The following is a 72,089-nucleotide window of genomic DNA, read 5'->3' on the forward strand; positions in this document are numbered from 1 at the left end:
CCAGAAAGTTATGGCACCTTTGGCTTCTCATCCAGCAGCTAGCATTTCCTGGAAGACTGAGAAATTAGGATCTGGCTTTGAAGACAGTAGGCATGGAAGATATTTCTAAAATACTAGGATTTTTAAAAAAATCTTTCTCCTTTTGTCCATGGAGTAAAGACAAATTGCTATTTAGTTGTAAATAAGTGCAAGATTAGTGTTTTGACATTTTCATTAATAAATGAACCAGTTGATGAAGGCAGAATATGAGATGTCATGAAGCCAGTAAATGGAACTGAGGAGAAACATTTCAAGACCTTCAATGCTAGGCACCAGAAGTGCAGACTCTTCTCATGACAAGTGTATGATGTTCAGAGAGGGATGGCAGTATTTGAACAAAAGAGAGCAAGGTAAGTATTAAATGAACTAACAGAGAGTCATCCTGAGTTACTTCATTATTAAATAATGAGCTCAAACCTCCATTAAAACATAACCAAAACAGGGGTTTCTAAACAGCTCCTATCTAGTATTAGATAGGTAGTATAATAGATATCAAGTTTGTTTTTATGAAGTTCAAAATGCAGTATATTTAAAAAATCACAAAATAGTTCATGACCACCAGACATGAACTCCCTGAAAAAAGTTGAAAATTTTAAAAATCTTCCAACTCCAACTCCTCCAGGAGCCACGGCTGCCGATATCATTAACTTGTCCGCTTGACTCTCAGTGAATTACTCTGGCATGAAAGCTGATTTTGTTGCCTGAGTGGAAATGAGAAAATGCAAAATCATCAATGACAACTCTTAATAACAAAATGCTAAAATGCAATGTCTCCTAACACCCTCACTAAATTACCTCTTCAAAGTCATTACAAGTATTCTTCTCTTCCAAGTGCTGGGTTCCCTTTTGTGTCTCCAAATAGATTTTGGGGGAAAAAAATCTGCCAGCATTGCTGTCACTGTTAATTAGTGTCTCCTGAGCAGGGCTTCCTGCCTGAGGTGCTTACCAGACCTTGCCAAGCCCTACAGGGACTTCCAGAAAAACCTTGTTTATGACCCAGTCCCAGCGTGCCTCTCCTGCTTGTAATATTTTATGGCATTCTAGAGAAGGACTCATCAACAGTCTCTCTGTAGGAGTGGAAGTCAATTCTATATGCGGCGAGAACTTCACCTAAGCTAATCTTGGCATGATGAGTCCTCAGCTGAACATAAAATTTTACCAAAAAAACCCCCTGTGAGGTGAATTACCAAGCAACATGAATTAGAAGCAGTGAAAACCATTCTATTGAGTTATCTTCATAAATCTATTTTTATTCAATGTCATCTCACACATTATTTTTGTTTGTTTTCACTTTCTCAAATATCAGATTGCTGCTCATGAGAATAACGGCTGAGGGAGCTGGTAGGGCAGTCTTCTTAGGCTCCCTAGATAGTTAAATTTATGGTTATAATTATTGAAATTCTTTCCCAGGTTGCTTGTAAACTCAGACACATACTATAGTAATAAGCCACATTGATCCATGTTTTCCACCCAGGGTGTTTGAAAGTGTCTATTGTTTGTGTGTTCTCTCCATTCCATTTTTCCTTCCCTTGGTAACTGGATTCACTCCCAGACATGGGTGTGAGACCCATCAAGGCCAGGGCTTTTCCAGCTGCAGTGGGGAGGGAGGAAGCATGTTTATCCTCTGGTTTCGAACCTGAGATGCGGGGAGCTGAGGGCTGCCCAGTCATGGTCCCTCCTGAAGGAGACACGATGTTAACCAGGGAAGAGGCTCAGATGGAACCAGGGAAGAGGCTGGGCTCGGATGGTTCACCATTGTGGGTAAGGCAGAAATTCCCCTTCTAAAAGTACCATTATATCAGGTGCTGATCCCTTCTTTTTATTTAAGAATATTTGAAGTGGGTGTTCTACAAGCTGCCCTGTTCAGCCTGAAAACCCAGTGACTTTCAGGGGTTTGGAGATGAAAACTCCCTACCTAGTCTTTGTGGAGGTCCACGTTTCAGTTCCTATCCCTACCTGCTTAATAACTATTAGAAATAGATCATTGCTTATATTGATTGAATACTTGCTATACTGGCGTGAGAAAGAAAATAAAATTTTTGTTGAGGAATGCGAGCCCCTTTAAATGATCAGGCACAGTGAGGGACTGAAATGTGACAGCAGTCACGTCACTCTCCCTTGAGCTGGGGCATTACCTCTTGAAGCTACTTGCTATGTGAGGTCTAGACTCTAAGCCAATTGCCATAAATTGCTGTATGCTGGATGCCATAACTCACAGTTCGACGATGCACAGCCTATCGCAAATCAATGTTATCCTTGTAAATCAATGGGAATCCCTGTCAAACAACTCTGTATCAATCAGCCCACTCCTTGTCCCTTTTTACCTTTAAAAACTTGCATGGAACAAAGGCCACAGGGAGCGCTCCCCAAGGCAACTTGCAAGTATGTCCTGGGCAGCTGTCTTCACTTTGACTCAAGTGGACTCTTTAAAATTGTATTTTGTGCCCCAGCATCTTCCTTTAGGTCACCAGTAGTCACTGTGCTAAGTACTTTACAGGCATCATCACATTTAATTCTTACATTTAATTCATTCACTTTTCAGAGATGAAGTTACGCAAGGCACACTAACAGGAGGTGGCTAAGCCTGATTCAAACCCAGGTGACCAGGTGCCAGAGTCTGCATTTCTAATTTCCCCATTGAGTAAGCCTGGAAATCTCAACTGAAGGCTGGGATAGTGAGGAGTTCTCCAAAAAGAAGAGCAGAAGGGCGTGCGGCATTCCTTATTCATCTCATGCTCTGTGTTCTCTGATTTCATTGAGACCAAACCACTGTCAGGGTGGGTGGCCTCTGACTTATTTCCATGGCTTTCTTGTTCACAAAATGTAATTTGAAATCTTTTCTTATGTTATACCTAGAAAAAAATAAAATTCAATTTTTTGAGGACCAACTACAGATTTTTCTTAGAAAACTGAATATTTATTGCTTTGCAGAATGATAGGTTTATAGTTTCCTGTATGCTCAATATTTCTGGGAATTGACATAAAGAAGTGATTTCTCAAACACCCACGGATGCTATGTGCACAGTGATATTTACGACATTACTAACATTCACACTCTCTCCCACTTCCTGAGAAGGAGGAATGAGAAGCCTGGTGCATCAGTGTTAATAATTGAAATGACTTGAGATTTTCCTTTTGAGATCTCTGGGTGCTTTGTTTGGAGTCCGTAATTCAGAAATTTGTTTTGCCAGATTAGCAAATTTCAGTACTTTTTCTGAGCCTTTGTTTCTCTACCCATAAAATGGAGAAAATAATGAGTATTCACATTGCATGGTTGTTGTGAGGATTAAAGAGTGACATCAAACATGCAATAACAGGTGTCTGGCACATTAGTAAAATACATAAAAGCCACTGTTGCTATTGTATTATTAGCTTCCTCGGTTTAGGCTTACAGATCTTGTGCTGGAGGATCGGTGATGGCCTGTGGACACTTTGCCCCACCAGCTAAACAGTGAGAAGCTATGGCTTTCAGGGAGATAGATAGCTGGAAAAGAACACAAGAACAGAGCTTTGTGCTTACGTCCTAGGAAGAGTAACTGAGAGCTAGTTCAGAGAAGGGAGTAGGAGGAGGTCTCCGAGGTGGGACATACCTGCTCCTAGAGAGGGCTGCATGAATTGTCTATGAAGTTATCCAAGCAGTATGGACAGTTGGGACTCATCTGAGACATTGCATTGCCAACTCTTTCTACAACATCAACAAATAGTTTGGGCCAAGAGCAGTGGGTCACACCTGTAATCCAAGTATTTTGGGAGGCTGAGGTGGGAGGATCACTTGAGCCCCAGAGTTCGAGGCTGCAGTGAGCCATTATTGTGCCACTGCACTCCAGCCTGGGAGGGAGAGCAAGACCCGGTCCCTCTAAAAAAGTAAGTAAATAAATAAGTAATATAAAAAATAAGTAAATAGTTTGCAGCTCCCAGCACTAAGTACTTGGAAGTCATGCCACGTCTGGAAGACTCACGGGGCCTGGCATGGCATGGTGGCCAGAAGGGTCTCTGAGAGAACTCAGAAAAGGAATGACTTAAGGGAATGAATTCAAAGATCGAGATGGAGTCATATTTTTCAGAAAATAATGTAACCAAAATTAACTCAAGGAGTAGAGAATTTTAATAGAAATTATAAAAATAGTCCAGGAGCTCTGCAAATGCACCAGGTGCAGTTGAACAGGTGAGTGTTATGACCTTTTTAAGAAAGAGTGTCGTCCAATGCCATGAAGCTGTTCTATAGTATGGCAGAAAAAAAAATGAGTTGACTCAGCTGACTAAGTTTGCCCCAAAATGATAATAGATCTATACTATGTAAAAAAAGTGATGTATCTTTTAATGATACAAAAATACAAAGACAGAAAAATAAGGGTCTTACTTCTGAGAGGTACATTCAAAACTGGCAATTCTCAAACTGTTACATTTAATGTAATCCTAATCAAAATTCCAAGAATATTTTTGCAGAACTTGACAAGTTCATTTTAAAGTTTCATGTTAAGGAGAAAATATAGAAGATTAGCTAAATAAGTGTTGGGAAGAGAAGAATGAGGGGTACCAGCTCCAGAAAATATCACAACATATCATGAAACACATAAATAAATAGGCCTAAAAATATATGGATGATAAGAGTAAATAAATAATTTGGAGAACTGAATAGAGAATTCAGACAGACACACACATACATGGTCATATTGCAAACATGAATTTTGTGGTGTTCAGAGTGAGTGGTGATTATGGAAGTATGGTAAGGTGCACCTGTCACCTGATGTCAGCCATCCTTTGGGGGAGGGTATGAGATTGGGGGACAGTACGAAAAAGTCCCCATGCACTTCTAAGTGTTTGAATCTTTCATACCAAGAAATATTATTTAATCAATTATATAATTTTAAATATTCTTTTAAAACTTTCTGAGATTTTGTGTATTTTCTGTTTCATTCACTTGTTTTGCCATTAAGTTCATTTTGTAAAATAGAACAAAGAACTTTAAGAGCAAAGACTTTCCCTATGTTGAAACTGCCTAGGTTTAAATCCTGGCTGTAGGATTTTCTAGTTGTGAAATCCTGGGTAAGATGTTTAATCTCTTTCTGACTCAGGTCCCTCACCTGTAAAATGCGGCTATAATGGTTTATGTGGCTGTTAGAGAGGTAAAGGAGATAAGATAAGCTATGTGCTTAAAATAGCTTGTTCATGAAGCTCCTTGGGATGTTAGCATGATGCAGAAAGAAGACAGGCACAGCTGGAAAGTATGGAGTTTGTGAGGGTAGTGCCAAGAGAAATGTTTCAAATTTTAGAATTATTCTTAAAGGCAATGGGAAGCATTGAGATATTTCTATGCAATAAAACTATGCTATCAGCTTTGTTCTTTATAAAGATTTCCTTCGCAGATGAAGTTACTACATTATAACTTATTTTATATCTTAATTCTGAACTATGTAATTAAATTTACTGCATACTACACACCAAAAACCTTAGTTTATAGTCGCTAGGAGCACTGACATGTGAAATAATATATGTTTTTGAAAACTTATTAAGTATAACTGTGATCATGACCTCTCCCAGGAATACATTTTGGGGTTCACTCAGCCAGTCTGAAGGTCTTGAGGCCCACCTGATTGTTTGTGATCAGGAACAGGACATTTATGCTACTGGTGAACTGTGGGAAGATCACCTCCTCAGGCAGCTCAAGAAAAGTCTCCAGAACTCAAGTTTATGACTTTGTGATGCTTTAGTCTTGAAACAGAGTATACATTTTGTACTTTGTTATTCTAATTTTTAATTTTGTTCTTTTTATTTTTCTAATTAATTATTTCAAGCAGCATCTGTTTAAAATATATCAAATATACATACGTGAATATTTACTTAGATATGTTAGGACAGACCTAGTTCTCTGAATAGATACTATAATAAGTTGCTATGAAATAATTTTCTATTATCAGAAAGTTTATAAAGAATTTTAATGTGCATTCAAGGTTTTCATAGCATATAATTGAATACTGTAGATATTGTTGGTCTCTGAATGCAGCATAAAAGCTTTAAAAAGACAACATTACTAATATGTTTCTTTTTCACTTATCCTAAATAAACATATGTACGTCTTACATCATGGAGGGTATTGAATGAGGCTGTGTTTGTTTCCAGTGACTCTTGTTCCCTCTGCCTTTGACATTTTAATCTTTCCAAACATTTGTGCGATTGGCAGAGAAAAACAATTCCCTCTCATAGTCCTAGGAAGAGGGGAAAAAAATCTCCTGAATAAAAGTCTTGATGTAATGGGTATTTGTCTACAGAATGTAAACAGAGAAATATTAATGTAACTATTGAACTAAGGGAACAGATAGGGTGAGGTAGGCTGAGTACTTTGTTCATAGTTTTGATGTTAAGATAAAGATAGATGCATGTAACAGAGCATTCAATTAAAGGTTCAAAAATACGTTTTCCAGTTGTTTTTAAGAAGAGCAAGGGGATTATAAGGCATATCATTTCTACATTTATGTTAGATGACACAAATATTTTGTCTTACATTAGAATTAAAATGTTCATTAAGATTCAGAGCTCTGTTTTTCTGAGATAAATTATGGTCTTAAGTGTGAAGTCTCTCCAGTCAGAGTCCCGGAAGAAGAAATTGCTTCTGCCTAGGCAAAGATGCAAATGCAACCTTCGTTTAAGTTTTGTGAAATCGAATGAAATAGAATGACATGAAAAATAGTTCACTAAATTCAATCATTGAGGCTTTTCATTTCTGTGAAGTACTGGTCTTTAACTGACTGCCAACATTACTAGTCATTGGAAGATCAAGTAATTTTTTTAATTTTATTATAATTTTGAATATTTTTAGCCTTACTAATGCGCCTTAAGTACAGACATTTAAAAATTTATAAAGGGATATTTGCTAGTTTACATTTAATATATAAAATTTCAAAGGAAAATCAGAGCCTAACCAAATCCCAGTAGCACCCACGGTTCCGCTTGCCGGCCTCTATTCACTAACTCTCCAGAGAAGAGCCACTGGGAACATCATGAAGCAGTTTTACCTGTTTTCAGTCTTCATATCTGCTTTAGCCAATGAGAGGTACATAGGATAAGACAGAAGAAGAGGACCGTGGCTATTGATTTGGACCTCAGGTCCAGTGTCAGACAAGAATGATATCATCTGTGTCTGTCATCTTCTCCTCACATGCGTGGAGGATCCTCATGACGGCTGAGTGTCCAGGCATTTGGTGAGAAGGTGTCCAGTAGACCTTTCCTGTCAGTGGTTACGTTAGCCAAGGACGTTCATGTGCTCCCTGCTTGGTCCTGACAGTATCTGAGAGTGGAGGCGCAGGAGGAGGAGCTGGACCTTTGTCCAGTTGCCCCTCAGTCCACTCTCCACCACACTTCTCCATCCCGCTCCCTGTCACAGGAGCTGATTTTACGAGTGGACCTCATCAGCAGGCTGCCACTCTGGCTCCCATGTATGTTTGCCTAGTGGGAAGGGCTGATGGGAGACTAGGAGGCAGAAGGACAGAGAAGTCAGTTATTGATTCCCTGAGAACTTTCTCTGCAGAGGTGCTGTTAAAGAAAAAATTCTTCAAGCACTTGTTAAGATGGTAAAGAAGATTTTATTCAGTACTATATCAATAGGTATCCAGGCTATGCCAGTAGCAGAGAGAAATTGGGCTCAATGCCAAAGGCAGCAAAGACTGCTAGATATTTATAGCTAAGGAACAGAATAAAGTTTGCAGATTCTGGTGAAACTCGTCTATCAGGATTTTCAAAGCAGGCCAGAGTGATCAGATATCACCTGCAGGATGGTGGAGGATGAGGAATTCCATGGATTTGGGCTGGAAGGAGGTGATCAGATATCAAGGGTGGTGGGAGGATTCTCTAAATTGACTTAGCAGGATTCTTGTTAACACTGGACTCTGCAAGGACAGGCATGCAAGACCAAGGTCAAGGCCTAGTTGGGAAGAGGCCCTGGGGAGCCCGTCCAAACCTTGGTTAAGGAGGGTCTCTGTTCATGACACCAAGGGCCTTATCTTCAAGCTACTGCCTAACCCCCCAGGCCTGGGATTCAAGGTGGCTTCCTGCTATTGCACAGTTCCGCTGTGTGGCTTTTCTTGTTTGTCCACAACTTTGTAAATAGTGTCTAAAAAGTCACCAGTTACTCCACTGAGTGTGCTGTTGGTTTCCTGTTGAGATAATAATGTGGTTGTTTGATACCATTGCTCCTCCATCTCTCTTTCTCCCTCTGTTTTTTTCTCTCTTTCTTTACCCCTCCCAGACTCCCTCCTCTCATCTCCCCTTCTCTTTCTCTTTCTCTACCCCACTTTACCCCCAGGATCTCTTTTTCCTCTCCCTACTTATCTCCCTTCCCCAAGCTCCAACCAGCAACCTTTCTGTGCTAGAACATACACCCCATTCATGGCTTGCATTTCCTCTGACCTGAAGCTATATCCCCTTCTTCCCCTCACTGATTTCTTCTTTTCACTCAGGTCTTAACTCTAGTATCACCTTCTTCTACTTGATATTATCACCTAATATCAAAATATTGAGGATTTTGCCCCCAAATATTTTCTTCAACCACACTTTGTCCCAATATCATACTTTATTTTCTTTTTTGCACTGATAACAATCTGAAATTTTATTCTTTAGAGATTTATTTACTGCATTGGTTAGGGTTAAATTGTAGACAACACAGTGCACTTTACCATTTTCAAGCAGCAAAAGAGTTTTTTTTTTTAACATTGTGTGATTTTGCTTATATAATATCAGAGTTCTAAGAAACAAAGTTTGGTTATTACACATAGAAGAAATCTATGTAGAAGCCTGCTTTAATGTGGACCGGTCAGAGTGAAAATCCTCCTGCTGCTGCCAGACAGGAAAGCCAGAGCCCAGATTCACGGTTTTCCACTAGAGTCACAGCAATGAAAAACGAAAACCTCCAGGCTTGTTTTTCCTGAAAAAGCACAAGGCCCTGGCTTCCAACATTCATTGCACATCTCACGTCTTGCACAGTGAAGAGCCTAGCTGCAAGGGAATCTGGGGAGTGAGCTATGTAAGAGACTGCCTTAGCAAAAATTACAAAAGTGAGAGAAACCTCACATAGCTGACTCCATCTAGTTTCTAACCTCATAAGCTGTCTTTGCTTTTTCCTGGGCGTAGGCCAAGCTAACTATGGGAGGAATTCAGTTACTACTTTTACCTTAAAGCAAGGATGGTAATCGCCCCTTCTCCAAACTGCCCCCCTCCAGCCCGTGTAAAACTTTTGAAAGGCCACAAGGTGAACATTACGGGAGGGGCTTGAGTTCTGCTAACACCTATGCATAAATGAGAATTAGTCATTGTTTACTGCTCAGGATTCATGTAGGGGAGGTCACAAGATTTGTAATTTCCCTAATTGCCCCTATAGGAAACATTGGTGTTGTAAAACCTAACACTGCTGTTTGAGGTGTCTTTCAGGCCTTGCATTCTAATGAAACAACTGACACCAGCTGGACTGGTGACCCTCACCCAGGAACTGACTCAGTGCAAGACGGAAGCTTTAACACCCTGTGATTTCATCCACAACCCAACCAATCAGCACTCCTCATTCCCTAGCCCCCTGTCCACCAAACTATACTTGAAAAATCCTAGCCTCTGAATACCTGGAGAGGTGGATTTGAGCAATAACTCCTGTCTAGTCATTTGGCTGACCCTGTGATTATTAAACTCTTTCTTTCATGCAATACCTGCTGTCCCCAGTGCATTAGTTTTTCTGGGCAGTGGGCAAGAAGAACCCATTGGGTAATTACATCTGGATCCCTAGCCCCTGGCCCTAGGGAGGCCCATGCAGGGGGTCCGGATGGCATTGAGAACTGGCTGTAAGTTTCTGCCCCACTCCTGCCTGTAAAATCTAAGCTCCCCAGAAAAGCAGCCATGTAGGTGGTTTATACCACTGAGTGTGCAGAGCCTAGAATGATACTTGCTATACTGCGAGTGTGCAGTGACTTTTGTGTAATAAATAAATTTTTAAAATATATTTAATTTTTTATTTACACAAATGACTCTACCATACATTCTGTGCTTTTCTTTTTCTTTAATATTATATCTTAAAAGTTTTCTTATATCAGCATAGATAGATTTATCATATTATTTTTAATGTGGCACAAAGTAATCATTATACAATTGTACCCTATTTTTTCAAACCAGTTTCATTTTGTTAATTTGTCTCCAATTTCTTTTTAATGCTGAAGTAATAATTTTTTTGTGTGTGTGACAGGGTCTTGTTCTGTCACTTAGGCTGGAGTGCAGTGGCATGATTACAGTTCACTGCAGCCTTGACCTCCTAGGCTCCAGTGATCCTCCCATGACAACCTCCAGTGTAGCTGGGATCACAGGCGTGTACCATTATGCTAGGCTAAGTTTTTGTTGTTGTTATTGTTGGGGGTTTTTTTGCTGTTATTGTGGTTGTTTTTTATTTTTTTTGAGATGCGGTTTCACTATTGTCACCCAGGCTGGAGTGCAGTGGCACCACCTTGGCTCACTGCAAGCTCTGCCTCCCGGATTCAAGCAATTCTCCTGCCTCAGCCTCCTGAGTAGCTGGGGTTACAGGCATGCGCCACCATGCCCAGCTAATTATGCTAGGCTAAGCTTTTAATTTTTTTTGTAGATACAAGGTCTCCCTTTATTACCCAGGTTGGTCTTGAACTCCTGAGCTCAAGTGGTCTTCCTACTTCAGCTTCCCAAAGTGCTGGGATTACAGGAATGAGCCAAAATGTTCAGCCTGAATTAAACATTTATTTAAAAAAACACGAATATATACTTTTGAAATATATCCTTAAAGTTCTACTAAGTTTATGTCTGTGAAATTGATGTCTGAAAGTATGTGTATAAATAAAAATATAATAGTATCATCTACTCTCTTTTAAAGAAACTGAGCTCTCACCGAAAGTAACTGAGAGGGCCTAGTTCCCCCACATTCTTTTTTCTTATTATTGGAAGATGCACAAAGTATAAAGTTTACCATTGTAAACATTTTATGCGTGAACAGTCTGTGGCATTAAGTATATTAATAATGTTGTGCAACCAACCATCACCTAGTTGTAGAATATTTTCATCACCCACAGTGGAAACCTGACACCCATTAAGCAGTCACCCCTCATTCCTTCCTCCCTCCAGCCTTTGGCAACCACAAATCAGCTCAACAAATTATCATGAAAAGAATACACCTATGCAAACAGCTCCAGATAGATTCTAATTTTCTCACATCAGGCATCCTCTTCCCTTCTCTCACAGTCATTTGTCAGATATATGCATTGTAAATATCTTCTACTCCATGGCCTTACTTTTCACTGTTGTTGTAGCATTTTTTTTTTTTTTTGGCATGATCTTTGAGCTTACTATAGTCCAATTTACCAACTCTTGCCTTTATGGTTAATATTTTTTGTATCCTTATTAAGAAAAAAGTGATTTTTTTTTTGCCTGTCGTATGGATTATCATATGAATTGAGATCAGCAATCCATTTGGAATTGGTTTTTCTTTATGGTGTGAGGATGGGGTCAAGGTGTAATGTTTTCATATGGCTATCTAAATGGCCCAGCACCATTTATTAAAAAGGCCATTCTTCTCCACACCATTATGTGCCATAAATGCGAGTCTGCTCCTGGATTCCATTCTGTCCTTTTCATCAGCTTGTGAATCCTTGCACTAATACCACACTCATATTACTTACTTCAACCTTATAATATTTAATTTGCTTTATAAAGGATCTTGAGTAATTATAGCACAACAATAGCATGCATTGTTTTTCTTTAAGTAGAAATGCACCAGAATCTCTAAGCAAACATAATTAATCAGTGACTTTAGCAATGTTAAATATAAGATTGTTTTGTTTTATATCAGCAACCAACAAATGAAAAACAAAATTAAAAAATATTTCAGTATGCCAGTTTCAGTACGGTGATTTCAAAATTCATCAAATACATAGGAGTAAATCTAATAAAGGGCATGTAATTTCAATATGATGAAAATTTTAAAATATTGAGAGAAATTAAAGAAAACATACATATGGAAGAAAGTACCATGTTGATGGATATAAAGGCTCAAACTGTAAACATGTCTATTCTCCCAAATTAATAAATTAAGTTCAATTCTAATAAAATTCCAAAATGAGTGGGTGTATGTGAGTGTACAGCCTGCATACATGGAAATTTACTAGCTAATTCTAAAATTTATATGAAAATGCAAAGGACCAAGAATAATTAAAACAACTTAATCATTATACTTTTAAAATTATTGCTTTTTAAAGTTTATACTTATTTTATATTTTATTTCCTATTTTCTTTGTTTTTGTGCATTTTCTTGTTTTAGTATTGTAAAAATATTTTACACAATGACATTAGTACAAGTGTCTATATCTTGAAAAGTTGAAAGACTTCAGTAAAATTATCTGGGTCTGGTACCTCCTTTTAGTATCTCTTTGATGATTATCTCCAAGTCTCAAATTATTGTTTTGTCTTTTGAGATTTTATAACTCTTCTGGGGATGATTGTGTTAACATTTTTTTTCCTAGAAAATTATCGATTTATCCAGATTTTTAAAAAGTGTTTACATCAAGATTTATTAATTAAATTATTCTGATTCTTTAATTTTACCTGTCCCTAAGGTTGTTCTTTAATTTTATAAATTCCAATTTGGGGGATTTTCATTTCTTCTTTAATTAGGTAAACTGTAATTATTTTTAAAAAACGATTACTCTCAAGACGTAAGTTCTGGTGTAAGTGACCAATTTTACCATGAGGGGAAATTCTCCATGCATTTCTCTGATTCACAGGCCACATTGGCAAGGCTTGGACTGCGACTGTTTTAAGTCTGGTTGGAACATTTTGTGATCCTAGGAGAACATAAGAGCATGAGAGTCTTGTAAGTTGCCCCTACAAGACGATTTCTCACTTGTTTTCCTACCTGACAAGGAGACTGGCATAAAACAGTTTCTTATTGTCACTTAATATGGTTCTGATGACATATCAGGCTTTCTGCCTTGCCCACCTTAGGGTACAGACACAGGCAATCAAACTGCATAGCAAAGCACGGGGCTGGTAGTGCCATGTAACAAGGTGTGACAGAGTAACCGGTAACTGGTAAACTGTCCTATCATTCATGTAGCCTTGTCTGTGTTTCCACGTTGTCCCGTGTAAGGGCCAGGGAGCTGGCACTCTGGCTTTTACTGTCTCATAAGTAATAAACTACCCGCATTTGAAAAGGGCTCGCATTTCCTTATCGGGAGAATCTATTGAGCTTGGCCTTGCCTTGTGCTTGACATATTTTGCTCTTTTAAAATATATTTTTGCTTTGTTCTTATTACTTACTTTTAAAGTTTTGAATTCTACTGAAGGTTTAATTTTATTCATCTGTCTCATTTCATGAGGAAGCAGTTAGTCATGGAAGTGGTTTTAAAAATTTTCTTCTGGTCACAGTTTTAGCATGTCTTATACAACAATTTAACATATCCTTTTCATCAGTGTTTTCTAGATTTTGATTTCTTCCTTGACCTGTTATTTACACATTTTTAAAAATTCTAAATATTTTTTGTTCATTCTTTTGTGATTACTTTTTTTCTTTTTTTGAGACAGAGTTTTGCTGTTGTTGCCCAGGCTGGAGTGCAATGGCACGATCTCGGCTCACCACAACCTCCACCTCCCAGGTTCAAACCATTCTCCTGCCTCAGTCTCCTAAGTAGCTGGGATTACACGCACCTGGCACCACGCCTGGCTAATTTTTGTATTTTTAGTAGAGACAGGGTTTCATCATGTTGGCCAGGCTGGTCTCAAACTCCTTACCTCAAGTGATCTGCCGGCCTCGGCCTCCCAAAGTACTGGGATTACAGGCATGAGCCACCCAGCCCCTTGTGATTACTGTTTAATTGTCTCATACTATGATTAGAGAATTTTTTTTGTTGTTATATTTTATTGAGAGTTTTTTTGACTATTTTGTGGATGATTGAAACACACACAGTATTGTGTTCCAATCTCTGGCTTCTTGTCTGCGTCTATCTGACATAGGCTGACAAAGGTGACTTCCACTCTCTCTACTGTTGTGTTTCTATCCATTACCCCATGAATCTCTTGTGTCTGATTTTTATTTTCAAGTGCAACTTTTATCACGATCCTTTCCTCCTCTTTGTCTTGTTTAACAACCTTTGACCTCAGTTCAAGCTTATCTGGTATTACTGTGAGCCCTATTTCTTTTTAGTTGGAATTTATCCTGTATTTCTTTGTAGATCCATTTAGTTATAAATATTGTTAAAACTGTCTGTTAGAAAGAACTCACTGTTGAGTATTGATTTTTTTCATCTGCAGTTTTAACTGGGCTCACTTTGACTTACATAGACACACACATATATGATTTTACATGCAGGAATACATTTTATAAACCACTGTTGTTTATTAGTCTCTCCCCAAATTCTTATTTTTAGTATGCCTCTCTCTCTTTTCCCTACTCTTTTTCTTCTGTCCAAATCAGGTCCCTTTTCTTCTTCTTTTTTTTTTTTTTCTTTGAGACAGAGTCTCACTCTGTTGCCCAGGCTGGAGTGCAGTGATGCGATCTCAGCTCAGCTCACTGCAACCTCCACCTCTCCGGTTCAAGCAATTCTCCTGCCTCAGCCTCCAGAGTAGTTGGGATTACAGGTGCGTGCCACCACTCCCTGCTAATTTTTGTAGTTTTAGTAGAGATGGGTTTCACCATGTTGGCCAGGATGGTCTCAATTTCCTGACCTCGTGATCTGCCTGCCTCGGCCTTCCAAAATGCTGGAATTACAGGCGTGAGCCACTGCGTCCGACCTTAATTTTTTTCTTTTTTTTTAAATGGATGAGAGGTTTTTATGTTGCCCAGGTTTGCCTCAAACATGTAGCCTCGCCTTCTTATGCACCAGGACAACCGACCTGAGCCACCGCAGCTCCCCAAATTAGGTCCCTTTTCTTATGCAGAGAACCCATGATGCAACCCAATATTTATTTATGTTCCAGACTTTTCCCGTGCCATACACTCACAAATATCACACGTGCATTTATCTGTATCCATGTCTGTGTGTATATCTATGTCCACGACTCTCCCCATAACCATCTCAACGTGTGTATCTGCCTTAGAACCCATACAACTTGTGCAGACCAGTACCTCAGGTATCTGCGTTGACACCTCTGAACTCCATGTCCCTTCAGCTGTTCCTCTTCAATTTCTTAAGTTTAGGGAATGTCAATGCTTTTAAGACAATTTAAAAAAAAAAATCATATCCACTTTTGCCGGGCGTGGTGGCTCACGCTTGTAATCCCAGCATTTTGGGAGGCCGAGGCGGGCGGATCATGAGGTCAGGAGATCGACATCACGGTGAAACCCCGTCTCTACTAAAAATACAAAAAAATTGGCCGGGCGTGGTGGCGGGCTCCTGTAGTCCCAGCTACTCGGAGAGGCTGAGGCAGGAGAATGGCATGAACCCGGGAGGCGGAGCTTGCAGTGAGCCGAGATTGCGCCACTGCACTCCAGCCTGGGTGACAGAGCGAGACTCCGTCTCAAAAAAAAAAAAAAAAATCTACTTTTAAAAATTGGCTTTAATTGAAGGGTTGTTCTAAATAATTTAGTCTACCATTACTGGAAACCAGGCGCTCCAGTTTGGAATTTAATTCATTTTATATTAATTTTGTAAAATCAACATGTTTATGAAAACAAGCCTTTTTGTCTTCCACTTGCTCATTTCTTATTCTATGCCCTTCCATAATATTGTATAGTTTCAAAAAGATACATAGGCCTTGTAGCATCCTTCTTAAATGTATTCTTACACATTTTAAAAAGATTTTCTTGTTCTTGAGAATGTACTGTATATTCACATCTTCTTTTCTAGTTGCTTGTTAGAAAAAAGCACTGTGATCTTGTGCTTTTTATAATAAGAAATATGTATTTGGTCTTTGCTCTGGTTTCCTGACACAGAGCTCCTAAAAGCCTCGGAATTTCCTGAGTGATGGGGTAAGAGCAGTGTCTTTTGTTTTTCATAAGCCCCTTTCAACCATGCTTGGGTTTATGCTAATGAGGTGGTTCTTGGTGGGCCCCAGGATAGCTTTAGAATGGGGCTGGTTCCCAGAAGAACTAGCCAGGGATTAGAGGGTTGGAACTTTCAGCCCCAACACGGACCTCTGGGAATGGGAGAGGGGCTGGAGACAATCACCAATGACCATTTATCAATCATGCCTAAGTAACGGAGCCTCCATAAAATCCTTAAACAATGGGGTTCAGGGAGCTTCTAGGCTGGTGCACACATCCACATGCTGGCAGGGTGGCACACGCCATCTCCATAGGGACAGAAGCTCCTGTGCTTGGGATCCCTCTGGACCTCACCCTATGTTCCTCCTTATCTGGCTTCATCTATATGCTTCATAATATCCTTTATAATAAACCAGTAAATGTAACTATAGTGTTTCCCTGAGTTCTGTGAGCTAATTTACATGTTCATGTTATAGAACATGACGAGTGGGTCCTGAGAACCCCCAATGTGTAGCCAAGTTGGACAGAAGCTGTGGGTTACCTGAGGACCTACTAATTTTGACTGGTGTCTGAAATGGGGGCAGTGTAAGACTCAGCCCTTAACCCATGGGGTCTGCTGACTCTGGGTAGTGTCAGAATGGAATTGACAGGCCTGGGATTACAGGTGCGAATAACAGTTGGTATCGGCAGAGGACGAGAGAATTGCGCAGCAAGTGGAAAAGCCACACATTTGATGTCAGAAGTGTTCTGTGGATAGAAACGGATGACAGTAGTAGAGTAGTAAGCAAGTAAGCACTTACTAATTTTCATTTATGTCCAGCTAATTCACCGAATTCTTACCTGGAGTGTCTTGGCTTATCTAGGATACTCTCATATCATCAGCAAAGAGGAATAGTTTTACCTCCTGTATTCCAACAGGTATATAATTTTTGTCAGATTCATTAAAACTGACCAGATAATGTTGCAAACTAATGGATAGAGTGACCTTATATGTCAGTTACTTTCCATTATTTAGGTGTACTATTTACTTTTGATTTTTAATATTTATCATTGTCATATTTAAGAAGTTTTTTTCTATTCTCAGTGCTAACATATTCTTCAGAATTTTTACATCTATGCTCTTTTTTTCTCCTGTACTACCTTTATATTTTGGGCTTAGAATTATACTAACCTTGTCAAATAAATCTGAGGCCTTCTTTCCTTTCTCTTGTCTTGTCTGTGGAAATATACACAAAGATGAGAGGAGATCTATGGGCCTTATTTGTTTGTAAAGAGTTGTCCTCATTTTTTTTTCCTTCCATGAAAATTGGTCTTCCTCTTGGGTCAATTTGAGTATTTTACATTTTGCTAGAAAATCACCTATTTCTTTCAAGTTTTTAGATTGATTGCAGAAAGTTGCCTGCAGAATAATTCATTTATAACTCTACTGACCACCTTGCCCGTCTCCCCCTTATTTAAGGTAAAGGCTCTTATATCATTCCTAATTTTGCACAGTTTTTGCTAATGTTCTTTTTTTCTTAGTTGGGCTCATGTAGGGTTAGTCTCTCCTATTTGACTTTATAATTTTTTTCATTTTATAGATGAGATTATCCTATTTTACAACATCGATGTAACATATGTTTGGTCTTAATTTATCACCTGATTCTAAGCTTCCTTTTATTTCTGTCTCTTGCTGTTGACCTATCTTTACTATCTCAGGGTTGTTTTGTGTATGAATATGTGTACATGTATGTCTGCCTCTTGGTAATTTGGAAGTCATATATTTTGTTTTTTGGTTTTTGTAGTCATTCTTTTTATAATCCTTAATATTATACTTAACCCTCTGTTTCTGAATTTAGCACTCTTACAGAGCATCTGTTGACTCTGTTATGACTAAGAGAAAATTACTGCTCTTGCACTTCCTCTCTCTTCCCCCTCCACCTCCAGACTTTTCTTGGTTTCCTTCTTATTTTAGTTCTTCTGGTGGTTCCCTTTACAGCTCCAAGTAGTCCTCACAAGGCTCGGTTCTTGACTTTCCCGCTCACCCTGTGATAGACGAGGAAATTATAGCCCTCACATGGCTTCTTCCTCCCTTAACTCTGGTTTGTTTGATAATGAGTTTTACCTTCCTGAGGTTCATAAAATGTACCTCCTGGAATCAAACTGCCTTTGGAAATTTTGTCTGGATCTTGTGTTTCAATGTTTTTCTGTTTGCTACCACTCCTTTTACTGGCACTTCTTCTGTTACTGAATATCCAGATTCAAGCTTTTCTTTTTACAAACAGCACGCAGTGGTAATTGCTATGGTCTGAATGTTTATGTGTTTTCCAAAATTCATATGTTGAAACCTCACTTCCAAGGTAATGGTACTGGGAGATGGGACCTTTGGGAGGTGATTAGGTCGTGAGGGCCAAGTCCTCATGAATGGAATTAGTGCCTTTATAAAAGAGGCCTGAGGGAGCCTGTTTAACCCTTTCACCATTTGAGGACACATACAAGCCACCCTCATGACAACAAATATGCCAGTGCCTTGACCTTGGGCTTCCCAGCCTCCAGAATTGTGAGAAATGAATTTCTGTTGTTTAAAAGCCACCCAGCCTGTAGTATTTTGTGATCACAGCCTGAACAGTCTAAGAGAGTCATAATTCTTAAGACGGGAATTACTTCCTGTGTGAGCTGACCCACATTGTGACTTATCCTTAAATGACAAATTGCCTGCAGGTGGCACCCCGGATCTCAGCTTCCCCCCTGCAGCATGCAGAAAAAGCTGCTGCATTATTTTCTGGGAGAGACTATTTTTTGGTCCCTGCTTTTACCAGTTATTTTGTTTTGTCCTACCAAGAGGACTGAATTGTTGTATTTTAAAAATTACGTTTGAAAACCTAACTAGTCCTTGTGCTTTTGTAGATAATTTTGTGCTGACTTGGGAGGGTTATGGTTTGCTGTTTAGATTTGCAGACTCTCTTCTTCCTCAGATCTAGGAGAAACTTTTTCTATCGTATCTTTGAACATAGCCATGTTCCCTACACTGGGTCCCCATGCATGGACAACAATGACCTTTGTATTAGATGTGCCAGCTCTCCATTCATGTTAGCTTCTCTCCACTTGCATTTGTCAACTGGGCTTTTTCCTTCTGTATTCATGGGGAAAGCCTCATACCTTTCCTGTTCATAAACGACTTGGCTTTGCAGCAAACCTATTATACTCCTTACTATTTCATTAATCAAGCATACTTTGGGGATGTTTTGATTCAAAATTTTTATCTCAGCTGCCTCTTTCCTTCTGGAATAGATCGTTACATATGCAATATTATATTTTCTTTGCATCATTTTTTTTTCTTTTAATCATTTATGTTGCACTATAACTGTGTAAATTCCATTATTTTTTGCATATTGCCCATGCTTAACGTGGGTAGTTCTGTCTCAGTAAATTTTTCCGTCCAGATTCAGTGTAGATGGGTTTTCCCACGTGCCTTCGCTACCCTCTCTGAGACCTAGCTGTCTTCCTCTTTGAATTTTAGGGTTTCTCTGAGATTTCCCTGGCCTTTCTGGGTTTTCTGAGGTCTCTGCATCAGAAAAGTGCCAGTGTGGATGGCCGGGCTGGGCTGGCTTTGGGTTTTCTGCATCAGGAGGGTGCAGGGGTGGATGGCTGGAGGGTGCAGGGGAGGATGGCTGGGATGTGCTACCTTTCCTGAGGCTTCCTTCACTGTCTCGCATCCAGCTTCCTGCAGCCTGCTGGGGTCAGAAATACCATCAGCACCTCTCTTCTGGTACAGGATACCTTCAGCTTCTGATGGTTCTTTCTACCCAACCCCAGTTGTCTCTAGGGAGAGCGAGGTTGCTGGGCATGTTTCCCTACCTAGCTTCTCTCACCTCTCTCCAGCATGACCTTAGATCTACTTGGAGCAGAAGACTGGAAAGCCTTATGGAAGTAGACTGGGGCCCCAGTGGTACGCCCACAGAGACTGCAGGGGTTTTACTTGCTTCTTTCCTGGTCTTATTCTCCCATTTCCTGCTGACAGAGAATTTTCCTGTACATTTTCTCTCTGACTAATTGCTATTTAATTTTAGGAGATAATTATCTCTGCTTTTGTCTCTCACCATATAGACTTCACCTTTCTGCTTGTACTCCTCTGCTCTGATGGGAAATGACAAGGGTTGGGGAAGTTTGCCCTGTGTGGACATTTTCTAGTGAGTTCTCAGTCCTGCCCGAGCCATACCTACGTGGCATTGCTCCAAGTTGGGGGTTATTTATGATTTTCCACCCCCCCACACCCAGAATTTTGCTTCTAACCTCTCCTTTGTAGTGGTCCCTTCAAATACAGAGTTGAGGCTGTGGTAAGACGTTAAACCAACCTGAGGGAATGCCTCAAAATTTCTGCCTTTCTACATGGAGGCACGGATGCCCTTTCTTTTGTTGAGTTGCTATTGTTGGGACTGGCTTTTGATTTTTTTCTTACTTGCCATTTTTTGTTTTAGGTTTTGTGAGAGGTAGATTTAGATTTCTCACTTCATTCCATCATCTTAAACTTGAAGTCCCTAAATTTGGCTTTTGGAGAGTCACAAGAGGACATTCTCCCCCATGACGTTAGGCATCTCGAGATTGCAACTCTCCCCATGTCTCCATTATGGGACTTTATACTGAGGAGATTCAGCAGAAAACGCAACCCAACAGACACCTCTCAAAGCAAGTGCAATTTTAGAGACATGGAACAGATTTATTACTCACACCTTGTTATGTTCTCTTATTACAACCCGTGCTGTTGTTAAATTGTCAAAAAATCAAAATTCTTAAATTATGTATTTTTAAAGGAATTGAATAAAGTTAAATAATTCTTTAAAAGAATAGACAAGATGGTGCAGATTCCAGAAACAATGCTGCAGAAGACCAAGGGGTCACCAACCCAAATGCCTGGAAGGGTCAGTAGACTAATTGACACTTGTAAGTGACCAGGTACAAGGCAAAAAGTAGGGGTAGGGAAGTGCAATGAATTGCAGTGCACATGCTGCCCCTAAAAGCATTCATATTAAACAAGTTCATTTCTAATCACCAGTGTGGATTAAGGTTTGATGAGCCAACTTCATGCCTTGGGTAAGGCTCCCACAATCATGTGGTTGATAGTTTTGACAATATATCTCTCAAAATGTCTTGTATAACTAGCTAGATGATAAGATCATGTATTATACATATGCATTTTAACCACAAATTTGTTGAAAAAAATCACTTTTTATCCATAAATCATTTTCTTAGGCTTTGTATTTATTAATTGATTTAATATCAACAACTAATTTTTCAGCTGCTCCTTGGAAGAGGTGTTGTTTCCCCTTTGTTTTGAAAACGCTATTGCGGATAAGTGGAGGTTTTGGAAATGACACACTGAGAAGCTTCTGACTCTAGCATCTGCTTGGTGATAAAGGCTTCACTTGTCATGTCACCAAGGAGGCTGGTAATATGGTCAAAGTAGTTCCTTGTCCACAGAGATTGCCATATAGACATTCACCAAAGGGATTGTTAACAGATGTGCAAATAAAATTTAAAATGTAAAAGGAAAAAAATGGGCCTAGAGGGAGAAGAGAAGAGAGAATTTTCTTTAGGGAAGAATTTCTTTAAAGAAATTCATTAAAGAATTTTCTTTAAACCTGGAAACCCCTTTGGTTCACCAGGTTGGTTTTGTCTTCTGCAAACAAAATACAACGAAATAGCTATTATCCTTTGTTAGGTATGAATAGTGGGCCTGTTTGTCAACATTGTGTTAGTCTGTTCTCACATTGCTATAAAGAAGTACCTCATTAGCCAAGCTGGTGGCACATACCTGTAGTCCCAGCTACTTGGGAGGCTGACGTGGGAGGATTGTTTGAGCCTGGGAGGCAGAAGTTACAGTGAGCTGAGATCATGCCACTACACTCCAGCCTAGGCGACAGAGCCAGACCCTGTCTCCAACAACAACAACAACAAAACAAACAAACAAACACTACCTGAGACTGAGTAATCTATAAAGAAAAGAAGCTTAATTGACTCACAGTTGTACAGGCTGTGCGGGAAGCATGGCTGGAGAGGCCTCAGGAAACTTACAATCATGGAGAAAGGTGAAGGGAAAGCAGGCACATCATACATGGCCAGAGAAGGAAGAATAGAATAAAGGGAGAGGTGCTACACACTTTTATAAATAACCAGATCTCATGAGAACTCACTCACTATTATGAGAACAGCAGGGGGGAAATCCACCCCCATGATCCAATCACCTGCCACAAGGCCCCTCTTCTAACACTAGGGATTACAATTTGAGATTTGTGCAGGGACACAGACCCAAACCATATCACGCATTAATCATTTTATTTAATGCTTATCTTCAACCAGAAGATGAGGAGTTGGGATCTTCATTGCACACAGGGCAACTGAAGCTGAAGCATAGTAAGTTCATTCCTTCACTCTGTGCCAGTCACCGGCCACTATGTACTGGGGTGCCTCTAATACCTAGCTGGGTCTAACACTGATTTGATCCTTTAATTAAAATTTTTGGTTGATGAAGAATATAGCTAATAAGTAGCAGAGGCACTATTCAAACATAGGACAGTCTGACTCCCAAAATAGTGATCAGTCGGATGTGGTGGTTCACGTCTGTAATCTCAGCATTTTGGAAAGCTCAAGCAGGAGGATTGCTTGAGCTCAGGAGTTCAATATCAGCCTGGGCAGCACAGTCAGACCCCCATCTCTACAAAATCTACAAAAAATTAGTCAAGCATAGTAGTACATGCCTGTAGTCCCAGCTACTTGAGAGGCTGAGTTGGGAGGATCCCTTGAGCCCAGGAGATTTTGTTACAGAAAGAAAGCAACTCATCTAAGAACATTTTCACAAAACAACCTGGTAATTTGCTGGGAAGGAGAGGTCCAGGTCTATTGGCATCTGTATGATTATGATGACCTGTCGTTATGCAACATTGGAGCCTAAAGAAAAAATTCATGGAGACAATCTGTAAAGAATTTGGGAGAAACATCCACGCCACTATACTCCAGCTTAGGGCACAGAGTGAGATCCTGTCTCAAAACAAAAAGAGAAACAAAAACAAAACTGTGATCTTAGTGATAGTGCCTGGATGTTTCTCCCAAATTCTTTACAGATTGTCTCCATGAATTTTTTCTTTAGGCTCCAATGTTGGATAATGACAGGTCATCATAATCATACAGATGCCAATAGACCTGGACCTCTCCTTCCCAGCAAATTACCAAGTTGTTTTGTGAAAATGTTCGTAGATGAGTTGCTTTCTTTCTGTAACAAAATATACTTATGTATAAGGTTTATTTATAAAGGACTTAGCCTAATGGTCAAACATGTTTGATTTTCAAACAAATCTCAGAGTGTATTTTCTGTGTTGTTTGCAAAATCCACTTCTGCAATAAAAGACAAGTGGCCAGTGAGATGGGCAACCTGTACCATAAGCAAAGCCTAGACAAATGAGTGAGTCATCTGTGATGCACATCTGACAATGCTAGCGGAAAGCATGCATGACTGTGAGCACAGAGGTGGCAGGACCCCAGGCAGTACATATTCATGGTACACTAAATATAGGCAGTGCATGCAGCACTGAATATTCATGAGATTTCAAACCAACCACTCCTTGGTGACACCTACTGTGTCCTCAGGTGTTCTTGGAAAGGAGTGCAAATAAAACCCAGAGCTGCTTGTTGGATTAAATGGAAGCTACAACTCTGGCCAGGAGTTCTTGCCCTGTCTCTTGCTGGTGGAGTGAGTGTGTGTGTTCGCTCCGGGCACCCCCCCATCTGTTTGCCCCTTGGTTCAAATCTCAACTTTGGTCCTTGTAAACACATCATATAACGAGAACGCTGATGCTTTAGAGAGAAAGGGAGAGAGGAAAAGAGGGAGAGAGAAAAAGAGAAGAGGGAGCATATGGTTATTGCGTAACCCAGGATTGAGAAAGTGTGGCTGTTCCCCACTCTTTGTATTCCATCCGTGGTGTTAAGCTCCCTGTCACTTGCCCCTGGCATCTCACTGTATGTTTTCAGTGAATTGGACAGCCGTGGGATTTGAGCACCGTAATTTTATCTCTAAGTCACTGGATCTGTGACCCTGGGGAGATCCTGCCTGGTGGTGCACTTAGAGAATTTCATGACATCCACGTAATTTCTTAGACAGCAAACCCAGCATTTGCTCCATGCCTTTCAAATATGCCAAATGAAACTCTTCTATTTCTGCTGAGCATCAGTGAATCAATGACCATTCAATATTACATCTCTCTTTCCCTGCAACCAGACATCTTTAGCTTTAAACTATTTGTTGAGCTCGTCATACGTATGAGATTGTGCTGGATTCTGGAAATGAGCAGGGCACATTTCCCAGAGCTTATGACCAAATGGTGGAGAAAAATAAGACCTTCTTATCATGCTTGAAGTAAACTCCAAACTCCTCCTATGATGATCTGGCCCTGCTCCTCTGACTCCAGCTTCTCCTGCCCTGAATCTCACTCACCTGGCCCTATCCCGAAGGCTGCTTCTCTTCCTCCTTTGTGCTGTTCCTACAAGCTGCTTTCTGCCACAGGACTTTGGGTTGAGACTTCCTCTCCCTGTGATGCTCTGACTGGGATCTTCTCATGGCCCACAAGTTTATTCTTCAGGTGTTGTCACTAAGCAATGGGCTTGCTGCCCAATATGCATAGAAGCTAGTACTATGGCACTGGCTTTTGAGAAAAGAAAGGGCTTTATTGCTAGTCACCTGGTGAAGAGATAGGAGGCAATGCTCAAATCTCTTCCTGAGCTAAGGTCTGGGGACAGGTTTTATAGGCAGAGGGTTGCTATGCAGGAGACAGGGAAATACAATGAGGCATGATCTGATTGGCTCATGCAAGGAGGTGATGCCAAGTCCGTGGCTGGGTCGTGAGTCTGTAATGCAACAAAACAGGGTACCTCTCATTTCTTGATTTTGTTCACATTTCTTGATCTGAGCAGTTTGGTTTGGCCTGCGGTTGACCTTTTCATTCCTGCTGGCTCTGAGGCCACGAATTGGGCACGCTTGGTTTATACGAGCATGCTCAGCTTATATGGCCTGCAACCTGGGGCACCATTGCACTTATTATTTTGTTGTTTTATTACTAACAAAGTAGAACCCAATAGAACTGATTCTGTGGTTGCATGTGGGATCAAATGCTTCACTCAAGAAGTCATTCCCTGACTACTGCAGCTAAGATAGCCTCTTGTTCCATCTTTTTCCTCCATTTACCTGTTTTGCTATTTTCATGGAACTTTTATGATCTGAAATGATGGTACTTCTTCATCTGTTTACCTCTTTCTTCTCACATAAGGTTACCTTCTTGGGGCAGGCACTGTCTTGCTCGCCATGTAGTTCCTATACTGGAATGACCACCATAAAAAGAGCACTTGATGTCCAATTGACCAATGGATGAATAAATAACAGTGCCACTTAGAAATGCATTTATCTGCAAGTTCCAGAAAACACTTTCACAGAGACTAAAACAAATATGGGTATATTTTTCTTCGAATAATAAAAATTTAGAGAGAGGTTTTTCTGACATGGGTCAGTTCAGTGGCTGAATAATATAATTTCTGATTTTTTGCCAGTCTTCCAGTTTTCCTCTTACAATCTCAATATGTAGAGTTGTACCTGTTATCTATTTCTGCATGACAACCACTCCAAAAGTTGGTGGCTGAATTCAGATTTCCTCTGTGCATGGAAAGATCTTCAGGGTTGTCTTATGACTCCTCATAAATTGTGCAAGATTTTAACAGCTATGGTCTAAGATTGAGCACAACAATTTATTAGTCACTGGGATAAGTGACTTCCAATGTATGCGTTATCTTGACTACAACTTTGTTAACAGTTTTCAAGGGTGTTTAAAATTCAGCCTCTAAAGTTTGAGAGCTATTCCACATTTGTCAAGTTGACTGTTGGCTTTGCCAATGGATGACCGAGGCTCAAGATTAGAGCTATAAATACCAATATTGCAAACAAACTTTTAAAAAGAAGAAAAAATGGTTTAACACAATGATTTATCTTCCTAGTTCTTTGGGTTGACTTCAGCTGGGCTGCTTTACCTTGGAATCTCTCATGCAGTTGCAGTATTTAGAAGAAATATATTTGAATATAGGAAGACAGAACTAAAGAAGTTGAAAGGGTTTGCTCTAGTTCTTTGATATGTTGAAATAGCATAACTTATGGTATGCAATTATAAAATATCTCCCCTTTTAAAATTTATTTTCTGGAACAAGTTTTTCTCCGGCCTTTGATGAAAACTTGAGCAGGCCCACAAATGTGTTCTTTCTTGGGTAACATGAAATCCTCTGATCAATAATTAACATTGTCAGTAACATGTAACTAAAGCATTGAATGCCTGCTGGTGATAGAGCAATCCAGTCTTTCTGGGAATGAGGTTGGGTTCATTCTCTCTGTGATAATTTGCAGCTTCTACTTCTCTTTGGAGGTGAGAAAGAGCAAGAGAAATTTTCACCTAATTGGTCTTGTTATTATCTGGGCTCAGGCCTTGCGTCTGGCAGATGTTTTAAATTAACTTAATCTCTAATGAGTGTTTTTAATGGTTCTTCAAAGTGACTTGTTCGATATGTAACAAAACATCTCAGAATATAACTGCTTAAAATAACCATAATTTGATTATATCTCATAGTTTGTGGGCCAGGAATTTGGGCAGTATATGCTGTGATGACTCCTCAGCTCATGTGGCATGGATTGGGGTCAATCTGTATTTGCCAGATCACAGGTACTCAATCTCAGGTCTCTGTTTGAGAGATGCACACTCCTACCACTCTTCACTTCCTCCTGCCCCATGCTCTAGACATCCTGCAGTATCTCTCTGCTGAAATCTGACTTCCTTTTCCTCTGACCCTCGTGAGGAGGACCTATGATGATCCGAGCTGGTGCTCTCTTCCATCTGGACAGTCCAGAGGAAACATTCATGCAACTTTTGCCTGGCAGTTTTCCCAATGCAACTGTTACAGGAAAGGGGTCTCGATGCAGACCCGAAGAGAGGGCTGTTAGATCTTGTGCAAGAAAGAATTCAGGGCAAGTCCATAGTAAAGTGAAAGCAAGTTTACTACGAAAGTAAAAGAATAAAAGAATGGCTACTCCATAGACAGAGCAGCACCGAGGGCTGCTGGTTGTCCATTTTAATGGTTATTTGTTGATTATATGCTAAACAAGGGATGGATTATTCATGCCTCCTTTTTTTAGACCATATAGGGTAACTTCCTGGCATTGCCATGGCATTTGTAAACTGTCATGGCACTGGTGGGAGTGTAGCAGTGAGGACGACCGAAGGTCACTCTCGTGGCCATCTTGGTTTTGGTGGGTTTTAACTGGCTTCTTTACTCCAACCTGTTTTATCAGCAAAGTCTTTATGACTGGTGTCTTGTGCTGACTTCCTATCTCATCCTGTAACTTAGAATGCCTTAACTATTTGGGAATGCAGCCCAGTAGGTCTCAGCCTAATTTTACCCAGCCCCTACTCAAGATGGAGTCGCTCTGGTTCAAATGCCTCTGACACAGCCACTTCCCCTTGGCTCATCCATTGGCTATTCTCCAGACCTTCTCTAACTCTTTAGATTTTCCAAGCTGGAGTCAGACACCAACCGCAAAACATTGTTAAGCCAGAAGGCAAAGGCAAGCCCCCACTCCATATCTGAACTGGGAGGAGGGGAATCCCCAGCCCTGCTCTAAAATTCTTCTCCTCTGAATTCTTTCTTTTTGCAGCATGCCCAGCCTTTTGCATAGGAAGAAGTGGTAAGCTAAGGAGAGAAATGCATGGTTCCTAGCACACCAATTTTGCAACTTTTTCATCTTGGCCCTGCTTTAAAATTATGCATCTACTGTCTTCATGCCTCAACACAGCAGAGGTAAGAAAATTCCCATTCGGTTTTTATTAGTGTTTTTTTTTTTTTTAAATTGTGTGCATGGTTGCTTCAATAAAATTTGAACTAATAAGAAAAAAGCATAGCTTTGTTTTATAGCCATGGCTTGGTTAACACAAGGGCATTTGGGCCACATAAATGCATAACAGTTTTTATAACCTCTTTAGTTCACACTTAACACACACGTTGGGGCTGCACTGTCCATAAATAAACAGCACATTGTAAGTTCGAGATGTAGCCTTTGGAGCAAAACATACCAGGATTGGATTATCATGTCTGACACTACTGGCTTTGTGATCCCAGATCCTACAATTCCTTTTAACTTTCTCAGCCTCACTTATCTCATATGTAAAATTGAAAAAGTAACATATGCTTAAGGATTAAATGAGACACATATGAAAAATACTCTTGTGCTTGATGCTTTCTTCTAAATGGGGCAATAATGATAATTAGTGATTAAATTTAATTAACTTTTCACACATTATCAGTTAGAAACTGCTTTTAAAATCTTTCTTTGGAAATTATCTTGTTTCAAATGCAGTGATATGTCATTTTACCATATTTCACATGAAACTTCATTGTTGGCAATTAATTAGGTGTTTTGTGTTGAGTTGCCCACTCTGTCTATCAAGTTGATTTAATTTATATTGTATCAGTATCATTTTCCTAGTAAAAGGAAGAGGAACTTGTTTTTGAGGGGAATTATGCAGTTTTTAAACATTAAAAGTTCACATTAGCAAAATTAGTTCAACCTCAACCTGTTTAATTTTTCAAACCTCACAGCCAAAAAAAATCACAATTCTGCAATATCACTGTGACTCATTATCAATTCACAAAATACAAGGAAGCAATAAAGAGTCGTGCAGTTAAAATAGTAGTGATTTTTGTATCCAGTGGCTTTAAGTCCATCCAAGAGATCATGCTGGATTTGTGAAATATGGTCACTGTAGTGTGGACAAGACTTCCCGTATTAGAAAGTGCAATAGTCTGTGTGGGCCTCAATTTCCTTCCCTTCAAGGAGCGGTTGGGATGGTAAAAGATCTTTAAGACCAAATGATGAGTCTATTTATTAATTTTTGATTCACCTATTTATTTAATCAAAATTTATTTATTTAAATAAATAAAGATCAATTTATTTAAATAAAGATCAATGTATTTAAATAAAGATCAATTTATTTATTTAAATAAATAATAAAGATCACTTTATTTAAATAAATAAAGATCACTTTATTTACGTAAAGACCACTTTATTTACGTAAAGACCACTTTATTTGCGTAAATAAAGACCACTTTATTTACGTAAATAAAGACCACTTTATTTACGTAAATAAAGACCACTTTATTTACGTAAATAAAGACCACTTTATTTACGTAAATAAAGATCACTTTATTTAAATAAAGATCAATTTATTTAAATAAATAAAGATCAATTTATTTAAATAAAGATCAATTTATATAAAGATCAATTTATTTATTTAAATAAATAAAGATCAATTTATTTATTTAAATAAATAAAGTTCAATTTATTTATTTAAATAAATAAAGTTCAATTTATTTATTTAAATAAAGTTCAATTTATTTATTTAAATAAAGTTCAATTTATTTATTTAAATAAAGTTCAATTTATTCATTTAAATAAAGTTCAATTTATTTATTTAAATAAATAAAGTTCAATTTATTTATTTAAATAAAGTTCAATTTATTTATTTAAATAAAGTTCAATTTATTTATTTAAATAAAGTTCAATTTATTTATTTAAATAAATAAAGTTCAATTTATTTATTTAAATAAATAAAGTTCAATTTATTTATTTAAATAAATAAAGTTCAATTTATTTATTTAAATAAATAAAGTTCAATTTATTTATTTAAATAAATAAAGTTCAATTTATTTATTTAAATAAATAAAGTTCAATTTATTTATTTAACCTGCACCAGCAGGTTCCAGTGGAAAAGGCTTGGCTCTGAAGTACATAGACCTGAATTTTAATTCCATCTCTGCTGTATATTAGTTGTGTAACCATAACAGGGCATTTTTTTCCCCATTCTGAATCTCAGTTTTCTTTTTGTAAACTGGAGCACTGTTACTCTGAGGTTGCAAAGATATCAGTGGTTGTGAGGTATCAGTGGTTCCCATAGGAGGTAATACCTCCTCTTCAGGGAATTTTGGAAATTTTCTGAGCATTTAGAGAATGAGGACTGGGACTTTAGTCAGTCCACATCTAGAATTCTCCAAAATCTAGATATACCTTTCGGTACCCTAGAAAACCATGCTATGTTCCAGTTTACTTTGAATGTTTCAGTGAAAATGATGAAGCTGAAAAAATGATGGAGCCCCATTTTACGTGTAAGTATGATGCTTTCACACAATTGTGATATGTGTTGAACTACACACAAATGGATCTACCATATAAATTAAGGGAAAATTACATACTGCTTTATTTAGCACTTTACCAAGAATTGCCCGTTATTTTGGAAAAGCACGCTGTCATCAAGAATTTTATTCCTGGTATTTGACTTCCTGATAAAGCATACTTTATCAATTTGCATTTGTAACTCTCCTGATTACAGTGATCTACCTATACAGGAAAATACGCAAATTTAGATTTTATTTAAAATGTTAAGTATAAGAATAAATTACCAAATAACATTGTTAGATTCTGAGTAGTGATTTTGTTTCAGAACTTGTTTTGAAAAAACAGAATAAAACCATAAATTAGGCAAACATTTTCCAAAAATACGTCGATAAAGAGAGATGTCAAATATCTATTGAACTTACAAGCTGTGAAGACATGATTTTGTCGGAGACATTTGAACCAGAGAAACTCTATTTTGAATAGGAGCTCGGTAAAATAAGGCTGAGACCTATGGGGCTGCATTCCCAGAAGGTTAAGGCATTCTAAGTCACAGGATGAGATAGGAGCACAAGATATAGGTCATAAAGACCTTGCTGATGAAGCAGGTCGCAGTAAAGAAGCCGGCTAACCCCCACCAAAATCAAGATGGTGATGAGTGTGAGCTCTTGTCCTCACTGCTACATTCCCACTAGCATCGTGACAGTTTACAAATGCCATGGCAATGCCACGAAGTTACCCTATACGGTCTAAACATGGGAGGCATGAATAATCCACCCCCTGTTTAGGATATAATAAGAAATAACCGTAAAAATGGGCAATGCAGCCCTCAGGGCTGCTCTTTCTATGGAGTAGCGATTCTTTTATTCTTTTGCTTTCCTAATAAAGTTGCTTTCACTTTACTGTATGGACTTGCCCTGAATTCTTTCTTGTGTGAGATCCAGAAACCCTCTCTTGGGGTCTGGACCAGGACCCCTTTCCTGTAACAATTTAACAAAAATAATAATGTAACTAAAATATTGAAGGCATTTTTGGATCAGAAAGAAAATATTTCATTGCTTCTTAGGTAAAACTAATGTAAAAAATTAATGTAAAATATGGCAAACTATATAATACTGGAGAAAAGTTATCATATTAGCTGTATGAATGATTATTAATACTAAATGGAAATAAATTCCAAAAAGATAATTGTTTTATTTTTCAACAAGTAACTTTCATGCTTCAAAAAAATTTTGAGGTGGGGAAAGATTTAAATACAACTTTATAATGTACTGCAGTTTAGTAAATTTGCATTGTAAGTGAAGAAAAAGAAACACTTCAGGTGTTAATGAAGGTTTACTGCTTGCATATGTCAAATTTGTAAGGGATGAAAAGCCACAGAAGAAATGTTACTTTCAAAATTACTGACAATGAATATAGACACATTTCCATTGCCTGAAACTCTTAAAATTTATTAAAAGAGTGCATTTCTCAGAGTTATTGCCTCTGCTGCAGATGGAAGAGCAGCCATGGAGAATGAGGTGAGTGGATTGCAGGAGGACTTTAAAATACTGCACCAGGTTTTTAAGCAATTGCTTATCTTATGCTCATCAACATGTAGGTGTCAAGAATCCTAGTGAAAGGTCACAGGAATCTCCAGCCTTGCTAGTGCACCCAGTAGCATGGAAAATGCACCTCCGAATGACAGATTATTTTATGAACTTGAAGTGACAATGAAGACGTATTTGGATGTCTTATTCTGTGTAGCAAAGGAAGTAGCTCTGCTAAGGAGAATGTTTAAAAAATGGATCTTGGCTGGGCGCAGTGGCTCATGCCTGTAATCCCAACACTTTGGGAGGCCGAGATGGGCGGATCACGAGGTCAAGAGATCGAAACCATCCTGGCCAATATGGTGAAACCTCGTCTCTACTAAAAATAAAGATGGCAGGCGCCTGTAGTTCCAGCTACTCAGGAGGCTGAGGCAGGAGAATCGCTTGAATTGGGAGGTGAAAGTTGCAGTGAGTCAAAAAAGCACCACTGCACTCCAGCCTGGAGACAGAGTGAGACTCCATTTCAAAAAAAAAAAAAGATCTTATTCACTTTTTGTTGCTTTTGAATAACTTTTAAATTTGTTCTAAAAATTATATGTTAAAGCTGAATTATTGAGAAAATATGGGACATGTTTCTCAGGCATATTTAAAATGTTAAATAGATCCTTCCCAAGTTCTAAGGAAATTAGATAATTCAAACAGGACTATCAATATGTGTATTGTACATAACCTTGTTCACTGAGAATTGCATGAAGATACACTTAATGGTTTTTATTTGGAAATATATTGGTTATAATATTACTTAAAATGTATAATAATTGATTTAAATATTTCTATTAGGTTAATACACTAGACCTGATTATTAATTCATTTAAAATGGCCAAAGAACGTGTTAATGATTTACAGGAAGTTAAATAAGTGACTTTGAGACCAAAATATCTTTCAACTAGTATAGTTAGAAAAGATTTTGCATTTAAGATCTTCACACCTACTCATTTGGAAAGAAGCTAAATTACTTATTTAGCCCTATTTCCAACTCTGTATTTTGCTAAAGATGGTTTCAGTGCAGTAGGGAGGCTACTAAAAAAAGTGATGGAACCAATTGCATGAGCTGAGAGAAGATTTGAGACTTCTTTTAACAAATGGAGAGTCAAGCGTTACCAAGCTACTGGGAACACATGAAACATAGGGATATTGGTGAATTCCATCAATGCAGCTTGCTTTAAAGGTTTTCACATTATTTCTGTCATGTATATGTAATAGAGATACACACAGCTGTATAGCACAACAATAACAAATACATGTTTTGAAAAGTGAGTAGTGGATTAGGTTAAAAGTTGTGCTACTTGTCAGTCCTTCTCTGACTTGTCCTCCATGTCTTTCGCACCATCTTTCCATATTCTCTTGTTTAACTATTTCTCTGTCCTGTATTCCCTGTTACTCATTGAAGGATATGGGCCCCAAAATATAAGCACCAAGCAGGATAAATAAAAATAACACATCTAGGCCTATCTTAGTCAAACTGCAGAAAATCAAAGACAAAATCTTGAAGGAAAAATGCATATTATATATAGTGAAACAAGAATAAGAATTACAGCAGAGTTCTCATCAAGGTCCATGCAAGCATGAATAGAGTAGAATGAACCACACAAAGGTTTGAAATCTTTTTTTCAGCAGCCTGAAATTCTACATCCTAGAATTCTATATTCTAGATTCTATATCCAAAAAGTAATTTTGTTTTCAAAAGTGAAAGAGAGAGTGTCATCAGCAATATGGTGGAAGAGGAAGTCCCCACTCCTAGTCCCCTCACAGAAACACCAACTTAGCAACTACCTATAGATGGGAATGCCTTTGTGAGAATCCAGGAGCCCAGTAGAAAGGCAGTAGCATGCCAGTGGAGCCCAAAAACGGCATCGAGTAGGGTAAGATAAGCAGATTTACTTTGTCTGTGTTGCCTCTCCCCCAGGATGACACAGCCACACACTAAGAAAGACTCCCTTGACCCTTGATTTATCAAGTGGGAGAAAGAGAGACTAAGGCCTATGTTCAATTCTGCTAGCATTTGGGGGCACTAACTAAGAGGCGCAACTCTGACTTGCCTCATGTGAAACACTGGGTGAATTGGCATGACTAGAGTGTGGGCTTAGCTACAAATGAGGAAAAAGGCAAGGACTCATAGGACTGCAGGTCTTAGCAGTCACCCTGCACCACCATTAGCAGCCTTACGCATACAGGACCTTCTCTAAAGGCCTTGCTAGACTGAGGAGACAACCTAACCAACCCAAACTGACCATGGAGTATGGAAAGTGGGGAAAAGTAGGTTTACAGTGGAGAAATCTGACAAACACTTTGTTGGACAGGTCAACATCAACAGTATGTCATGTTGATAGCATGTATTCTTGATATGATGTATTGAGAATAGCAATTTACCTCCGTGGTTTTCCTTTAAAAACTTCATAACCCCAGTCTAATTATTTTAAAAATGAGATAAATTACAATCGAGAGATATTTTCCAAAATATCTGACTAGTATTCCTCAAAACTGTCAAGGTTATCAAAAACAAAGAAAGTCTAAGAAATTACCATAGCCAAGCAGGGCCTAAGGAGATAGGACAACTGCATGTAACATGAAATTTATTTTATTTTATTTATCTATTTATTTTTGAGACAGAGTCTTGCATTGTCACTCTGGCTGGAGTGCAGTAGCGCGATCCTGGCTCACTGCAACCTCTGCCTCCCAGGTTCAAGCGATTCTCCTGCCTTAGCCTCTCAAGTAGCTGGGATTACAGGCACCTGCCACCATGCCTAGCTAATTTTTTGTATTTTTAGTAGAGACGGGGTTTCACCATGTTGGCCAGGCTTGTCTCGAACTCCTGACCTTCTGATTCACCCTCATCGGTCTCCCAAAGTGCTGGGATTACAGGCATGAGCCACTGCGCCTGGCCGTTAACATGCAGTTTTTGAATGGAATTCTGGAACAAAAAAGGTGAATTAGATGAAAAAGTAAAGAAAGCTGAATATAGTATAAACTTTAGTTAATAATCACAAATCAGCATTGTTTCATTAGTTGTGAGAAACCGACCTTTCTAATGGAAGATATCAACAACAGTAAACTGGGCATGGGGTATTTCCTATCAGTGATGGCCAGGTTATTCAGTTAAACACTAACCTGCTTCTTCTGTGAAGGTAGTTTGTAAATGTGGTCAATATCTACAATCTGTTGACTTTAAGCAAAGAAGATTATGGTAGGACTTATTCAATCAATTGGAAGGCCTTAAAAGCAACGCTGATATTTTCCTGAAAATATTTGCATCGAGACTGCAGCATAAATTCCTGCCTGGGAGTATCCAGCCTACTTATCTGCAGTACAGATTTTGGACTTGCCAGTCCCCACAATAAGGTGAGCCAATGACTTCAAATAAATCTCTTTATAGATAGACAGACAGATGATGACAGCTGATAGATAGAGATAGATAGGTAGATAGATAAATAATACTGATTCAGTTTTTCTGAAGAAGCCTGATTGGTACACTATCTTCATAACTTTTCTATAAATCCCAAACTATTGTAAAACAAAAAGTATATTTTAAAAATTTATCATTAAAAATAATATTTACAAAATCTTATTGATTACCATTAAGATATTAACTCTAAGCATTTAAAAATAATTAGAAAGAATTAAACATTTTATCTTTCCGAGTAGCCAACTGTAACATAACAAAAGGTTCTCTTTATTCAAAATTCCAAGTAATAAATACAGAAGAAATAATGGAATTAGAAAGCCACACTTTGCAAAGACTGGTTGATGTAAAAATTTATATTGGAAAGATCAGGCTGATACCATCTAAATGTTCTCTTTAATCTTAGCATAATTAGAAGGGATAATATAAATTTAAAATTTTCATAATGCAATAGGAAATCTATAACATCACCTGTGAAGTGTTGTTGAAAAATACTGACTTAAATGAACTTTAACTCTGAGTTTCACCACCAGTTTATAGGACACACATCAAGAAAGAGAAACATGTAAAATAGTGCCACAAAAAAGCACTGAACCAAATGCACATGCGAGCAATGAACAGCATGAATGATTCAGATTCTCCTCCAATCTCCCAAAAAAGGGAGCAGAAAAAAACTAAACAGATAGAACAAACACGATTTATGGATATTGCTTGAATTCTAATTTAAACAATTTCACTGTGAAATACATTAATACAATAATCGGAGAAATTTTAGTATGACCTATGTTTTAAGTGATATGAAGGAATATTTTTATTTTATTTTATTTTGAGACGCAGTTTCGCTTTTGTTATTCCAGCTGGAGTGCCGTGGGGTGATCTTGGCTCACTGTAACCTCCGCCTCCCAGGTTCAAGTGATTCTCCTGCCTCAGCCTCCTGAGTAGCTGGGATTACAGGGGCCTGCCATCATGCCTGGCTAATTTTTAGTATTTTCAATAAAAACGGTGATTCACCATGTTGGCCAGGCTAGTTTCCAACTTCCGACATCAGGTTATCTGCCCACCTCAGCCTCCCAAAGTGCTGGGATTACAAGCGTGAGCCACCGCGCCTGGCTGGAATATTTTAATTTTGATATGATAATGGATGGCACGGTAAATATGTAAAAGAAGCATCTGTTGGCAGTGCATGATGAAGTATTCACAGTTGAAATGGCATGATGTCTAGGATTTTCTCTGGAATATTTTACAATGTCATCAAATAGAATTGGGGAGATGAGTGAAACAAAACCATTGAGAGCTGATAATTGCTGGAGATGGTTAATGGATGCAAGGGGGTTATTATACCATAATATCTGCTTTTGGTATGTTTGGAATTTTCTATAAATAAGACATGCAAAAATAGTTTCTAAAAATACGTTTGAATTCTGACGTTATGTTTTCTAGAAAAACAAAATGTAAAATATCCTTAGTATTTATAAAATTAATATTGTGACAGGTTACTTTTCTAAAATGGCAACTTTATGGCCAGGAGCAGTGGCTCATGCCTGTAATCTCAGTACTGTGGGAAGATCGCTTGAGCCCAGGAGTTTGAGACCAGCCTGTGCAACAAAGTGAGACTCTGTCTCTACTAAAAATAATAATAATAATAAAATAAAAAATAATAAAATGGCAACTTTTTCTAAAAACATTTGTTTGATGGAAATAACATGAAATAAGATTACACAGCTCTAAAATAAATAAAGTAAATAATATAAAAAATAGAAAAACAAAGGATAAAAAGAACAAAGGAAAGAAGGAGAGGAATGAAAAAGAGAAAGGAAAGAAAATCATTGGTTGATACGTTTTTATGTTTAAAAAATATTTATTCCAGTACTGTTCAATGTCTATTTAAAATTTCTTAATAATCATTATTTTTGCCTAGAAACATCATGGTACAAGACTCTTACAAAGCTATGGTTTAATTTATTATCTTGTTAAGCACTTTTACTGTAGAACAGGCACATTGTTTGATGCTAAGAAGAACAATATTGTGTACCACACTATAATCAAGGTTGCAGAAATACCTTCAAATCTTCAAAAAAGTAGTTACCACAACTTTGACCAAGACCTGAATCGAAAGAAGGATGCTGAAATTTAACACAAGATGTGTAAGGACCAAGATTCTTCACTCTTTGGAGGAAAAGAAAGACAGCCCAGTCATTATGTAGAGGATCTATATTCATCTGTGCTCTGAGAGTCAATGCATTAACAGGAGTTCTGTGGTCATGGAGATCCTCTGAAAATTAAAATGACAAAGAAACAGAGGGGAAAATTAAGATTTCAACAGGACAGAAAGGTACTTGTTAATTTGTTACCAATATGATTAAGTATTAATACATTATATTTTCAAATGCAATTTTTTATTTTTATATTTGCCGTGAATTTTAGTATTGGTGTTTAAATATATTTCAGTATAAAATATTATCCTTAATTTTTCTGCTTTTTTGATTCTGTTGCAATTCTCTTCATTGCCTTTTTTCTTCAACATAACTTTAAACACTATACTTTACCTCTTCTTTGTGATTTACTAACTTACTACTTGACAGGGACTCTCTGCTTGATCACATTTCAGTCTGGCTCCTCTGAGTCCTCTTTTCAACCAGGCCTCATCCTTAGCCCTTTCCATGGCCTGCTCAGTCCAGCTTTAGCAAAGAATCCTCCTAAGCTAGTTTATCCATAAGCACCATCCCACCGTTGATATCCAATCAAGCTCCTCTACTTTTATCACCTTTGCTACTCAACTGCATTCCTCTTATTAATTTTCCATCTTCTCCCTCTGCTTACTGCTTACTGTCTATGGATCCCCACTTGCCCTCATTGTATTTGGAGTTGAGTGTAACCTCTCTCCTATTGCAACTCTCTCCCGCCCTGCTGTAATAGTCTTGAATGAAATATTTCTTACCATTTTGTAAAATGTCAGAATGATTTGTCCTTAACACACTGTGAATAATAATTGACTCTGCTACAAATTATTTAAAAATTAGCAATCTAGTCTCACATGGAAATCCTTTGTTGAATCATTCCAATTTGATTACCTATATTTTAATTGCATTAGTCATTGTTCTCCAAATACAAAGAATCAATTACATATATATATATATATATAAAAAATGTGCGTGTGTGTGTGTGTGTGCCTTACTCTGTTTTATGCTGCTATAATAGAATGCCACAGAGTGGGTAATTTATAAATAACAGAAATTTATTCTCTTACAATTCTGGAGGCTTGAAAGTCCAAGATCAAGGCAGGTTAGGTCTATTCTCTTTGCTTCCATGATGGTGCCTTGAATGCTATGTCCTCTGGAGGGGACAAACAATATGTCCTCACATGGCAGAAGAGCAAAGGAGAAAGCAGCAACTCCCACAAGCCCTTTTTATAGCAGCATTAATCCACTCTTGAGGGTGGATCCCCCATGGCCTAATCAACTCCCATTAGGATCTACCTCCCAACACTGTTGCACTGGGGATTGAGTTTCCAACACATGAGTTTGGAAAGAAAAAAAAAGTGTTCAGCCATTCAAAGCAGCAATATATGTATGTGTATACTGCTTTGTGTGGGTGACAGGAATTTATTATGAGGAGTTGCTTCACATAATTAGGAAGCTGAGAAGTCCCTTAAACTCCTGTCTGCAAGCTACAGAACCAAAAAAGTCAATGACGTAATTCAGTCTGAGTTTGAAAGCCTGAGAACCAGAGAAACAGATGATGTACATCCCAATCTGAAGACAAGAGAAAATGAGATGAGATGCATCATCTCAAGTAGTCACATAGGAAAAAAGGAGCAAATTTCTCCTTTCTTCACCTATCTTAGTCTCTGTTGCTGTAAGGGAGTACCCTGAGGTTGGGTAATTTATAAAGAAAAGCAGTTTATTTGGCTCATAGTTCTGCAGTCTGTACAATAAGCGTGGCAGCGGCATCTACTATTGGTGACGACCTCAAGTTGCCCCCACTCATGGCAGAAGGGGATGGGGAGCCTGTATGTGCAGAGATCACATGGCAAGAGAGGAAGCATGAGAGTGCAGGGAGGTGCCAGTTTCTGTTTATCAACCAGCTCTTGTGGTAGCTAACAGAGCCAGAACTCACTCACCTGCAAGGAAGGGCATTAACCAACTCATGAGGGGTCCACCCCTATCATTTCCCACTGGGCCCTGCCTCCATTATTGGTGATTAAATTTCAACATGAGGTTTGGAGGGTCAAATACCCAAACTAGAGCATCACGTTTTATTATTTTTAGGCCCTCAATGAGTTGGATGATGCACAACCACTTTGGAGAGGGCATGCTACTTTACACAGTCCACTGATTCAAATGCTAATTTAACTTGGAAACACCCTCACAGACACCCCCAGAAACATGTTTAATCTGGAAACCCCATGGCCCACTCAAGTTGATATATAAAATTAACTATCAAATTAATCTTAGTTTTTTTTTTTTCTGGAGACTTGCAGTGCCTTTACGGAATAAATGTAAATATATATTGTTTTGATTTGTATACCTAAGAAGTTATCCAGCATCCTTAAATAAGAAAAATAACACATACATAATTTCTTCCATTTTGTTGTGTTTTTGATTCATATGTTATAACTTTTACAATTGTCAGTAAAAGCTATGAAAGACTAAAATGGGCAAAAAAAAAAAAAAAGCTTAGTCAATTTCCTATCCAGCTCATCCATCTGGGTTATCATTGCCTTTCATGGTCTTTGAGCTATTTTGCAACTTGGTAGGTAGTAGAAAACTGATGATAATGCAAACATCTTATCCATAGAAATGCAAATTAATTCTAGGTTGCTTATTGCCCTGTGGATGGAGCTGTTGATTATTGCCCTGTGGATAGAGCTGCTTTACATCTATTTGTAAATTGATTTCAGAATTCTTTATTTCCTATATGTTGTTAGTTTTATTTTTGATTGTTTTTGTGTTTTTGTTTGTTTGTTTGTTTGTTTTGAGACAAATTCTCACTCTGTCACCCAGGCTGGAATGTGGTGGGGCGATCATAGCTTACTGCAGCTTTGAACTCCTGGGCTCAAGCAATCCTCCCACTTTGGCCACCCATGTAGCTGGGACCACTCGCATGTGCCACCACGCCCAGGTAATTTTTTTTTTTTTTTTTTTGATAGAGACAGGGTCTCACTATGTTGCCCAGGCTGGTGTGAACTCCCAGGCTCAAGCAGTCCTCACACCTTGGCCTCCCAAAGTGCTAAGATTACAAGAGCCAATGATCTTGGCTCATTGGTCATTTTTTGAATTGTCTTTTGAACTGGTTGTAATATTTTATAAGTTCTCTCATTAACTTTTTAAGTTAAATAAAATATTTGACATATGTTCACTTTGTATTTGTATCATAGTCATCCATTTCCTTTTCCAAAAAATGATCCTGTAACACAATGTTGAGACACAATGTTGAGATTTAGAACATTTACCTTTTGAATCATGTTTTCCATAGTTTAGTCATTCTTCTACGTGTACAAGTGTTCAACACCTTACACCAGAACATTTTTCCATGCTTCCAGGTTGAATTGCTGCTTGGCTAAATTCTGTTGTCTGGTTCTTTTTCTAAAAGTGTTCTTGGGTGTCATGCTTGCTGAGGTTCTTCGTATTTGTGGTCCATCCATTCTCTTCACCCTTGAACGATGATGTGAGGAGGGACATCTCTCGCTCCACTTTCCCTCAGGACTGTCTTTTCCTGGCATCAGATGCTGCTCTGGAGAAATCTGAGGCCAATTTATTTTTCCTCTTTTTAAGTAACTTGCTTTGTCTGCTGGTGGTGTGAAGAATTCCCTTTTTCATTAAAATTCACTAACAAATGGAATATGTTTCAATGCTGGGCATTTTATATCAATTTTCCTGGAACTAAGTATGCCTTTGTGACCCACAAAGAACTGTGACCCATAGTTCTTTCTTTATTTCTGGAAAATTCCATTTCATTAAAACTTTGAATAAAAATTTTGCTTTCCTTTTAAGAATTATTTATTACAAAGGCATGTATTATCTTAGTGTTAGATTACCTATTTGTTCTCCATGATGTATTCTCTTTCCTTTGTTTTAATAAAGTTGTTTTTTACTCAACATTCATGGTGCTTATTTAAAACCATTTTTCTATATCTGTAATTTACTTTTAAGCTGTTCTGACTTTTTCCTTTACTATTTCTGTTTCTTCCCTTTCTTCAGTAGTATATAAACTTTATTTGGAATTTTCTGATCACCACAATCTCTGTCTTTAGCTACATTTAATACCCTATGTTTGAGCTTATTTAAACATAAACTCATTATTTACATATTCTTCTGCATAGAGTAAAATATTAGTGGCTTTTTATTTCCCCTTCATCTTTTTTTTTTTTTTTTGAGACAGCCCAGACTGCAGTGCAGTGACACAATCTCAGCTCACTACAGCCTCCATCTCCTGGATTCAAGTGATTCTCCTGCCTCAGCCTCCTGAGTAGGTGGGACTGCAGGCACATGCCACCATGCCTAGCTAATTTTTGTATTTTTAGTAGAGACAGGGTCTTACCATGTTGGCCAGGCTAGTCTTGAACTCCTGACCTCAAACCATCTGCCCGCTTCAGCCTCCCAAAGTGCTGGGATTCTGTAATCCCAGGCGTGAGCCACCACACCAAGCCTCCTTCATCTTTTGCTTGCCAATTCCCTTCCTTTCTTTCCTTTTTTCACTCTCCCATCTTCCAGTCCCTGTCTTTCTCTCTCCTCTTGTTCAGGTATTGATTGCTGCATAAATACCATGATTTGAAAGTGGATGACCCTGTCCAAAACTTCCATTTTATTTATTTATTTATTATTGTTATTTATTTATTTATTTAATTTTTTGAGACAGGGTCTCACTCTGTCTGTCACCCAGGGTGAGTGCAGTAGCATGATCAGAACTCACTGCAGCCTCCACCTCCCAGGCTCAAGTTACACTCCCACCTCATGTGGCACCATGCCCGGCTAATATTTTAATTTTGTAAAGACGGGGTTTCACTTTGTTGCCCAGGCTGGTCTCCAATTCTTGGGCTCAAGTAATCCTCCTGTCTCGGCCTCCCAAAGGGCTGAGATTACAGGAGTGAGCCACCGCACCCAGCCTAAGAACTTCTATTTGTACTAATGTGGTGTGGATTGATTCTCCTTGACTTAAAAACCACATTTGCAGAATTATAAATAATGAAAGAAATCTAACATGACTGACTCCATCTTGCATCTAACATCATGGGTGATTTTTTTTTTTCGCTTATTCTAGCCCAGAGGCCAAGATAACCATTAGAGAAATTTATAGTTCAACTTAGAGGCAAGGGAAACTGATCCCACTCCTTGTGAGGAGATTGAAGCTACATTCTTAAGATAAGGTTAGAATTATGGTAAGGCCTGAGCTTTGCTGAAGAATAGGCAGAATTAATCAATGATCTGCCATCGTGGAGCACGATGGCTCCTAAAAGTTGCCAACTGCCCCAGAATCACGTAACTGGGGGTTGCAAGATTTATAACTTCCCCAAATACTCCTAGAGATAATATAACTATCAAGAACCCTAAAGAACTGGTCTTTGAGATGTTTTTCAGATTTGGCATTCAGGCAGACTAAGAGAGGCCCCCTGGTCCTGAGACCCCCTCCCAGGACTGACTCAGCTGCAAGAAGACGGTGTTAGATGCTCCTATGATTTTATCAGTTGTTCCAGTTCCCCAGCCCCCTGGCCCACCAAAGTACCCTCTAAAAACCCTAGACTCTGAATTCTTAGGGAGATGAATTAGAGAAGTTTCTCCCCGTCTCCTCGCTTGGCTGGCCCTGTGATTATTAAACTGTTTCTTTGCTGCAATATTGGTTCTCATTGGTTCTTTTGGGGCAAGGGGCAAGAAGAATCCCTCTGGCTGTAACAGCTTCCTTCTCAGACTGCATGGACTTGCTCCACGTGCCCTGTACAGTGAGGTGGTCATTGCGTGTTCAGGTCTGATATTCCGGGTGGGGAGGTATAGGCTCAGAGAGGACAACAAGCAGCCACAACAGGCAGTCCTAGACTTGGCCTGTCCTCTGCAGTTCTCTTGAGTACCTTTAAGTCAAGGAAGCATATCTTGTTGCAAGTTGTCCTGGAATCCAGCAGTCAACATTAACCTGATTTGACTTTTTTTTTTTTTTTTTTTTTTAGATGGAGTTTTGCTCTTGTTGCCCAGGCTGGAGTGCAATGGTGCGATCTTGGCTCACTGCAACCTCCACTTCCCAGGTTCAAGCAATTCTCCTGCCTCAGCCTCCTGAGTAGCTGGGACTACAGGCATGCGTCACCACACCTGGCTAATTTTGTATTTTTAGTAGAGACGGGGCTTCTCCATGTTGGTCTGGCTGGTCTCAAACTCCCCACCTCAGCAATCCACCTGCCTTGGCCTCCCAAAGTGCTGGGATTACAAGTGTGAGCCACCACACCCAGCCCAACCTGATTTGACATTTTACCTTCTTTGGGGTTATGTCCTGCTTCCTGGTTAGGAACTTGTACCTGCAGCCTCCCTCCGGCTGAATGGACTGATCCCTGCCCTCACCTGACTGTTCCATCCCCACACCTATTGCGCCTCCTGGAAGCAGAAATGGCTTTGATGGAAGGTGACTGGGCCCCTGTGAGAGGACTCCACAAGGCCTTTCTGAGATGTTCTGTGTGTGTGTATTTCTTGCCTACAATCTATTCCCCTAATTTTTAATTTATTACTCAAGACAAGTAGGCCTTTTTGTTCCTTTTTTCCCCTGTTTTCTCCCTTGAGGAAGTCACCAGTATAGACTCCCTGAGGGCTGTGTTTTGGTTTTGTGGTTGTCGTTTCTATAGAATGAGGAGTGTGGAAAAGGTCACACGCACCCCTCTCCTGTTACTTCTCCCAGTCCAGGGATCACACGAGCTGGTCAGGACCCATCTTAGCTCTTTCCAAACACGGCCAGGAACACAAAGAGAAGAGCTATGTGGAGCTGCACCATGCTGTGTTTTGAATATTTTTAGATAATTCGTTGTTCTGCTTAATGGTGAGCCACCTATTCATCAAACAATTCATTTTAAATATGTGCTGGTGTCCTTTCTCCTGCCTTCTTTCGCTGCCTCTTCTTTCCTCTCATTTCCATTATAGCTCATTCTCTGTTCATGTTGTGAGGTTCTAGGATAGGAAGGCTTTCATGTGCAACCTCACTTTACCAATTTAAGTGTGAAATCACACAATGCTTCCTGGAATTCTTCAGGCTGCAAGGCCGGATGGCAATTTAAATACAGTTACCAAAGTTAAAATCCACACAACAGTTCTGCTCCTCCATGTGGCCCAAAGGTACTTTCAAAAAGCTGATAGTGAGCATGTTTATTTCTAACCATCCCTGAAGAAGCAGCAATAGCTTTGAAGTGTCAGTTTTAGATTTTTATAATGCACTTTTAACAAAAGCAAATATTCAGGGTCACCTGAATGTGGAAAAGTTGAGTTTGAGCAAAACTGGCATGGCTGTACTGGATGGACCTCAGCATGACCAGGGCACATTTCAGCTCAAATGCCCTGTGCCAAAAACACATTCTGCCAAGGACCACCATCTCTTCCCACAACTGTGAGTGGATTTATGTCATCACAAGAGGTGCAAAAACGTGTGGCGAGGTAAGTGGATTGGGATGTCTTTGGCTGCCTGAGCAAGAGGGCAGCTTTCCTGCCTTTGGAAGAATAGAGAAAACACAGCAGAATAATTAAGAGCATGAGACTTTGGTTCCAACATACAGTGGCTTCTCCTTCCCTAAATTGCCCTTATTTTGTAGTAAGTTATAACATTTTTATTTTCTACCACCTTATTACTTCATTATGTGAACCAAAAATAAAATCCTAAAGCCAACCATCTGAATGGACCTGTCCTTTCAGCCAGGGTATTCCAAAGTTAACCTGAAAAACTGGTTCAGGCCATAACGGGAAGTGGGGTTCGGGCATGCCTTATTATACTCTCCTCCCTTTTGGAATTCAGGAAAAGCCAGCCACCATTTAACATCAACACACACCTTAAGTCTGATAAGAAACATTTACAATCTATTCTCTCTGAAGCCTGCTATGTGGAGGCTTCATCTGCATGAAAAAACTTTGGTCTCCACAACCCCTTACTGCAATTAGGACAGTTATTCCTTTCTATTGATAATAACTCTTTCAACGAGTTGAAATTTTTAAATATACCTATGACCTAGAAGCACTCCCCAGACAACACATCAAGTTTTCCTGCCTTTCCAGACCAAGCCAATGTATATCTTACTTGTAATGATTGATGTCCCATGCCTTCCTAAAAGGTATAAAACTAGGCTGTGCCCCGAACACCTTGGGCACATGCTCTCAGGATCTCCTGAGGGCTGTATCACAGGCATTGGTCACTCATATTTGGCTCAGAATAAATCTCTTCAAATATTTTACAGAGATTGACTCTTTGTTGACAATTACATACATGATGCTACTATGTATCATATACTTCTTATGTGCCAGGCCCTATATTAGATGTTTTATCAACACAATTTCATGTCATTTTCACAACAACCCTACAAATAAATACCATGTATTTGATTGTGAGACACAGAGGCACCAAGTGGTTATGTCACTTGTCTAGGTTCACTTGGCTAGTGTGGGGGCCTGGATCCAAGCCTAGGCAGGCTGACTTCAGAGACAACCTCACTCTAGACTACATTCCTAGAAAAGTCATAGCTCTTAGCACATGGAACACACTGGAACCTGAAAGATCCAGCATGGCAAGCCTTCAGCTTCATGGGAATGAGCCCATCACAGTTTCTCTGAGACTACAAAATGGCACCATCCTATCCACATTGCAGGGTTGAGCTGTGAATTCCAGAGAATCTCTGTGGGGTATCTGTGCCCAGCCCTCATAAATTGTTGATTATTCATGGACTCTGTGTAGGATTTACATCACCTACATTTAAAAAAAATACATGAATCCCCGAAGAAACAATTCTCACACATATTTTCCAGATGTGGAACAACTGAAGAGGGACAATTGCAATAAATATAGTCAGCAGAAAATATTTTAATATATATTTCAGAATAATGCTGGAAGATAAATGGTATTCAAAATATAAAGGATACATTAACATTTTCAAATGGTATGATCTAAACTTGAATTATCCATCCACAGCTTTGGTAATTACTTTAGCAAATTGCAGCCCTTTCCTCTGACCAAATTTCCAGCTAGGGAGAGCAGGAGGCCTGGTGCCTGAGGAAATGAGTTATTTATAGGGACCTGTGAAAGTGAACTTCAGCTGTTCCTGCCTCTGTGCAGATGAGAGAAGGTGGCACTTGGGTTTCAGTCCTGTAGACCTCACCTATTGACATTCTTCTTAGTCAATGAGAAAAGAAAATTCAGCTATCTTGACCACAAAGAACAAAAATGGAGTGGTCTAGTATGGGATGAATTTTGTCATCCCAAAAGATATTAAAATTCTCACCTCCAGCACCTGTGAATGTGACCTTATTGAGAAATGGTCTTTTCAGATGATCAAGTCAAGCTGAGGTCCTATGGGTGGGCCCTAATCCAGTATGACCAGTATCTTTATAAAAAGGGAACTTGGACTCAGAAATAGACATGCACACAGGAGATGTGCAGATGAAGACAGAAGTTTGCAAGCCAAGGAACACCAAAAGTGGCCAGCAAAACACCAGAAGATGGGAAAGAGGCCTGGAGCAGTTTCTCCCTCATAGCCTCGCAAGGAACCAACACTTCGGACACCTTGCCTTCAGACCTCTGGCCTCCAAAATTGTAAGAGAATCCATTTTTGTTGTGGAAGTCATCCAATTTGTGGTGCTTTTCTACATGAGCTGCAGGAGATTAACATGCAGGCTTTGGCAATGAGCTAAATTCTCCTTCTTGCACACTGCAGAGGTCAATGCACTGAAATGCTTGCAGTGCTGGGTCTTTCAGATTCCAGTGTGTTCCATGTGCACTAAAATGCTGTGTCAGATTCTGAACTTCAAAAGACTTAGTTTGGAAGAGTTTCAAATGGAGATATGAAAACATAGCTGAAGGGCATAGGCTAGAAGAGCTGGAGTGAGGACAGACTGAGGACGGCAGTATTATTGTATTCTTGAACAGTTGAGAAGCTAGTGCTAGCTAGTTAGGAAGGAATTAGAACTAGAGAAGCCAAGGAAATGTCTCTAAGTCTCCATTTCCAGAGATTCCTCATGGATTCAACTCAACCAAATTTATTCCCCATGTGCAAGACCATCAAAGGTTGAAAGAGAAAGAAGCTGCACAGTTAAAGTACGCATTTGAGAAAGACAAAGAAATGCATTAAGAAAAACTTGGGGCTGGGCGCGGTGGCTCATGCCTGTAATCCCAGCACTTTGGGAGGCTGAGACAGGTAAGTCACTTGAGATCGGGAGTGTGAGACCAGCCTGACCAACATAGAGAAACCCTATGTCTACTAAAAATATAAAATTTAGCTGGGCGTGGTGGTGCATGGCCAGAATCCCAGCTACTCTGGAGGCTGAGGCAGGAGAATCACTTGAACCTGGGAGGCGGAGGTTGTGGTCAGCCGAGATTGGACCATTGCACTCCAGCCTGGGCAACAAGAGTGAAACTCTGTCTCAAAAAAAAAAAAAAAAAGAAAAGAAAAAAGAAAAAAAGAAAAGAAAGAAAAAGAAAAACTTGTAGAAAATTGTGGCAGAGGGGCAGAAAGATAACCTTTTCTGATAATGTTGAATTATTCATAGGTTTTGGCATATTCTCCCTGAAAATTCAATGCAACTTTAAAAACTGCAGAAATTATTATCCACATTCAATCAAAAAACCTGTTACAAGGAAAGTAAGAGTGTGGGTATGAACCTACAAGGAGATATCTTGCAAGTGGGAGGACTTGTAGAGAAAAGTTTGAATGATACTGACAAATCAAAGGACATCAATAAAGCATGAAAGCCAATTCCTGCAGGGAAAGAAAGAAGAAAACTAGCCTTATTAAGATTAACCAGGCCCATATATAGAATGATTATTTAACTCTCGGGATAGAAAGGAATATACGATAATAGGATAATAATATAATAGCAAGAAAGATATGAATTATCTTATCTAAAAGAAAACTGATGCTCAGAGATCTTAAGTGATTTGCTTCAGGTCACAAAACTAGTGCAATTCAAAATCCAAAAATGAACACCAGTAAGTCTAACTTTAAAAGCAAGGATTTTGGACTATGAGAAAATCACTGGAAAGAACATGACTTCCACTTTTGAGTCAATAATTTACATTGCATTGAAAGCTTTGTCATTTCTGTCTGGAATATCCTTGTATCTACACATTCTGAAATCCACTTTTTTAATAAGAAAAATGAACTGTGTAAAAATAAAGTTTGAAATAAAGACTGACTCAAAGTCATTGAGTTCAAAGGTATTTCTTGGAAAAATAAATCTACTCCCATCTGGGTCCTGCACCATCTGCTTCTTAGCTATGGTCCAGGACATCAGATAACCAATGGTTTAAAGTTGTTGCCAAATCCAGTGAATTTTAAAGGACATTTTAATCAGAAATAGGCTTCCAAACAGCTGTCATATATTGTCAATGTGATTAGAAGCTGGCAGGCAAGAGAATGTCTTGAAAATTGACAGAAAAACAACCTCAAGTAGAATAATATCAGTGCCACAAAATGGTTGTGACTTGGAGGCTGGCCAGGCGCAAGTGCCTATGTTATGATAAAAACTCTAGAACTGGTAGTCACCTCTCTTTATAAAATTGCCAATAAGTTTATAATAAAATATTGTTTTCAAGGGCATTGCAATATTTTAATGAATTGGCCAAGAGAACAAATTATTGAGGAAATTGAATAGTCTGATAGAGAATTTTGCTGAGTTTTATTCTCATGTGTGCAACTGACTTTCAGCCTTATAGTTGGAGTGGGATTTTCTTTTTTCTTTTTTTCAACTTTTATTTTAGATTCAGGGGTATATGTGCAGGTTTCTTTTTTGTTTGTTTGTTTTATCAACTTTTATTTCAAGTTCTGGGGTACATGTGCAGGATGTAAATGTTTGTTCATAGGTAAATGTGTGCCATGGTGATTTGCTGCACAGATCAACGTATCACCCATGTATTAAGCCCAGCATGCATTAGCTGTTCTTCCTAATGCTCTCCCTCTCCCCAACCCCTGACAGGCCCCACTGTGTGTTGTTCCCCTCCCTGTGTCCATGTGTTCTCATAGTTCAACTCTCACTTATAAGTGAGAACATGTGCTGTTTGGTTTTCTGTTCCTGCATTAGTTTGCTGAGGATACTGGCTTCCAGCACCACCCATGTCCCTGCAAAAGACACAATCTTGTTCCTTTTTATGGCTGCATAGCATTCTATGGTGTATATGTACCACATTTTCTTTATCCAGTCTACCGTTGATGGGCATTCGGGTTGATTCCACAGCTTTGCTATTGTGGATAGTGGTGCAATGAACATACACATGCATGTATCTTTACAATAGAATGATTTATATTCCTTTGGGTATAAACCCAGTAACGGAATTGCTGTGTCAAATGGTAATTCTGCTTCTAGATCTTTGAGTAATTGCCACACTGTCTTCCACAATTGTTGAATTAATTTACATTCCCACCAAAAGTGTAGATGTCTTCCTTTTTCTCAGCAACCTTGTCAGCATCTGTTGTTTCTTGAATTTTTTAATAATTGCCATTCTAACTGGCATGAGATGGTATCTCATTGTGGTTTTGATTTGCATTTCTCTAATGATCAGTGATGTTGAGCTTTTTTTCATATGTTTGTTGGCTGCATGAATGTCTTATTTTGAAAAGTGTCTGTTCATGTCCTTTGCCCACTTTTTAATGAGGTTGTTTGTTTTTTTCTTGTGAATTTGTTTAAGTTCCTTATAGGCTCTGGATATTAGGCCTTTGTCAGATGGATAGATTGCAAAAATGTTCTCCCATTCTCTAGGTTGTCTGTTCACTCTGATGATCATTTCTTTTGCTGTGCAGAAGGTCTTTGGTTTAGTTAGATACCATTTGTCAATTTTTGCTTTTGTTGCAATTGCTTTTGGTGTTTTGTGACAAAATATTTGCCTGTGCCTGTGTCCTGAATAGTATTGTCTAGATTTTCTTCTAGAGTTCTTACAGTTTCAGGTTTTACATTTAAGTCTTTAATCCATCTTGAGTTAAGTTTTGTGTAAGGTATAAGGAAGGGATCCAGTTTCAGTTTTCTGCATATGGCTAGCCAGTTCTCCCAGCACCATTTATTAAATAGGGAATCCTTTCCCCATTGCTTGTTTTTGTCAGGTTTGTTGAAGATCAGATGGTTGTAGGTGTGCAGTCTTATTTCTGAGTTCTCTATTCTGTTTCTTTTGTCTATGTGTCTGTTTTTGTACCAGTACCATGCTGTTTTGGTTACTGTAGCCTTGTAGAATAGATTGGAATCAAGTAGTTATCTCTTAATGAGCATCCAAGAACCAGGTACCTGCACACATCCTCGTCAACTGTCTTATCAACAATGGAAGGGACAGGCATCATTTATGACCTTCTCAATGTAGAAGAGATAACAGTCTCAGACATGAACAATTCGCAAAAGGACAAATATTACGAGAAAAATGGAAGAGAGTTATTTTGGAGGCAATGACGTTGTGTTCATGTGAGTTCTCAAAGTCACCAGCAGTGACAGTTCTGAAAAGTGGTTTAGGTACCAGTTCACAGATAGACTTTGTTTCCAGAAAAGCTGGTCTGATGTTGAAGTCTCAGCTGTAGGTGTGCAGTCTTAATTGTGCCAGGTGCACCATCTTGCAGAGTAAAGGACACATATCATTTTATTATGGAAATCACAGACACAAAAGCAGAGTGTAATGAGCTGCCATGTACACATCACCCAGCTTAACAATTATCAACTCATGGCTAACTCAAAGCACGATGATTTTATTTAAAGAAAAATCCGGGTGCTTCCCTCTCTCAACTTTTCCTGTGTATTAGTTTGCTCATATACAGTGACCAATATTTTTAGATTTAGGTTTAAGAGGGGGAAACTGCTGATTCAGCAAGGCAGAGGTTCCTAAATTGAGAGTTAAACTGATCATCTTTCCTAATAATAGGCTAATATGGGCAAAATATAAAGCATGTAACAACTATATACATTTGTCCAGATGTATTTTGATTGGATAAAAAAATTGAACGTTGTTTTTAGCAAGAAATAGTCTTTCTTGGGCCAGGCATGGTGGGTCATGCCTTTAATCTCAGCACTTTGAGAGGCCGAGGCGGATGGATCACATGAGGTGAGGAGTTCAAGACCTCCCTGGCCAACTGGAGAAACCCTGTCTCTACTAAAAATATAAAAATTAGCTGGGCATGGTGATGGGCACCTGCAATCCCAGCTACTCAGGTGGCTGAGGTAGTAGGATCGCTTGAACCCAGGAAGCAGAGGTTGTAGTGAGCTGGGATCACACCATTGCGCTCCAGCCTGGATGACAAAGTGAGACTCCGTCTCAAAAAAAAAAAAAGGCTTCCTTGTTATTTCTGCATTTAACGCTCTCTCATTATCTCCCTTCACACCATGGCCATGACTTGCTGAATGAGTCTGTCAGTTCATCAAGGTTCTTATACTAGAATGTTTAGGCATATCCAACAAACAAAACTGAGGGTCCTAGGTGGGGCACTGCCTCCTGGGGGCCATAGTGTTTCTTCAGAATGAATGCTTATCTCACGGGTGTCCACATTCCAAGCCAAATCCACTGTGCAGGCTGCGTTTGTCCTGCAAGTTGCTAATATGAGACCCTGCCTCACCTCAGTCTTCTCATTTATTACTCATCACAATTGTGCATGTATGCATTTTTGTTCCTATTTAACAGATATTCCAGTGGAATCTCAGCCTCAAATCTGATGACACAAATCACTTTTATTTCCTTATGTCCTTGTCACCTCAGGTATTTCCAAGATCGCAACCTAGAAATGGTGAGAAGCCTACCCAGGACCACACTGACAACACAGTCTTCAATGGTTCAGCCTCCTGCTGCCTCCAAGTGCCGGTGTTCCCAAATGCAGGGGGATTTCAGACTTTCAGCCTTTCATTTACGTCCAAGGCACAGATGCCAAGATGTCCCCACGTCTGTCTTCAGAGTCTAATTTGCAAATTGGCAGCTTCAGACCACTCTCGCTATCTGCATTGCTATATTTACACCTGAGCTGATGTGTACCCGAGGAAAGAGTGCTATGACCCAGTGCTTGGATGACTCGTCTAAAGCCATCCAGAGTCTAACTCCTGTGCATGGGGAGCCTTTCTGGGTCATCTTCTCATCTCTGCCTGGCCACTAATGCTTGCCTTCTAAGACTGTAGATGAAAAGGGTCAAACTGTGAAAAATATTTGAAAAGAATTCTTCCGAGCCAAATATAAGAGACCAATAGCCTGTGACACAGCTCTAGGAGATCATGAGAACATGTACCCAAGGTAATTGGTCTACAGTTTTGTTTATACATTTTAGCGAGACATAAGACATCAATCAATACAGGTGAGATGTACATTGATTCTGCTCAGAAAGGCAAGACAACTTGAAGTGGGGAGAGGGGTTTCCAGATCATAGGTAGATTCAAAAATTTTCTGGTTGGCAATTGGCTGAAAAAGTTCATCTAAAGACCTGGAATCAATAGAAAGGAATATCTGGATTAAAATAAAGGCTTCTAGAGACCAAGGTTTTGCCATATAGATAAAGCAAAATGAAACAAAAGTAAGAATTGAACTTGAGAGGCTTTGAATATGGAAGAGGCCCAAGCCCAGGAATACAGGAGGCCCCTGGAAGTAGGAAAAGGCGTGAAAATCATTTCTGCCCTAGAATCTCCAAAAGCCCTGCTGACACCTTGACCGATAAGAAATATAATAAATTTATTTCATTTTAAGTCACTGAGTTTGTGATGATTTGTTGCAGCACCAATAGGAAGCTAAAACATCCTGCCCCATCACCCCTCTTTGACTAGTCCACTTTTAACTCAATTGCTCCAGCAATAAAGATTTAAAAAAAGCAACAATAAATTCAATGAGGTGTTACATACATTTATGTAATCACAATAGCTTTTTCATATATTTGAAAAGTAATATATTTATATAAATGCATATGTGTAAGTGTGTCATAGGACAAACCATATGAAACTACAATTTATATAGGACAGGAATGGAATATTAGCAATATGGTATACTTCAATCTTACATATATGTGGTAGACAGCATTATTTCATGTATCAATAATGGCTGGTGCATACTTGGTTGTGAGGACAGCTGTTAGGTACTCTATAGCCCACCATAGTTTTGGCCCATACTTTTGTCCAGACTTTGGGAATCATCTCTCTAAGGATAAAGATAGCTAGAAGATAAATATATCTACAAACCTAAGTTTATAGTTCCTACTGCTTCTTTCTAGAGCATATAAGTGATCAACTTGACTGTGAGGGAAACAAAAAGCATGCTTTATGACAAGTGACACCACTCCTTAGCATGTCAATAGATTTGCCTTAAGGAGAAATGTTTTCTCTCAAATTAGTGCAACTGAATCTTAATGTTCCTATGCTGATATGTGTGTGCACATGTGAAGTCAGTGAATTGGAATCCACCTGCAGAAAGCCCAGAGTAAGCCTAAGGAAATGAACTTTTGGGAAAGTCAAAGCTTTCTCTAACAAGACATCTATGTGTTTAAATAAACCAGGGCAATTAGACAGTCCCAACCACTTTTATTTTCCCCTAACTCAACAGGAGAAAAAGAAAGCTAGTTAAGGGAGAAAAGAAGATGATGTGAGAGAGAAGGAAGAGAAAAAGGAGGAGGTGGAGGAAGAGGAGGAAAGGGAGAAAGGAACAAGACGAAGGAAAGGAGGGAGGGAAGGAGGGAGAGAGAGAAAACAGAGAGATCAAAGAAAAGAGAAGCTGTTAGTGTTGCACAGTTCACATTCCCTTCAGATATATTGTTCCTTTTGAAAATAGGCTTGTGATTCCCAGATAATAATATTTGATATTATTAAATCACTGATAATTATATATTAAATTATTTGTGTTGCTACTGCTATTGAACACGTGTTAGTTAACTAGTGCAACAGCTTAAAACTACAGTAAAAGCCATTGGATCGGACTGAGTTTACTTTTTAGCATTATCTGAGAAATGACTGATTTAGCTTTAGCAGTAAAGTATGTATCTAATTTGTCACTGTTAGATTCAGAAAAGCTGGGTTGTTCTGTGATTTATAATATAATAAAGGACTCTGTTTATCATTGACTTTTAAAACCCGAACTGATGTGCACCCAAGGAAAGTGTGATATGACCTGCTGCTTGACTCAGTTTCTTTAACAAATCAATTTCTTTGAAAAAGGATAGGAAATACACTGAATTAAAAAGGATCAATGGGATAAAGCAAAGAAAGTTTGTGGAATATTATTTGGTCCATATGTGAATAAACCAAACACAAAATACTTTTTTGATATGATTAGAGGTATTTTAATATGGTGTCATTGTTATGTTACTGAGAAATTATTATTAATCTTGTTAAGTGTTGTAAAGGCATTGAGACTATGTTAAAAAAGATGATTTTTATTTTGAATTATATGGTGAAGTATGGAAGTGAAATACAGGAAGTCTTGGTTTTGCTTTAAAGTACTTCAACAACAACGGTTAAAACAGAGATAAATGGAGCAAGTACAGCAAAATCTGGATTACTGTTGGGTCTGGACTTGTATGTTTGAAAATTTTTACCATGTCACAAATATAGCTTTTGAAATGATCCTGAAAAAAATACCATTACTCTAATTCCCATTTAAAAAAGAAAATTGTTTGTCCCAAGCATCCCCAGATGAGCTGTTGGATCTTTTCCCTGTCCCCTCAATCCCCTAATCTATACACATAAATCACAGCACATACTAGTAATCATGAATTTACTTCCTTCTCTCCCTAACCAGAGGGAGGATGCCTGGTGAAAGAGAGCATATAAGCAACTTCAATTTTAATTCAAATCTAATGTGCTGGGAATGGTTCCTGGAGCATAATAAGCTCAATAAGGTAAAACTTAGAAACGCCATCTAAAGTTATGGGCAATGCTGGTTTCTCTGAGAGTCAAAGGTTACCTTATGGTCTCGTCACCTCTGCCTTTTCTGGAAATTTACTCCATTCGTCTCTTCTATACCTTTGATGTTCCTCTTTTCTTTGTATATTCAAACATGTTAAAGTCTCCATCCAAAATCAGCACCAGATTAACCAACAATTCTTTCCTTGACTTGCTTCCAGTCTAGCTCGAGGTCCTTCCATATTGTCTGTTGCCATCAATAATGTTTGCTCTGTGGCTGCTACGTCTGAATTATCCCTCCCAAATTCATATGTTGAAGCTTAATGGCTAACATGATAGTATTAAGAGATGGGACCTTTAGGAGATGATTAAGACGTGAAGGAAGAGTCTTCACAAATAGAATGAGGGAGTTTATTAAAAAGTTTGAAGAAATGGGTTTCTTCTCTCCCACCTCCCACCTTGTGAGCAAAGAACAGCCCTCACCACACACCCAACCTGCCAGCACCTTGACCTTGGACTTTCAGCCTCTAGAACTGTGAGAAATAAATTTTTATTGTTTGTAAATTACGTAGACTCTTGTATTTTGTTATAGCAGCACAAATGAACGGAGACAGTAGCTCACATTCACTTTCCCACCCACTAGAAACAGACATGAGGTCATTGTCCTCTACACATTTTCCTCCATTAAGCGTCCACAGAATCATTCTGCTCTCAGGTTCAGTAAATAACGTGACTATTAACTCGCTCAGGCACCTTCTCTTTTCCTTTCACTGCCCTGCTCTTTGGTCTACTCTTTAAAAGCTGAAGCAAATAACCTAATTTATTGAGCACCTGCTATAGTCCCAGACATTCTGTCAATCATTTTATATGCCTTATTTCACTTAATTCTGATACCAAAACCACATGGATGATTTTAACATCTCCATTTGCATCAACTGAGGATTAAAGAAGTTCAAGTGACTTACCTGAGGCCACATAGCCACATAGTAAATAGTAGCAGAATAAAGATATAAATCTATGATTAAGCATATACATACACATACACACATACATTTACACATGCATACATAATTGAATTATCATTAGGAAAAATAAAGTAAGGTAAAGAGAAAGAGAGTGAAAAGGGATGCTATATTTAGAAGTCAGAGAAATCCTCTAAACAGATGATACCTAGGATGAAAGCTCAATAAAGTGAGACCACAGGCCATTTGGCTGGCAGAGTAAGAGTGGCCCAGGTAGAAGGAACAGCAAATGACTATGCCTCAAGATTACATTAATCATAATTTATTGAGGTAATATTCACATAACGTAAATTTTTTTTTTTGAGATAGAGTCTTGCTCTGTTGCCTAGGTTGGAGTCCAGTGATGGGATCTTGGTTTACTGCGACCTCTGCCTCCCAGGTTCAAGTGATTCTCCTGACTCAGCCTCCCAAATGGCTGGGACTACAGCCACGCCACCATGCCCAGCTAATTTTTTTTTATTTTTAGCAGAGATGGGGTTTCACCATATTGGCCAGGCTGGTCTCAAACTCCTGACCTTGTGATCTGTCTGCCTCGGCCTCCCAAAGTGCTGGGAATATGGGCGTGAGCCACCACACCCAGCCAAAAGTAATCATTTTAAAGGAAAAATTCACTGTCATTTATTAAATTCATAGTATTATGGCACCACCACCTCTGTCTAATTCCAAATAATTTTCATTATTCCAAGTAAAGCCTCTTGCCCATTACACACAGATTTTCTCCAGTACCCCAGCCACTGGCAACCACCAATCTGCTTTCTGTCTGTATGGATTTATCTATTCTGGATATTTCATTAAATGGAATCATGTAATATACACTTTTTGTGTTTGGCTCCTCTAATTTAGCACAATGTTTTGGAGGTTCATTCACACTGTAGCACGTATCAGTTTGTCAGTCCTTTTTTATGGCTAAATAATACTCCATTGTATGTATATGCTATAATTTGTTTATCTATTCATTTATCGATGGACTTTTGCATTGTTTCATCTTTTGGCTATTGTAAATACTGTGCTGTGAACATGTGGGTACATGTACGTTCTCAAGTTCCCGTTTTCAGTTCTTTTTGGTATATATCGAGGATTGGAATTGCTCCTTGATATATATCAAAATCATATGGTAATTCTATGTTTAACTTTTGGGAAATAATTAAGTTGTTTTTCCCAGTGGCTGCATAATTTTATATCTTCATCAACAATGTGTAAGTGTTCTAATTTCTCCACATTCTCATCCTTAGATTAGATTTTATTGATGTTTTCAAAATAGGAGTTCACTAAATTGGAACTGAACAAATGAGTAGCAGAGAATTGGAAATGAATGTGGAGATTAGTCTGGGCCAGAGCTCATTAAGGCCTGTTGGCCATAGTTAGGAATACCCAAGAACTCATTATTCAGAATAATGTTAAGAAGCTTTTCCATTGTGTTTGCCTGTAGGAGTCTTATAGTTTTAGATGTTACATTTAAGTCTTCAATCCAGTTTGAATAGAATTTTGTGTGTGGTATGAGATAATGGTCTAATTTCATTCTTCTGCATGTGGATATTCAGTTTTCCCAATGCCATGTATTGAAGAGACTGTTCTTTCCCCATTGTGTGTTCTTGGCCCCCTCCTTCAAGTTTAGCTGATTGTATATACATTGGTTTATTTCTAGGCTTTTAGTTCTGTTCCATTGGTCTATATGTATGTCTTTATGCCAGTACTATAATGTTTTAATTACTGTAGCTTTGTAATATCTTCTGAAATCAGAAAGTGTGAGATCTCCAGCTTTGTTCTTCTTTCTCAAGGTTGGTTTGGCTATTTGGGGTATTTTGTGGTTCCATATGAATTTGAGGGATGATAGGAAGCTAAGTCAGGACTGTGAATCAGAGAGCAATATATGATTCTGGCTGTTTTATGGCAATGGAATGTAGAGGGGCAAACTTAGAAGCAAAGAGACCTGGTATAAATCTATTACAGAAAGCCACGTAAGACAGAAGGGCTGCTCAGTGCAGGCTGGTAGCAGTGGGAGGGATAAGAAGGGGTTAGATTTAGGACGCACTGGAAGTATCTTGTAGCAGCAGACACTCATGACTTCCACACATACTTCTCCCATTCTGATCTCTCCTGTCAACTCATACTCCTACTTGCTATTCACCATCTCCACCCGGAAATTCAAAGGGTGACTCAAACTAAAAGTTGTTTTTCTGCACCACTCCTCCCACTCCCCGCCTCTCATCACCTTCCTCCTCTACGACTGTTGCTCCTCATCTCACCTCCTGGCATCCGAACCTTGCAGCTGTCATTGACTCTTCTTTTCTCTTCCACCCCACTTCGAGTTCATTCACAAAACATGCTGGCTCGATCTTCAAAATACACTCCCAAGTGTATGCAACCAAGATTTCGGTTGCTTCTTACGACCTGAGGGAGTGACATTTAGAAACTTAAGCCTGGTTATGCCACTCTTTTGCCAAGTATGGAAGCGGAAGCGTTTCTTTTTTCTCAGAATGATGTTCAAACCTGACCCACGATCCGTAAGGACCTTCCTTCTGGCCTGGGCCTGGATTCCTCTCTGATGCCATCTTCCCCCTCCTTGCCTCCTGCTCGCTGGCTTCCTGCTACCCTGGGCATGGACACTTCTCTGGTGCCATCTCCCCCCTCCTTGCCTCCTGCTCGCTGGCTTCCTGCTACGCTGGGCATGGACACCTCTCTGGTGCCATCTCCCCCATCCCTGCCTCCGGCTTGCTGGCTTTGGACAGGAACCTGCAGCCCTCCTCTCACTGTCTCCTCCTGCTGAAGCATCCTGCCCCAAGACAGCTCTGTGTCATGTCCTTGCTGACATGGGACATTTTGAGAAGTGCTTTTCTTTCCTCCAGCCCCTTACCCTCCTTTATTTTTGTTTGGATACCTATAAACTATTTATTTTTATTTTCTATTTCCCTCTAATATAGGGTAAATTCTGAGAACAAAGCCTGTTTTAATCACTGCCATGAGAGACTTATAAGAGTGTTAGGTATAAAATAGCTACCCAATCAGTATCTGCTGAATGAACGAATAGATGAGTATACATTTGTTTTTGGAAACCCCTGAAACCATGCTTTTCCTCTGCCCTCACACCAACACAACAAAAAATCAACACAGAATACTTCTGTGACTAATGTGGACAGGGCGTTCCCCACCAAGTAGCTGAGTGTTGTGCAATTCCGTCCTGACCGTGGCAGATTCCACAGATTGAGGGCTCAGTCCCCAAGACTGCCCCCTTCAGAAAACAGTTGGGATTCCAGGCCTCCAGATCTGACCAACAGACGTCAAGTTGGGGTTCCCACCACCCCGCATTTGGGTTTGATTAATTTGCTGAAGCAGCTCACAGAACTCAGAGAACCACTTCCATTTACCCATTTACTATGTAGGTTATTACAAAGGATACAGATGAAGAGATGCATAGGATGAGGTATAGGGGAAAGGGGCACAGAGCTTCCATGTCCTCCCCAGCTCCACCCTCCAGGAACCTCCAAAGGTTCAGCTCTGCATAAGCTCCCTCAACTCTGCCCCTTTGGGGTTTTGTGGAGCCTTCCTTACACAGGCATGACTGAAGCATGGACAACTATGTCAAAATGTGATTGAACAAAACAGTATGATCTAAACCCAGCGAGCCCTGTGAGTTCAGATTTTACTTGGCCTCTCTGTGCAGCCTTCCTTCCTCCAGGGTATGGGGCAGGACCCTCTCTGGAATGAGGACCTCATGACCCACAGAGTCCTCCCTCAGGCAGGTGAAAGGAGGGCAGGAGAAGTTCAGAGAGAAATTCTGTTTATTGTTACAAGGGTTGTGGTCTGTCCTCCAGCTCCTTAATGTCCTTTATTTTTCTTTGTATACCTACACATTTTATATTTTTATTTTCTATTTCCTCTAATAAGACAGTAATTTTCATGAGAACAGAGTCTGTTTTATTCATAGCCATGTGAAACTGATAAGAGTTAGGTGCAAAATAGACACTCAAATATCTGCAAAATGAATGGATGAATGTACAGTGTTTAAAGCCATGGGACAAGATGAAACTTACACTAAGTAGTAAGTGTAAATAGGAAAAAGAATAAGGCCAAGGACAGATTCCTAAAACATCTCAACATTTAGAGACTGGGAATAGGACGTGGATCCAGAGAAGATGGAGCAGCACTCTGGGCATAGGACGGAATCCAGACAATGGCCTAGGAGCCCAGTGGACAACTGTTCCCAAGAGAGAGTGATCGACTTTGTCAGGTGCACTTGAGATGCCTGTTGAGAAAAAGACTGAGAATTAGCCATTGAATTAAAGTATTAGAGCATTTTCTGAATAACCTACACCATTGTTCTCCTACTTCTGCTATACACAATGTGTCTGGGGGAATCTCTGCTTTGCCATGTCCTAAAACTCAAGGTTATATCTGTGGGAGTAGCCTCTCTTCAGCCTGAGTACACATGCCTGGGTGTTCTGCAGTTCTTCACAGTTAGTATGGCCAGAGCTATAGTACACTCTCTGCTTCCTCACTTTTTTTGCTCTCTGAATCTTGACGTCATTTAGCAGAATTTCGCTCTCTCTCCCATGTTAGAAATCCCAGCGTCATCCCCACCTTCTCCCTTGAGACCCTACTAGATCCCAGCAGTTATTTACCAGATCCTCTTCGTTGCATCTTCTAAAACTTGGCAGTGATGCAATGCTTGAGCTCAAACTGTTATTATTTCTTGCTTATGTTATTACAGTAGGCTCTTAACTGATCTCTTTATCACCATCTTCTCACTCTGGCTTATCGAATACATCACAATCATCATTATATTGATGAAATTTAAAAAGAGCTAAAACGTGATGGGTTTATAATTCAAGTTTCTAAGATAAATCTTTTTTTTCTGGCTAATTTTTGTATTTTTAATAGAGATGGGGTTTCACAATATTGGCCAGGCTGGTCTCGAACTCCTGACCTCATGTTCCACCTGCCTTGACCTCCTGAAGTGCTGGGATTACAGGCATGAGCCACCGCGACAGGCCAATAAATATTAATAATTAAAAGTCACGTATGTTAACAACTAAGTAAAAATTTAAAAGAATACATTTTGTAATTGATAACATCGTAAATCTTTAGCTACATATGCCAGGTGCTTCACAATCCTGGCCATCTTATTATCTGACACCATCTTCAGTCTCACCATTGCTTCTTCCCCATATGGCCATGACCCTGAACCAACTATGGAGAAAGAAGAGGTGATTTTCATGGAGTTCCTTTACCTGAATGTCACTCACTCTCTCTTTAATTGCTTGGTAAACTCCTACTCCTCGAAGAGTCAGTTGAAATAATATCTCACTTGCCTCCCCCAATGTCACCAATTAAGTCTCCTGCCCTTGTTGCTGTGATGACACTTTACTTGGGCCACATCCATTTAGGACGTTGCTCCTCAGCATCTTTGTATCTCACCTTGTCCTCAATGAACAGCTGAAATTTTCTGTTACCTGTCTTTGTTTCACTGTGCTGGCCACAAACACTTTGTATGCATTTATTCCATGGGTGGAATGTTGGCGAGTAATTTATCATATCAACTAATGAATAATAACTATTGACATTACAGTCCCGATCTAGGAGACACCAATAACATCTCTGAAAGTATAGGGACGGTGTTGATACAAGCACTCAATCCATTGCTACCCAACAACTGCTCACAAAAAACAAAGCCAGAAACAGCGAAACAGCCTATGTGTTGTCTCACAACTTTTTTTTTTTTTGAGACTGAGTCTCGCTCTGTTGCCCAGGCTGGAGTGCAGTGGTGTAATCTCGGCTCACTGCAAGCTCCGCCTCCTGGGTTCACGCCATTCTCCCGCCTCAGCCTCACAAGTAGCTGGAACTATAGGCAACTGCCACCACTCTCGGCTAATTTTTTGTATTTTTAGTAGAGACAGGATTTCTCCGTGTTAGCCAGGATGGTCTCGATCTCCTGACCTCGTGATCTGCCCACCTCAGCCTCCCAAAGCGCTAGGATTACAGGCATGAGCCACCGCGCCTGGCCTCACGACTCTTTTCTGCCTTTCTTCTCAACAATTTCCAGGTCTGCCTGGGGTCCCCACTTCTGTATTTTTCTGGAAGAAATGGTGGATTTCTGGATCATTGATTTCTTTTTGAATAATTGAATATACTTCTGAGAAATATCTCAAGAAGAGGACAAAATCGTGTGAAGCTGTTATCAGACAATTGTTAGACTTTGACTCAGTAGATAGTAATTTGCCATGGAAAAATCAGGGAAATGCTGAGCTAGCCGAACATTAACATGTACATCAAGTCTGGGAGGTTCAAAATCAGTTTCCATTCACAGGTTGGATTTTAATTCTTTTCCAGCATTTTTAGGATTATGTGATTTTTCCCCTTTATTCTGTTACTATCGTGATTTTATTTATTTATTTATTTTTGAAATGAAGTCTTGCTCTTGTTGCCCAGGCTGGAGTACAATGGCACGATCTTGACTCGCCACAACCTCCGCCTCCTGTGTTCAAACGAGTCTCCTGTCCCAGCCTCCCGAGTAGCTAGGATTACAGGCATGCACCACCACACCTGGCTACTTCGGTATTTTTTTTTTTTTTTTTAGTAGAGACAGGGTTTCTCCATGTTGCTCAGGCTGGTCTCGAACTCCCGACCTCAGGTGATCTAACTGCCTAGGCCTCCCAAAATGCTGGGATTACAGGCTGAGCCACCGTGCCCAGCTTATTGTGATTTATACTGATTAATTTTCTAGTATTAAACCAACATTGCACTGCTGAAATAAACAAAACTTCGTTATGATCTAGTATCATTTTATTCATCTCTTTGCTACCATTTTGCTTAGAATATTTGTATCTATGTTCATGAGAATGATTGGTCTACATTTTCCTTCCTTTTAATGATACATACATATTTTGATCATCAGATTATATTGTTCTTATTATTTAGTGGAGAACCCCCTTTTGCTATACTCTGAAAGTGTATGTGTAAGATTTATGTTATTTCTTCATTAAGTGTTTTTTTTTTTTCCTCAAGGCAGAGTCTCAAAATAATTATCTGCTGAAGCCATCTGGTGTGGAAGTTTTCTCTGTGGAAAGAATTTTAATAATGGGTTTCTTTAATAGTTACAGGACTATTAGCTCTTTTGACTTAATGTTACTTATGTCTGGGTTAGTTGTGTTTTTCTAGAAATTTGTCTAAAATTATTGCCATTAATTTTTTATAATGATCTCTGATTATCATTTCTGTCTATATTTGTCGCTTTGTTCCCTCTTTCACCCTGAAGTATTTATTTATTCTTTCTTTGTTGTAATCAGCATTGCCAGTCATTTATCATTTTTTTAATCTTCGAAGAGCCATCTTTGTCCATCTCTATTATTTTTTCTTATTTCTTAATATTCTGCTCTTGTTTTAACAATTCATTCTTTTTACTTTATTGGAGTTTAATTTGCAATTACTTTTTACTTTCTCAGCCCTTACTGATTTTCCAACGTTTCTTCTTTTCTAATACGCACATTTAAAGCTACACATTTTTCTCTAGACAGGGCTTTAGAAAAATTTCATGTTTGATCTGTTGGATCTTCCTTATTATGAAGCCATTGTGATTCTTTTGACTCATAGACTATATCCAATGTCATTGCTTAATATTTCCACATTTAGAGATTCTCCAGTTTTCTTTTTATCATTGACTTCCAGCTTCATTGTGATCATAGAATCACACTTAGTATAATTTCAGACCTTTGAAATTTGTGGACTTTTATGGCAGATCACATAGTCAGTTTTGACAAATATTTAATGGACACTTAACAAGAATTAACATCCTTTTCTCTCTCTCTCTCTTTCTGTGTGTGTGTGTATGTGTGTTTCTTTTCTTTTTTTCTTTTCTTTTTTTTTTTTTGACATGGTGTCTTGCTCTGTCACCCAAGCTGGAGTGCAGTGATGTGATCATAGCTCACTGAAGCCTTGAGCTCCTGGACTCAAGCAACCCTCCCATCTCAGCCTCTCAAGTAGATGGGACTACGTGTGAGCACCACCATGGCTGGCTAATTTTTAAAATTTTTTGTAAAGATGAGGTGTTTCTATGTTGCCCTGGCTGGACTGGAACTCCTGGAGTAAACCGATCCTCCCTTTTATTTGTTCCAATACTTACAGCTTTTCTGTCTCCTTCTTAAGGCTTCTCAAAGTGCTGGGACTACAGGTGTGAGCCACCCCACCTGGCCTAGAATGAATATTTTATGTAATGGCTTATTTCCATCCTTTGCTTTCTTTCCTTGATTTTGGAGCCTGGTTGCCCTTCCCGCTGTTTATACTCTTTTGGTTGAAATTTTTGAGATAATTGTTAATTCATATGTAGCTATAAGAAATAAAACAGAGAAATTTCTTGTACTGTCTGCTCGGTTTTCCCAAACGATGACATTTTGCAGAGCAGGAGTATGTCACAACCAGGAATGACATGAGTGTGGTGCTACTCCCCTTGCCATTATCCACAGGCAGACCTGCTGTCTCTGGGCAATGGAGGAGAGTCTCAAGGCCAGTGGGGACAGAGCAGCTTCCCCAGTCATGCACCTGGCTACGGCTGTGCCCCTCCTCCTGATTTCACCTGCCCTCCCAGTTATCTTTCTTCAGAAAAGGGAGTTTCAGGCCCAGATTGGGAGGAACATGTCTCCACTGGGCATGTATTTCTGGTGGGCCCCCAATCCATTCCGCTTGCCAGTGGTGTGGTCCTGTCTATGGTTGTCTGATGGAGTCTTCTTCCACTGATGTAGCAATGAGCCTGCTCAGATGGCCTCTGCTGTACATGGGAGTTGGGAAATGCCAGGCCTGGAGGGCCTTCTTCTTTTAGAAGATGCTTATGCTGTTGGGCCAGTCCTGGAGTCCCCAGTCAGTCTGCTGTCCTGTTTCTCCCTTTCAGAGTCCTGCCTTGCTTGTCTGGTGCCATTTCCAGGGTCTACAGTTGTGCATTGAAAGGAGCAGGGGGAGAAACCAGTCTGTACCATCTTGTCTGGACCAGAAGTCTCCGATTTTTAAAAAATATATTGTCTGGATTACTAGGTGTTTTCAAAAAGTCAGAGAGGAATAAAACTAGAAAGCCAAAAACAGAAGAAAAATGGGAACATCCACAAGTATGTAAAAATTAAAAAGCATACTTTTAAACAACAAATGAGTCAAAGGAGAAATCATAAGAGAAATTAGAAAATGTCTTGAGATAAATAAAAATGAAATGACAACATAACAAAACTCACGGAGTGCAGGAAAAGCAGTACTAAGGGGGTAATTTATCACCATAAATGCTTACATTTAAAAAAAGGTGTTAAATCAACAACTTTAAAATGTAAGGAATTAGAATAAGAAGGACTAATAGGGGCTGGGTGCGGTGGTTCACGCCTGTAATCCTAGCATTTTGGGAGTCCAAGGCAGGTGGATCACTTGAGGTTAGGAGTTTGAGACCAGCCTGGCCAATATGGCGAAACCCCGTCTCTACTAAAAATACAAAAAAACTAGCCGGGCATGGTGGCGTGTACCTGTAATCCCAGCTACTCAGAAGGCTGAGGCAGGAGAATCACTTGAACCAAGAGGTGGAGGTTGCAGTGAGCCAAGATCACTGCCACTGCACTCCAGCCTGGCTGACAGAGTGAGACTCCATCTCAAAACAAAAACAAAAACAAAACAAAACAAAACAAAACAAAAAAACAAATAAAAAACAGAGGAGAGAAAAACAATAAAGAAAATAAGTGAAACCAAGGGTTGGCTCTTTGAAAAGATCAACAAAATTGACAAATTTTTAGCTTAAGAAAAAAAAAGAAAGAAGACTATTTAAATTCTAAAAGGCAAGACTATCATGGCTTAAGATGCTCTATGGAGTCACTCCTGATCCGTTCCTATGTTATCCTTTCCTTTATTATCTCTCTTTGCTGCATTCCCTGTTTATACCTGGTCTTCCGCAAAGCCTCACTTCAGTCTGTCCCAGCAGCTTACCAGAGGGCTCTCTCAGCACAGGCACTCTCAGTACTCAAATCTGCACTATTCAAACATGCTTCAGGAAAAAAAAAATGCATTGTATCTAGAAACCAGGGTCTGAAGCTGTGAAGGCAAACGAAGTCATGGAGGATCTTTAAAAGGATCTGGAAGTAGGGGCCCAGGGCACGGTATGAGCCGTTCTGTGCAGGGCTGCCTGAAATCCAACCCTACGCAGAAAGGAGCCTCCAAGGTTCTGTGGCTGCTCCTTAGCCTTGGTAAATTTCAGATGGCTGAGCACCTGAAAAGGCCACATTTTGCTTTATATTTTTTCTTGAGGGAAAGCTTGTTTTAAAGGCACTGTTAAATTTCTTTAGTCCTTTCCCTGTAATATTGAGCTATTATTAAAATATCCCCAAATCTTGATAAATTTTTTAAAACGTAAGATGAAGGGGTTTTTTGCACTTCACCATTAATGATTCTATAAAATTGAATTGCAGAGTAAACTGATTTTGAACCTCCCAGACTTGATGTACATGTTAATGTTCGGCTAGCTCAGCATTTCCCGAGATCCCAGCAAAATTGAGAAGCTGCTGCTGATCGACTTTGCTGCTGCTCACCGCATCCCTGTGCTCCATTAACAATGGCCTGGGACACCCAGGGGACTGCTGAAGCATAGGGTCGCAACTGAGTCGGACTTCAATTCATGTAATTGCTTCACCCTTTGGTGGTTGATTTAAAATTTTATACAAATGGTAAATAGTAGCCCTGAATTCCCTCAAATGACATTTTTTTGAGTACTGTTCTAAGCATATCTCTTATGTGTAAATAATTCTAAAGGTCTCAGCCTTTGATTCTATTAATAAGAGATATACTTGTGGACAAAAATGAATGTGCAGTTTGTTTCAAGATGGTAGAGGCAGCGGGAGGTAGGGTTTAAGCAGTTAAAAATGCCGGGGAAGGCCGGATGTGGTGGCTTATACCTGTAATTATGGCACTTACGGAGGCTGAGGTGAGTGAATCATTTGAGGTCAGGAGTTTGAGACCAGCCTGACCAACATGGTAAAATCCTGTCTCTACTAAAAACACAAAAATTAGCCAGATGTGGTGGCAGGTGCCTGTAATCCCAGCTACCCAGGAGGCTGAGGCATGAGAATCACTTGAATCTGAGAGGCAGAGGTTGCAGTGAGCTGAAATGGCGCCACTGCACTCCAGCCTGGGAAACAGAGCAAGACTCTGTCCAAAAAAAAAAAAAAAAAAAAAAGCCATGAAGGAAGTTTGTCAAAAAGTCCCTCACTTCCTTTCAAAATCTAGTCTCATAACTTTTGTAAGAAAAGTTCCATCTCATATAAACTAGGTGTTTTTGTCTTTAAACCTACCATTATTCCTCTGAACTTTTAATATTGAAGCAGCTGGAAGAGCTCTAAAGTACTTTTGATTATTTAATGCAAATTTTTGCAAGGAACCCCAGCAGGCTCTCCATTTTAGTGGAACACAATTCTTTCAAATTATTGCTGAAGCTTCTCACATTTAAACTAAATGTGCATAAAATTTAAGCAAATGCCACATTAAAGAGCAACTGCACAATGTCGATCAGGGCAGGATAATCAGCAAACTGTTTGGGGAAGGGTGATGGGGTGGGCCTTGGGGAGGGACTAGGCACAGGCCCTGGGAGGATTAATTGCTGAATATAATCAGCAGGTGTGGGCTGGGAAGAAGTCCAGTTGTTGGAACTCAAGATGAGCCCAAAACTGCATAGTGGGGGAAGAGTGTGTCCTTACTGGTCACAGGTCTCCTTTGGGGACCAAAACAGGCTTCAAGTGCTCTGCCCTTGTCTTCTGGGCATTCAGTTCTCAGCACCTGGGGCTCCTAGTGAGAGCTTTGTTCTGCTGACTGATCCTGCTCCAACCCATCCACAGCAAGCCAGAAATGCCCTCCAACAGTGCAGGGCAGGAACTGTATCTTCTAGCTCCTGGCTGGGATCAGTCTTACAGGTGCTCCACAGCCCCCACAGCCCTAAAATGTAACTTGCTCATTAACACCCCACCCCCCGGTCTGGGCTTCCTACTCTGCCCACCTCTCAGGCCTTCCTGGGCTCATCTCTCAAATACGGTCCCTTAAAAACAATTATTCCCAACCCTTGTTGGAGATGGTAAGACAGGCTTGATTCAAGCAGGCCACAGCGATGGGGAACACAGCAACAGGGTTGTGCAGTGGAGGAGAGATTGGACTCAACTCCAACTTCAACAAAGACGAAGGGGGTTTTAGCCAAGCAGCAGGGTGGGGTCAAGGGGTGGGAAGTGATGTAGAGAAAACACCAATAGTAAGAAGTTTCTGGCTACACTGACTCAATGGGATTCTTGCTGAAGGCAGGCCAGTGTGATCAGATACCAACAGTGTAGTGAGATACCAAGGGTGAGGTGTCTTTATTGAACTGACTTTGCAGGATTCTTGGTCAAACTGGATTCAACAAGACATAGAGGGAAGCCCAAGCTCAGGTCTCTTGGAAGGAACTCACAAGGTTGACTCAAGTTCTGGTCAAAGGAAAGAGTGTTTTCCAAGTCACCTGTGCTTGCCATGAAAGCTCAAATTTGTGCCAATGGGATTGATGTACAGTCATGCGTCGCTTGACGATGCAGACACGTTCTGAGACGTGTCGTTAGGTGATTTCATCATTGTGCGACCATTGCAGAGTGCACTTACACAAACCTAGATGGTGTAGCCTCCTACACAAGTAGGTTACATGATGTAGCCTTTTGCTTCTAGGCTACAAACCTGCAAAGCATGTTGCTGTACTAAACACTGTAGGCAACTGTAACACAATGGGAAGTATCTGTGTATCTAAATATATCTAAAGATAGATACAGTAAAAATACAGTATTATAATCTTATGGGACCACTGTCATATATATGGTCTGTCATTGACCAAAACATGACTATGAGGTACACATGGTTAGGTATGTTAGGTAACAGTTAGGTAACTATGAGGTATACAACTGGGTATAAGTGGGCTTTGCATTTGCTTATACTGTGATTTACAAGATGGATGCTGGAAACAAACACCAGCTGACTGGCACTGAACAGGAATCTAAGGCTCCTGCCTGCATTTCCAACACACCCTGGCTCCCTGAGCACTGTGCACCTCCGGCCTTGCAGCTCGGGGCCACCAATAGCCCTCCATTACTGCACAGTGGCTCCAGGCTGTAGTCCACACCCTCTGCCCACTCTAATTTTCCCGCTTTCCTCCTGTCCTAGTTCTATCCATCCTCTGTTCTTTCTTGCTCTCTCTTTTGTTTTCTTCCTCTGGCACACAGGACATAAGAGCAACATGGCCACAAACAAGGCTTAGTTAGGTCTTTTTCAAGGTGAGATGCCATGGGTACTATAACGCTTTTGTACATCTTAACTGTATAGCACGCAAAAACTGTGCTACTATTGTTATTAGCTTTCTGTCTTTTTATGTGTCACTGGCAGTCATGGAGTGTTGTGCCAATAACCCCATTTTCCCATCTGCCCTGCAGCTTTCACTTAGTGACTTTAGGAAGGCATGTGTGCATTATGGCAAAAATGGCTTTCAACTTGGCAACTGAATTTTTGGCTCAGCCTCTTCTCAGCTAGCTCACTATGCTCCATTACAAGGGAAGAACTGATAGGCTAATTGGGCTAAATTATAAATATCTGCTAAAGATTTAATGTCTTCTGTCCTCTAAAGGGTGTTTGAAGACTCCCACAGAGAACCATGGGAAAGCATAAGCAATACATTCCTGAGATTGGGAAGGATACTTGCAAATCATATATAGGAAGCATTCTGTTCTATAACCTCTGTACCAGGAGGAAGTCCTTTCAGATCACTTACTTGGAAGTAGATCCAATCTCTCCATGCTCCTTCTCTCCCTTTTGTTAATTTAGGTGTGCAGGGAAGCAGAAGGAAGGAAAGCCAAAAGGAGAGATTCTCCAACCACAAAACAAATCCTTAAGCCACATGGAGCAAATATCTGATAGTGAATAGTCTAGAAAACTGTTGGGGGGAAATAAACAGAACTGAGCTAACGCTGGCTGGAAATAAGCATGAGCAGTGTGTTTCAGGGCACACTGGGAAGTCAGATTTCCTGTGGTCCTGATTGAATGGACTTGTGCAGTAGTGAACCAGGAACAATAAACTCTATGGAAAGAATAAGACTTTAAGAACTATTTTTACATACGATTTGGAAAGAATAATACTTTGAGGACTATATTTAAATAAGTATGGCCCTTAAGGAATCACAGGTAGAGTTACCAAGACTACCTTAGAATAGGCATGGGAGCATTGATATCATGAAGTCTCCTGCACACTGCAGAGTCGCATGGGCATGAACATGGCACTTCTTGGCATTCAACACAGAGGATGTGAGCAGCATAGGGATGGAAATCTCCTCTGATCATATTTAGCTCAAGTGCTTTATTTTTATGCTCAGTCCTTAGGCAGACAATGTTAATACCAGGAAAACAAAAGAGATTCTATGTGATTTGATTTATACATGTTAATGCTGCTTTTATCATTTTAGTAAAATGCATTTACAAGTTCTCATTTAAAAATATAGATTCAGTCTAGTCATTCTCATTCTTTTTGATATTTTTACAAAATAGTACTTCAAAATATTATTAATGATTCCTGAGATTCTGGTGTTCAAAATGAGCATCATTTATGATTCTGCCCTAACATATTTGTTTTAAGGGGACATCTCCTTGATGTGTGTGTGTATATATATATATATATTTCTATATGTCTATACCTGTGTTTATTTGCTCATGTGTATACCCCCCCACACACACACACATACGTATTTGGGTTTTTGGCATAATTTGTTATATAAGAAGGGTTTCCTGTTTTGTTTATTTCGTTATTCTTGTTTGGTTTGCTTTTTCTTAATGAAGGACTCTGAACACAGCATGGTACAACAGAATGCCTTAGGGAACTTTAGCTCTACCAGTGTCCATCAGACCTTGCCAGTCATTCCAAATAAATCATGAAGGGGAAACAGTGCAGCTGCTATGCAAATATGATGTCAAGAGAAGAATTCTCCTCGTTCACACACCCAGTGTGCTACTGCCCCAAGCCTTTGTTAGACAGAAATCCCTGAGCCATTGATTACATCTGCAAACTATGTAATAATATTATTTCGAAATAATATTTGAAGAGTACTTCATATTTTACAAATTGTATTCATGCATCACCTTTCTGAATTTTTACAACAGTCTTGTGAATGAGATAATATCAATGCCATTTTACAATAGACTCCGGTGCCTTTGTGCTTTGATGAAAACAGTACGTTTGCAGGCAGATAGTGAACTGGAATTGGATGTCGTTTTGGTCACCAATCCCACTTATTTTAGGATGAATTTAGAATTCAAAGATTGGAATAATGCATGTATAAGAAAGGGACCTTTCTCAAGACCCATTTGCAAAACAGACAGGAATGCTGATTATTTTGAGGGTGGAAAACAGGTGAACTATTACTTGTTGCAAACTGTTAGGAATTTTATGTTTATCAGAATCCTGTTAGCCTCTGATTAATGGGGATGCTAGTCATTTTTTCAATTTGCAATTTTTTCAGTTTGGGTAGTAGTTGCCAGACTGTAAACAAAGTGAGAGTGGCTGTGCCAGTGCTGGGCTCGGCAGTGTGTGCTGCTGTCAGGTTGTAGCAGCTGGCTAAAGCTAATGTTTAGGGAGTTTCATCTTCTTCTCATAAAACCACTAGTAGCTAGGCCAGGCACGGTGGCTCAGACCTGTAATCCCAGCACTTTGGGAGGCAGAGGGAGGCAGATCATAAGGTCAACAGATCGATACCATCCTGGCCAACATGGTGAAACCCCATCTCCACTAAGATACAAAAAATTAGCAGGGAATTGTGGCATGCACCTGTAGTCCCAGCTACTTGGGAGGCTGAGGC

The 72,089-nt window shown here is 39.4% G+C and overlaps 2 long non-coding RNA genes across 5 annotated transcripts; one reads left to right on the plus strand and one right to left on the minus strand.

The window, feature by feature from the left end:
• Nucleotides 1-694: 694 nt before the first annotated feature.
• Nucleotides 695-22,047, minus strand: LOC134736298 (uncharacterized). Its single transcript, XR_010120223.1, has 3 exons — nucleotides 22,009-22,047; nucleotides 17,181-17,225; nucleotides 695-740 (listed from the first exon to the last, which is right to left on the minus strand). It is a non-coding gene; the product is annotated as an uncharacterized lncRNA (long non-coding RNA).
• Nucleotides 22,048-31,711: 9,664 nt separating this feature from the next.
• LOC129479229 (uncharacterized) lies at nucleotides 31,712-53,193 on the plus strand. 4 transcript variants are annotated; one of them, XR_010120221.1, is made up of 5 exons: nucleotides 31,712-31,753; nucleotides 34,993-35,161; nucleotides 37,198-37,554; nucleotides 40,226-40,343; nucleotides 52,107-53,193. It is a non-coding gene; the product is annotated as an uncharacterized lncRNA (long non-coding RNA). The 4 variants fall into 4 exon arrangements; XR_010120222.1 differs by lacking the exon at nucleotides 52,107-53,193 and adding an exon at nucleotides 40,815-41,318; XR_010120220.1 differs by lacking the exons at nucleotides 31,712-31,753; nucleotides 34,993-35,161 and having other exon boundaries at nucleotides 36,375-37,554.
• Nucleotides 53,194-72,089: the final 18,896 nt, after the last annotated feature.

This window comes from Symphalangus syndactylus, chromosome 3 (genome assembly GCF_028878055.3).
Source record: "Symphalangus syndactylus isolate Jambi chromosome 3, NHGRI_mSymSyn1-v2.1_pri, whole genome shotgun sequence".
Taxonomy (NCBI): Eukaryota; Metazoa; Chordata; class Mammalia; order Primates; family Hylobatidae; genus Symphalangus; species Symphalangus syndactylus.